This window comes from Rhipicephalus microplus, chromosome 9 (assembly GCF_043290135.1).
Source record: "Rhipicephalus microplus isolate Deutch F79 chromosome 9, USDA_Rmic, whole genome shotgun sequence".
NCBI classification, from domain to species: domain Eukaryota; kingdom Metazoa; phylum Arthropoda; class Arachnida; order Ixodida; family Ixodidae; genus Rhipicephalus; species Rhipicephalus microplus.
The window spans coordinates 83,445,613-83,504,085 of NC_134708.1; the positions used below are offsets into that span (position 1 = coordinate 83,445,613).

Genomic DNA, 58,473 nt, shown 5'->3' on the forward strand with positions numbered 1-58,473 from the left:
TTGTGCACTAATTATAAAGTCTCTTTCGCGCTTATTTTCACCATTAGGGTTCCTCCATATCCACTTATGGTTTCCTAGTTTTCGGTAGAAGGTATTCAAAGTCCGTAAATAATTGCGTTCTGTGAATTCTACTAGAAGCTCTCCTCTGGCATTTCTAGTACTGATGCCATAATCTCCCACTGCCTGGTCTCCAGCCTGCTTATTCCCCAGCTTCGCACTAAAGTCACCCATGAGTATAGTATACTGTGTTTTTACCTTACTCATTGCCGATTCCACGTATTCATAGAAGCTTTCAACTGAGGCGTCATCATGGCTGGATAGAGGCACGTAAGCCTGTACAACCTTCATCGTGTATCTCTTATTCAGTTTAATTACGATACCTACCACCCTTTCACTAATGCTATAGTATTCCTCTAAGGTGCCAGCTATGTTTCTGTGAATAAGGGACCCCACTCCTAGTCCTCTTCTGTCAGCCAAGCCCCAATAGTAAAGGACGTGCTCATTCCGTAGCACCGTACAGGCCTCATCTGTCCTCCAAACCTCACTGAGCCCTATTATATCCCATTTAACACCTTCTAGCTCCTCGAATACGCAGTCTCTGCTTACGCAGTCGCAAATGAAGAAACGAAGTGCTATCAGTTTATCACGCATGGTAGTCATGTGAGGCTGGGCATGCGACTGTGTGGCAAAGCAAGGTAGCGAACAACAGATATATCTCCTATAACGGCCAATTAGGTGCCGCTCATTTCATTTTGACGTCACGTAAACGAACGACTGGCGTAGTGCTGCAAAGACGAGAGACACCGGGGGCATAACGCGCTCATTATTTGTATTTTCAGACTGGCTTTAGAGGCCTTTCAGAGTTTCCACCATTAAAGAACCCCAGGTGGTCGAAATTTCCAGAGCCCTCCACTACGGCGTCTCTCATAATCATATGGTGGTTTTGGGACGTTAAACCCCACAAATCAGTCAATCAATCAGAGTTTCCACCACTTAGTACTGCCGAAACGGCGAGAGATGAATGCTGCTGGATTCGACTAACACTTACCGTGACATGGCATTACTTCGTTACACATGGCATGACTTGAGATCCCTTTGTATGGCCAAGACCAATTGGGAACCGATAATTGCAGGGCCTTGTGCCTTATGCCCCTATAGTGAATGTTACGCCCAGCTTTTTCTGTTCTTCAAGCGTTCATTTCGAAGGAGTCAACTAGAGAGAGAGGGGGGGGAGTACCGAAACTGGTTGGTGGTGGTGCGGTACAGTCGATGACTTTTCCACCACCTCCCACCGTGAGAACCCTGGCGTAGATGCACAGTGAACACGGACATTATGACATTTGTTTATAATGTGCATTGAGAATTCGTGAGGAACATAATACCCATAAAGAAAAGTAGGGTCCCTGACATGTTTCTTAGTAATAATAGTGGTCTTTATTTCGAAATAATTACGCAGCTTAGATGAAGCATTTTATACAGCGTAGTCAATACAGAAAAAAGCATTTTATGCAAGTTTTCTAATCTAAAACATCATTTTTTATTTCGAAAAATTAAAACAGTGTGCATTGATAATTGCTTCGTGCCCCCCAACGCAGCTCACATTGTTGTATCCAATATTTTCTTTTCATTATGTACAAGCACTGGGATCGCACTAAACATTGTGTCGAAGGAATCAAGAAAAAGGGACATTTTATTACTAAACTTAAGCACAAGAATGATGATGAGTTTCATATCGTGTGAAGTGGCACCAACGGACAAAAATAGTATATGTTGGAAATGCCTGTGAACTCGGTTATGCTAGGACATCTACTCTGAACCGCGTGGACACTCGAGACGGACTGATGTCATTTCCGAAGCTGAAAAAAAATTGCGTGCCTTTAACGCCATCACTAATGAAGCGTAACTTATGTGCTTTGACGAGCACAAGGTAGCCAGTTAATACGATACAACTTGTTATCAATAGTCCAGGTTGATTATAACCACATATATTAGTCGACCAACCAATGAAACGATCAATCAATCTATCAATATGCATACCTGAAATACACGAACCGTTGAGAGTTGGTGACTGTAAGCCGTACTCATGAGGCTAAAACGACTCCTTTAAGAAAAAAAAAGTATGCACGCATATCCAGGAAGTGAATGCCGATGATTGAGCAAAGCAGTGCTTATCAGATCTTAAATATTGGTCTTTAGTTTTGTTATGAATAACAGTCTTTTATTTTGTTCTTGGTAACCTTTTGTTCTGTCGTGTGGTTTGATTGATGGGTGCTTAAATATCAGTGTTTTTGCAGTACTGTGGCCTATTGACAACAGTTTTGTTGTTCACAGATGTTTCGGTTTCTATATATACATCTGCTGTAGACGCCGGGTGGTTCTTTGTGAACGGAGGGACATTGTGTGGTGTTAAGGTGCTCCACCCCTAAACAAATCCTCAATGAAAATGTTATAATACTGGTCGACTTGGGCGTATGTTGTAATAACGCTACTTGGACTCAGCTTGAAAAGGGGTGAATTTGGGCCTATCTGGTTATTTGACAACATTAATCGTAAATACCTCAGCAAGATGGGGGAACAGAAATGCCCAGTTCTATCTTTAGGGTAGAGTTTATATTTTCTATAGCTAAGCTCAGAGACAATGTGTCGTACCGGTTTCAAGTGAAATTTGAGGGAAAATTCTACTTTCTTTTGTGACGTTCACCCCTCGCAAACTCATTACGACGTGTGCGAGGTGTTACATGTACGGCAGCGTTTATTAAGCGGCTTCAAATTTTTTCTTTACTTCATGCGTCATAGTTAGGCATGCTGTGCTCCGTTGTACGATATAGCATTGTACCATTGTACTTTTTTCTATTCATCTCAAAATGTTGGTATGAAGTATAACATATATTTTTGCGTGCAAATGAGTTGCAAACAGGGACTTATTAAAGAAGCAGTTCACCACCACGCTAAAACTAGAGTAGTGGCACGTCTGCAAGTCGACCGGCCACACCCAGTCGTCTACCCTCTAAAACATAGCGCGTCCGTAAAGAAAGCTCAGAAATGTAAATATTGAAATTTTTTCATGCAAACTTAACATATAACTGCATATTTAGTTTAGTTCGTTTTATAGAAGGCACCGCAAGTCTCGATGAAAGTAAAGCTAAAACTTCATACTGTGAAAAGGCCGGTGTGCAAGCGTTCTTTCAAATTACATTGCTTAAACATTTGGGATCACCCTAGCCAACACCTGGCCATGCTTGCCAGCATTAGTTAGCACTCAGCCAACGCAAGGCACCTGAAATCGTATAGCCACGTGAAATTGTTTAATTAAACTCTCTATTTTGTCATTTTGTAATATAACTAAAACAGATGACTGATTTGTAGAAAAAAAAAGCTGTCCTCCAACATTTCTAGGATTCTGCAACCTTTATTGCGGTGTTCTAATTGGGAAGCGCATATATTTATTAACTTGCAATAGCTAGTTGATTCTAATTTGCATATACTCTACCACTTATGCTAGCGACATTTGTAATTATGATTTTTGATACCGTTTATATTTAATTATGTTTCTACTCCTGCTCGCGTCTGATTAGGACCTGCAAGATTTGTAACCATTATTTTTTTCTTTGCTCCGGCTGTTTGTTTCGTTGATAGCCTGCTATATCCGCATAGCCACACTATTTTCTTGATACCACGTGAAATGTGTAATGTGAACGTTTACATAAACGACCAAGAGAGTATGACAGCTACAAAACAATAATTATTCATTGTCAAGTTATCTCTATCTCAGAGCGAGAGAACGACTGTCTGACATATTCGGCAACATTTTTTCTGTTCTTTCTAATATTTTGTTCATGATGCGTATGAGGGGTGCTAAAACGGAAACCGAACTTTTACGGTAACATCATTATTGTCCCTTCAGGGAAGGCTCCAATGCGCCATTCCCGTCATTCCTACAGTTTTTGGAGCCTCCTGAAACGCACTCTCTGGGTTGGCATGAACGTCCCTTGTTGCATTTTCCTGAAAATCTTTTATGGTTTGGAAACGACTCCATTCGAGCGTCGCCTCGCGCCTAGGAAGCATAAAAATGCCTGCTGTGGCTAGGTGCTAATGTAGAATGCGGCGGATGGTTCGCCATGAGAGTGCAAAGAATCAAGTGACCTTACAACTCAAAAGATTCTGGAAGGCTTGACGCATGCTTCTGGGAAACTTATTTGTCGGTTGCCACTTTATGCCGTATCGAGAGCATTCATGGTCCAAACGCCATCCAAGCCATGCTATGTGTGTTGCTTATGCCGAGCAAAAAAGAGGGCGCGGTTTGTTTGCATAGTCATTCCGCAATCGTGGTACATGTGCTGTTTTCCGAAGGAATTTGCTCTACAAAACAGTTCGATTTTTGCAATCGACAAAGCTTCGCCCTCTTTGCTAAAACAAAACTAAAATTATTCATCTTTCAGATTTATTGATTTCTTGTCAATTTGGTGAGTGAGTGAGTGAGTGAGTTAACAAACGAACTTTGTTACAAGATCTGGCTGGTTTTGTGGTTCTGGCTCGACCACACATGTAGCGGCCAGGAAAACTTGCCAGCTACCTGGCCAGGGGGATAGATCCGTTTTGGTTTTCGACCTCCGCGGCACTACTTGCTACTTCTTCCGAAAGGTCTAGCGCCTGCTCCTGACGTTCACGTCATTATGGCAATTAGAGTTGGCTCCTATCTATACCTACCTTCTATCATAATCAATCTATAATCAGGTAATAGAGAAAGGCTCAGAATATAACCAACCACTAACGTAGCCTTCATATATTACGAGAAGGCGTTTGATTCAGTAGAAATATCAGCCGTCATGCAGACACTGCGGAATCAGGGCGTCGATGAAGTATATATAAACATTCTGGAAGAAATCTACAGGGGATCAACTGCTACCATAGTGCTTCATAAAGAAAGCAACAGAATACCAATCAAGAAGGGTGTAAGGCAGAGGGACACAATCTCCCCAATGCTATTTACCACGTGCTTACAGGAGGTTTTCAGAAGCCTAGAATGGGACCAGTTAGGGATAAGAGTTAATGAAGAGTACCTTAGTAACCTGCGCTTCGCCAATGACATTGCATTGCTGAGTAACTCGGGGGACGAATTGCAACTCATGATTACGGAGTTAGACAAGGAGAGCAGAAAGGTGGGTCTTAAAATTAATCAGCAGAAAACAAAAGTTATGTACAACAACCTCGGAAAAGAGCAGCGCTTCGAGATAGGTAATAGTGCACTTCATATGTAAAAGACTATGACTACTTAGGGCAGGTAATAACCGCGGAGTCAAACCATGAGATTGAAGTAACTAAAGGAATAAGAATGGGGTAGAGCACATTTGGCAAACACTTTGAAATTATGACAGGTATACTGCCACTATCCCTCAAGAGGAAGGTATATAACAGCTGTATCCTGCAAGTACTTAGCTACGGAGAAGAAACCTGGAGACTTACAAAGAGAGTTCAGCTTAAATCGAGGACGACGCAGCGAGCAATGGAAGGAAAAATGGTAGGTGTAACCTTAAGAGACAAGAAGAGAGCAGAGTGGATTAAGGAACAAACGAGGGTTAAGGATACCATAGTTAAAATAAAGAAGAGGAAATGGACATGGGCCGGGCATGTAGCGTGTAGACAGAATAACCGCTAGTCATTAAGGGTAACTAACTGGATTCCCAGAGAAGCCAAACGGGTTAGGGGGAGACAAGGTTAAGTGGGCAGATGAGATTAAGAAGTTCGCGGGTGTAAATTGGCAGCAGCAAGCACAGGATCGGGTTAACTAGTGGAACATGGGAGAGGCCTTTGTCCTGCAGTGGACGTAGTCCGGCTTATGATGATGATGATGATCATTCATATGTGGGTTTAACGTCCCAAGACTACCACATCATTATGAGATACACCGTAGTGGAGTGCTCCGGAAATTGTGGTGAAGGGTTGAAAGGAGCGTGCGAATAGGAGCAGTTGGTAGGCCCAACTCATAATGAACGTGTTTTAGAGATATATTACACGTACACAGCATAAAAACGCAGTTTTGGGATGCGAGTATAAAATCACGTGGCAATGGGAGCCTTGCACGCGTATTCCGTTTTGCACTAAAGGTAGGACGAAGTGGCGTTGAATTAAATGTTGCGACGGATATGGTGCGGTAATTTTTTATAATAGCGACAGCTATGTTGATTACGGAACGTCACAAGCTTGCCAGGTTGATTTCTATCCTTGGGTACAGCTTATCTCGGCAGTGGAGTGAAGATTACGGAGGTGGGCCTCCGGCCCAATCACGATACCTCGCTTGTAGGCCGGCCGCTTGCAGCTGATCGCAGTTCTAGTAGCGTTCCGGCCTGCTCACAGTGTTAACATGTTTAGAAAAACACATGAATGAAAAAAATTGTGAATTGAAGATGAGCATCTCGACAGCTCAACGAACAGTTCAGTGGCCCACCGTATCTTTTCCTTGGAGATTTAAACGGTGATCTGTATCTACTTAGCTGTCGCTTTATTGGGCCTCATTGCGTCTATGAAGAACCATATGATGCACTGGCAACACAAATGTGACATCACAAAGTGGACATCCCACCGTGTTAGTGCTCCAATTGGTTTTTTTAGTGACGTCAGTGTAGGCCATCTATAGTACAACTCACGCGACGTGTAGTCTAACTGCAATGCGTTGGAAGTACTCCTACATTGCTTGAGTGTTCTCGTCTGCGGAAAATTGTAGCGAAACTGAACATTTATTAGATGTCCTTACATTTTAGTCAAGCACTCACTAAGGCTGTTCGGTCACTGCTGCCCTGCTAAACTGTTCATCGGATGTCATCACTCGATGTCACATTCTGGTGATGCATGATAACAAAGGATTTCGCGGCTAGTTTTGATGCTGCCCCGCACGCAATTTCGCGTATCTCACATGGCCACCCTCACCTTGAGTTATTGAACGAAGTTACCCCGCCGCGGTGGTCTAGTGGCTAAGGTACTCGGCTGCTGACCCGCAGGTCGCGGGTTCGATTCCCGGCTGCGGCGGCTGCATTTCCGATGGAGGCGGAAATGTTGTAGGCCCGTGTACTCAGATTTGGGTGCACGTTAAAGAACCCCAGGTGGTCAAAATTTCCGGAGCCCTCCACTACGGCGTCTTTCATAATCAAATGGTGGTTTTGGGACGTTAAACCCCACAAATCAATCAATCAATCATTATTGAACGAAGTTCTCGTATTCGCTGTAATTCTCGACGTGAATTGATAAGGTCGTGGAACGTCGAACGCGGCAATGCAGCCGTTTTTGTGTGCACACTTCTATTGTACAGCGCGCTTCGTTTAGTTAAGGGGTCTCAAACTCACCTTTATATATTGATATAGGTCACTTTTGAAGGGAATTTGGCACCACGATACCAACTACATATCTCTACCGATCTCCAAAATGCCTCAAATCTGGACGCCGATTCTGAGTGTTGTTTCGCGGTTACGTGCCCACTTATGGTGATAGCGGGGAGAACAGAGGAGGGGGGCCTGTGTAGTGGACATGAGCATGCCTACTAAAGAACGAAAAAAAGAAAGCTATGGGACGAGGAGAATCGCGTGTGGGCCTCGGGCCTATATCGACAAGTCTGCGGGCCGCCCGTGGTCGGTGCATTTGAGACCCTTTGTTTAGCTGTTCAAGGCACAGAACGTGAAGGTTAACAGCCCAACAGCACCGAGACACATGTACCGTAGCATATTTGCGCACAAGCTCAGTAACGTGTCCTTGTCGGTCCATCAGGCCAGTCGCAGGTACGGCTTGTGCTCTTCTTCGTCGTGGTGCCCTCCTCCCTGCGCACAGTCGAGGTCCCACGTGTTCATGTGCTCGAGCGTCTTGTGCGTCTCGGAGCACACGAATCCCTTGACGAAGCGCCGGTAGTAGGGCTGCATGCGGAGCAGCCACTGCAGCGCGTCGCACGTGCAGTTCATCCGGTTACCTGCGAAGCACGCGTTAGGCACTGTAGGTAAAATACGCTAGGTGCAATACAAGCGACTTTCAGTGACATATTCAACAACAACGCAGTACCATGTGCAGAAAGCCTATAGTCGGATAGAACTTCAGAAGTCCGGAGAGGTCCCTCCCAGATGGTTGATTGCCTCCGCTACTAAAAAAGTAAGCTCGCTCCTACATTCGGCTTAGATGAGGCCACCGGCCATCCGGTTCATGACGTCAGGCCAGAATTCGTGCCCATTGGTGCATGATTGCGAGCACCCGTCCTTCAGGAGGAAATGCCGCTGACTTCGAAAGTCATCCAACTACAAATGCAAACCTACAGACAGCAGAAAACTTTGACGCATGCATGTGAACATTGCCGTCATGGTCCCAATATGTCAACTTGGCTAAAGTGAGGGGGTGGAGAGCTTGGTAGACAAACTAAACTCGCTTTAAGGAAGGCACTAAAGGGGGTGAAGAGTTTTGTAGGTGAACTAACGTCACTTTGAAAAAGGTACTGAAAATGGGTGTTTATTATTAAAGCGAAAACCTTAGGCACTTTATTCAAACGTAAAAAGTGGGCATCTTCAGCGTCGGCGCGAACATGAACTATCCGAATGGTCACGTGACACAGATTATAGAAATATGGCGTAACAAATCTGAAAAAATCACTTTCGTCTTGTGGATCCCTGAGTGGATTTATATACCAAACAATTTTAGGTGTAGGGAATCTATACTGTACACAGAGCAGAAAAATAACATGGCTTTCGTGTTCCAATCGTCTTAGACAAGTGAATAAGGCTGTGCGTGAATATTTTATCTGACGTCGATATGCGCTGCACAGTGTGTGTGTTTGTGTTAGTTTTGGCACGCGTTTAACTCAAACCACATCCATGTTGATCGACGAGTCCAAATGGTGGTGAGGCATCTAAGTAAACGCTCTACAGCATTAAAGAGACGCATGTTCGCTTATTCATGCATGCTTAATAAACGTTTACTGTTATTCGTCAGCCAACCGATGCATTCTTCGAAGAAGTCGCTTATTATCGAATCTCTGGCTCACGCTCGAACGTACTCAACCGGTACGCGCAACGATGCGCGCTCTGCAAGCAGCCAAAGAGAGCAGCTAATGAATCAACGCCGTGACCGGAATATGACGAGAAAAGAAAACAATCGCAAGTCATCCTTGCCACGGGGCCGTCTACGCTCTGTGGCGTGCGTGATTGAAAAAGAAAGCGGGGGATCGTACTCACAATAGTGTTAATCTGCTTGGCACCCTTGCTTAGATCACGACTGTGTAGCCTATACGGGCACGCTATGGCTACGTCACGGATATACACCGACTCGAGCAGCGACGTGCACACCACACAGGTGGCATTGAACCAAGGCCGTTGCGTATAGAAACGTGCGCGTGGTGAATGCATGTATCGGCCGGCCCGATCTCGTCATGCAACAGTGAACGCAAGAACCTCTCTTCCTCGTCGATCGTCCTCTTTTGTGTGCTCTCCCACGTTGCCTCTTTTTATATATATATATATAAGGTCGAAGCAATCGTTCAGACCAAGCACCTAGGGGAAAAACAAATATATTACTTTTTGCCTTATTAATAAATCACTCATCCATAACAACAGGAGAAAAACATGCAGTGGGGAAACGAAGAAATCTCCGATTGCCTAGTGGAAAACAGGTAGCGGGGTACCAAATTATCAGGTTAAGGGCTTTGTAAACTCGGGAAATCGCAATAGAAAGAGAGAGAGAGAGAGAGACACGGTGACCTGACGCTGTAGTTATACCCACTAGCTCGGCGTTACTCCTTTCATTTTGACGGCTCTTGTTCAGGCATATCACCAGCAGCAGCCCGACTACACCCCCTGCAGTACAGAGGAATCTCGAATGTTTAGACAATAAACCTGGCCCTGTGTTTGCTGTGGCCTTATCATCCCCGCAAACTTCGTTTGTTGGGATGACCTCTTTGCCATAGCCTGCAGGTTTCGCGCCTATTATGCAGACGCATAGTTAACCTGTTTTGTGACCAAAGGTGAGCTTCAGAATATCGCAGATCCATTCTGCGGAATCCCGCAAAGGGGGGGGGGGGGGGGGTGAGAGAGGAAAAATAGGCAACCACCAGTTTTGCTGCGCGTGCCATGAAGAAATCTGTAGGAATTTCTTACAGTGAAAAGCTTCGTAGTTGCCGCAAAATGGGTCCTGATTTGGGGTCGATACCAGCGGCAACGCCTTTCTGCGGTGGTCGCTCTACTACAATTTCGGCTAACCAAGAAGGGAGCGATTGGCAGTACGTTGGGCGAATTAATCGAACTCGAAGCTCACAGAACATCCATGTCAAGAAGTCCTCGCCATACGTGCGGACGCAAATATCGAAGGCCAGCAGATGATCACAGGAGATGTCAACCCTGAACGTGCCCCTGACTGAAACTTCTCTCGATTTCTTGGGCCGCTTTGCTGAACACTCATTGGAAATATTTTCATGAACTAGCACACTCACGTTCTCATAGCTTGAGCAGGACAGGCCGACTGGCAGCGTCGAACAGCGTTTTCGTAGCGAAGCGCATGCGCGAGGGGCGGCACCCGAGCTCCCGCGATGACGTCACGCATGGGTGGGTGCCACTCAGAGGTCTAGGGGCTGATTTGACTGCATAAACTTTTATTTGGTCCTCCGGAACACAGATCACTGTGTTGCGGGAAGCTCCCACGTGGGGACTGAGATGCCGAGCTCCTCAGCCGCCTCGCGGGCTTGGTGGACAGCCCAGAGCTGATCTGCCAAGGACGAGCTGTGAATTACCGCCTCCCGTCTGGCAGAGGTGATGTTCGATAAATGAGCGAATTTGGTACACTGCCGGAGCATATGTTCTAATGAAGCTATTTCCCCACACTTCGGGTAAAGATTACTTGGGTATAGGTCAGAGTACTCGATGTGCAACATTTTCAAAGTATACAGGTACAGCGGTGAGTCCAGTTACGGTGAACACGGGTGCGCGTGGCCGCGTAGCGCCAGTGTGCTGTTGCGGGCGTGCATTGAAGTGTAGCGACGCGTGCACACACGGACACACGGGAGCTGTTTTAAGTCGTCGGCTACATCATATAAGCGCGCCATTTCGTAGTAGCTAAGCGCCGGTCTCGCTTGTCTGTAGTACAGCAAGAGCGGCGGGCTCGTGTGCGCCTGCGCCACTAGGATTCGATGCGCGGCCGCGCCGGCTGCACTGGCGCTCTGCATAGCGCTGCCACGCGGAGTCGCGTTCGCCCTAACAGTGCTCACCGCTGTACATCCGCGTTTGCGAAAGCCTTAATGTAAGTGCTTGGGGCTGAGCTAGATTTTTGTGAGGTGGAGGGAAAATCCTTCTAGACAGGTAGAAGTGTTTAGTGAGCTCATTATATGGTCACGAGCACACAGGGACGCAGCCACAAAACAGGGCGTTTACTTTTGTAACCAATGGCCAAAAGCACGAACACCAGAGCAGGCACCCACAGAACTACTTCGTTATCCTCCTCAGAAGCTGGCCACTATAGTTGCCAGCCTACCTTGCATCAATTCCCCCTTTCAAGAACGACCGTCCAGGTCGATTGACTGAAATGCTAGAGATCGCCATGAAAAAAGATGGTAAGGTCAACCAAAAAAAAAGATAACCCTGCGCTGTTGTGGATAATAAGAAAAAGTTCGAAGTGTTCATGACTCGCGGACGTGGTACGTTTTTATTCGTACTATATGGACTATTTCTGGACGTGGACGTCTTCGGTTTAAAGTGGTATCGGAGCTTTTGGGAACTAACTCGTAATTCACGCCAATGAGGCAGCGCACAACTTCGTGAGGGCCAAAGTACAGTCGTAATAGCTTCTCTGAAAGCCCACGATGTCAAACTGGAGTTGACACCCATGGATAGTCACCTGGTTGATAGTGGACGTTCCTTCGGCCTTGGTTTTAATAGCGAGCATCGGTATCTCGCTGCGTGCGAATGCAGTTTCGTGCAAGCTGGCGGGCCTCATCGGCTTGCTCAGCGAAGTCGTCAACGCTTCCATTACCGCTGGTGTCCTGATCTACGGGGAGCATAGCGCCTAACAGTTTTGTGACGCGACGGTCATAAACAAGCTCGAATGGTGTTAGGTCTGTGGTCTCTTGCACAGCGGTATTATAAGCAAACGTGACGTATGGCAAAATTTTATTTCACGTTTTGTGCTCTACATCAACATACATAGATAGCATGTTGGCCAGTGTTATGTTTAACCGCTCCATCAAGCCGTTCGTTTGGGGATGATAAGCTGTTGTGTTCCGGTGGTCGGTATGCGTCAGCTTGGCGACTTGTTGCATTAACTCTGCCGTAAATGCTGTTCCGTGATCGGTTATGAGAACAGCAGGTGCAACCATGACGCAAAACAATGTCGTGGACGAAGAATGTGGCGACTTCAACTGCAGTTCCCTTAGGCACGGCTTTGGTTTCTGCATAGCGAGTCAGATAGTCAGTTGCGACGATTATCCACTTACTTTCTGAGAATGACGTAGGAAATGGACCAAGAAGATCCATTCCTACTTGCTGAAACAATGCTCGAGGTGGATCTAAAGGCTGGATGAAGTCGGCGGGCTTTGCGGGTGGAACTTTACGCCTATGACAGTCACGGCAGGTGCGGACATAGCGCTGAACGAACGAATACAGCAGTGGCCAGCAGTACTTTTGTCGGATGCGTGCTAATGTCCTAACAAAGCCAAAGAGACCTGCAGAAGAATCGTCGTAGCACGCCTGCAAAACTTTCTCACGCAGTGCTGTTGGAACGGCGAGGAAGAAAGTTTCCTGGCTGCTCTTAAGATTTCTCTTGTAGAGAACATTGTTCCGCAGGCAATACAATGTTAATCCACGTGAGAGCTGGCTTGGGACGATAACGTCTTCTCTTTTAAGATGCTGGATTACAGGAAGTAGCTCAGTGTCCTCACGTTGAAGCTCAGCCATCCGCACCACATCGACGATGCCAAGAAACGGTAAATCTTGTTCAGTGTAAGATGATGTCGGAGAAATAGGAGCACAAGACAGGCAGTCAGCATCTGTGTGCTTATGTCCTGATCGGTAGACCACCGTTATGTCGTACTATTGAAGGCGTAGGCTGAAGCGTTCCAGGCTGTCTGATGGATCCCGTAGATTGGCAAGCCAACAGAGCGAATGGTGGTCACTGACCGCTTGGAATGGCCGGCCTTATAGGTAGAATGCCTCCGATTCCTACGTTGCTGGCGTCCGTGTGAATCTCAGTGTCGGCAGTGTCATCAAAATGGGCCAGCTCTGGAGCTGTCTGCAGTCGATTGCGTAGCCCTACGAAGGCTTGTTGTTGTTCTTCCGTCCATACGAAGGGCACATCTGGCCGTGTCAGTCTTGTAAGAGGTTCTGCAATATCCGAAAGTCCTTCGACAAAACGGTGGTAGTAGGCAATTAGTCAGAGTAATCGCTGAACAGCCTTCTTGTCTCCAGGACGAGGGAAATCGGCAACGGCAGCAAACTTCTCCGAATCTGGTCGAACACCCCCCGGGCTCACCCCATAACCAAGAAACTTGAGTTCCTAATAGCCAAAAAATCACTTTTCGGGCTTGATAGTAAGGTTTGCTCTCCTTATTGCAGTGAGGACACTTTTTAGCCTTTAAAGATGTTCGTCAACGTGCTTAAAAGCACAACGACATCATCCAAGTATACAAGACACGTCTGCCACTTTAGTCCAGCAAGTACAGTGTCCATCATGCGTTGAAATGTGGCGGGAGCGGAACAGATATCGAAAGGCAGCACTTGAAATTCGTAGAGCCCGTCAGGAGTCACGAAAGCAGTTTTCTCACGGTCGCCCTCTACCCTGACTTGAGATCTAATGATGTAAAGAACTGGGCATGGCGTAGACGGTCTAAGGGGTCATCAATCCGTGGCAGGGGGTAAATGTCACGTTTTGTGACTTTGTTAAGCCGTCAGTAGCCGACGCAGAAGAGTAGTGTGTTGTCTTTTTTTCTTTATAAAGACAATAGGTGACACCCACGGACTTGTCGAGGGTTGAATGACGTCATCATTCAGAATTTCTTGAACGTGACGCTTAATCACCTCTCTTTCCTACGGGGACACACGGTATGGATGTTGGCGAAGAAGCCGCGCCGACTCCTCAGTAACAATGCAGCGTTTTGTAACAGTTGTGTGCTGAACTTTCGATGCTGTGGAGAAGCAGTCCGAGAATTCCGTCACAAGGTTTACCAGCCGCTCTTTTCGTATATCTGGCAAGTCTGGATTAACGTGAATGCGGCTGCCCTGGTCAGCACAAGCTTTGCATGCAGTGAAGTCGTATCCAATGTGCCGACATCAGAAAAGTCGGTGATTTCACTGAGGAAAGCGACAGTGATGCCTTTAGGGACTTGCTGAAACTCATTGCTGAAGTTGGTCAAAAGAACTTGAGAGCGTTTATTCCCTAACCAAACAAGGCATCGGGCTATGCAGATGTTTTGTTTGAGCAGCAGTGGGATATTTGCCCCTGCAATACCTTCATAGTCGTTGAATAAATTGAAAACGTCGCAGGTTACCAAGGTCAACACGCTACTCTTCGGCGGTTACGTAACGTCATCGTCAACAGTTCTCAAAGCGTTGACGTAACTGTCGTGAGGGTTGCGCGCTAAAGCGTGTGCCGTAGAAAACGTCCCGTGCGATTCTTGCAAGTCAATCACGGCTCCTTCATCATGCAGAAAGTCTATTCCGAGAATTAGGTCCCTCGAGCAACTCGACAGTATTACAAGATCTCCGAGATACGTAAATCCGTGAATACTGACTCGCGCTGTGCACCGTCCCGCCGGAGTGAGAATATGGCCTCCAGCCGTACGTATCTGCGACCCAGCCTACTCGGTAGAAACCTTATTCAGCCACCAGGCAAGACCCATGCTCATAACGGAAGTATATGCTTCAGTGTTTATTATCGCCATTACTTCTTCGTCGTCCACGGTTACCGCAACGTTTGATGTCAGCACTCTTCATACCACGTTTGACTGCGTCTGTGCATATTTTAAATGCGAAGCATTTTTAATGAACTTCGGTGACATTGAGCATATCTATCTATCTATCTATCTATCTATCTATCTATCTATCTATCTATCTATCTATCTATCTATCTATCTATCAGCCACCTACGACTTTTAGCTCTCCTGGCCGTTTCGATAATGCTATCGATGCCGAACATGGTATGGCATAACATGACCGTATGAAGAACATACTTGACTAGTCAAAACATACGAATCATAACATGCATGTCATGAATGTCATGAATTTAATGTTTTACATTTCATGGTCCTGCAGCTCTCGCGGTGGTTTCGTTCACATGATATGTTGCAAAACTGGTATGGTATGACATGATTGTATGGCGAACACAAACAACAGACCCTAACATGAAAATCATGACATGTGGGTCATGTAACAACATGACTACATACTGCGCTCATGATGCGCTTACGGCCGTTACGCTAGCGTCACATATACCAAATTTGTTATTACAGTACGTGTATGGATGACGAAGGTATGTAACTGGTGCAAACATAATTATGAGATGTGTGTCCTGTAACAACATGACTACATGCCACGCTCATGATGCGCTGGAGGCCGTTTCGCTAGCTTCACTTATACCAAATTTGGTATTACGGGACGTGAATGGATGACGAAGGTATGATACTGCTGCAACCATGATAAACATGAAATGCGTGTCATCTAATAACATGACTGCATGCTACGCTCATGATGCGCTCTCAGCCGTTTTGCTAGCTTCACATGTACCAAACTCAGTATTACGTGACGCGAACGGACGACATAGGTAAATGACACATCCAGACATAATAATCACGGCATACGTGTCATATAACAACATGGCTACATACCACACTCATGATGCGCTCGCGGCTATTTCGCTAGCTTCACATATGCCAAATTTGGTATTCCGTGACGCCAATGGATGACGAAGGTATGTGACTGGCGCAAACATAGTAATCATGGGATTCGTGTCCTGTGAAAACATGACTACATGGCACAGTGAAGGCGCCAATGCATTTCGACATGACGTGGTGCACGTGCTTGCCGGCGTTCGTTTCGTCGCGTCACGCCGGAGTTGCGACGCCAGACGCCGGTCCTGCCCTATACTCGCAGGCAGGCGCCGCGCTTCGTTGCTTTGACGCATGCGCGTTTCAGCGAGACCGGCGTCCCTTCGTCACGAGAGAGAGACGCAGTGTTGTGTGGGTAACGCATCGGCATAGAGTAATGTTACTCTATGGTATCGGCGTGAAATGCAGCATGTCGCATTTCACGCCGGTTGCCGTCAGGACGCGCTGACGGATGCTGGTCGCGCCTGGCGTCAGACTATCGAGTGCTCGCGTTTTGCTAACGCAGCGTCGCTGTGCCCAGCGTGCGCGCGCGTCAACGCTACATTGGAGAATATTGGGCCCTTCATGATGCGCTCGCGGCCGTTTTGCTCGCTCCACATATACATTGGTGTTACGTGACGTCAATGGATGACGAAATATATTACTGGTGCAAACATGATAATTCTGACACGCGTGTCATGTAAGAGCATGGCAACATACCACGCTCATAGCGTGCTCGCGGCCAGTTGCTAGCTCCGCATATACCGAATTTGGTATCACGTGACGTGAACAGATGACGAAGGTAAACGACACATCCAAACATAATAATCATGACTTTGAAGTCATGTACGGCATCATTTACCTTCACCTCGTAACGTTGTGCTGATATTGAAGTGACATATCAACATTTCTCATTCATACTTCGCATATCATCGATTCCCACTGTACGTGCGATCTGTCATTTTTGCTGCTGTCTCGTTGTCGTAGTGGAGGATCTTCCGTAGAGTCAGCGTCAGCGGCCTCACCTCCGGAGGTCACTGAACTCGGTTTTCCCGACTTGCACGACTGGGTGAACGGCATCTTAGAGCGCCGCGTAGATAGGCTAGGCTCGTTGACCTGTAGCGAGCTGGCGACGACGAGCGGGGCTCGTGCGACCAACGTTCAAAACTGCGACTATTCGAGGTGAAACTATTTCCAGTGGTCGCTCGCCAGGTCGTGGACGAGGGGCATAAGGCGAAAATCCACGGAGACCCACACGGCGGTATGGACATGCTCGGTAGACGTGTTCGGCTTCCCCGCAGTGGAAACAAAGGGGCCCGTGGTTGGGTGCACGCCAGACGTCACTCTTCCTCGGTCGTGCTTCGGCGATCAACGGCGGACTGCGAGGAAGGAAGCCTACCTTCATTCGCTGAGCGCGTCGCTCATGGGGGTAAAAGACGCTGGGTGAACTGCATGATGGAGGACGTCGCACTGCTTTCGCGTAACTCATTTCGACGCAGTGCCTCTGTTGGGGCGCCTCGGACTGTTGGGGAGCGTGAACGGCTTGCCGTAGCTCTGCTCGTACCATCTCCGCAACGGAGAGCTGCTCTATAGGTGAAGTAGACACCTGCATCTTTTGTAGTTCCTCCTTAATGAGAGCGAGCTCTCGCAACGCGCTGATGTCATTGCCGACAGTGACAGTAGTCACCTCGCTTGAATGTACACCACGAATATACTGCCTGGCGCGCTGTTGAAGGGTCCTTTCCATGGCAGTGGCTTCCTCATGGAACTCCGCAAGTGTCGCAGGCGGTTTTTCTTTAACACCATGCATTAAGTGGCAAACTTCCTTAGATTCGGTCATCGAAGGCTCCGCACGCCTGAAAAGCCGATCTATGTTCTCTAAAGTCGTCACCTTTTCGTTAGGGCCTTAAACCCTTGCCTCCATAGCACGCTCCGCTGTCTCTTTGCTGTCCCCTTGCGCAAAGACCTTGAGGAACTGCCGGCGAAACTCATCCCATGACGTAAGCGTTGCTTCATGGTTCTCAAACGATGTTTTCGCGGAGTCCTCGAGAAAGCAGTACACATAGCGTAGCTTAGGCTCGGAAGTCCAATCGTTGATTACGGATACCCGGTCGAAATAGTTGAGCCAGTCGTCAGCATATTCAAAAACAGCTCAATGAAGCCTTCGGCGTCTTCGGCTGATTGACAACCACGTGCGCTGGTGCTGGCGTGGTGACGTTGGGCGTAGTTTGGTTCATAGTCCTCTGACGTTCAGGCAACAAACCGTGCTGTGGCTCGAGTTCCTGGAAACGGCGCCGGAACGTACGTGCACAAGAGTAAGCTCGGCTGAGCTACTCGATGGGCTTGCGTCAGGGGTGCTCTCTGGGGACCGTATCATCTACCGTACCCCGAACTTTCACCAGAAAATGTCACAAAGTCACAGGGACGCGGGCAAAAAAACAGGGCGTTTACTTTCGTAACCAAAGGCCAAAAGCACGAAAATGAGAGCACGCGCCTACAAAACTACTTCGGTATCCTCCTCAGAGGCTGGCCACTATAGTTGCCAGCCTACCTTGCGTCAATATGTTGTAAGAATTTCCCGGTTATCCCCTTCACCAGTAGAATGCATGCCCGGGGAGGTGCGTTTGGAGAAGTCTCGCGCCGCCTCGTGTGCTGCTTCATTGAGATTTGGAGGGGAATTGTTGATTTGTCCAAGGTGAGCTGGGAACCAACTCAGAAGATGATGCGTTATATCCTTGCCATGCAGTATTCTCAGCGTTTGTTCTGAGACCGTCCCCTTTGCGTAGGCCCGTAGTGCTGCCATGGAATCACTGTAGACGACTTCAATGCTACCCATCTTGAGTGCTAAGGCGATAGCCACCTGTTCCGCAATGACTGGGTCTTTCGTCCTGACTGTCGATGAGTTGACGACATGGCTAGCCCCATCTACCATCACTGCCACAAAACGTTTCCCATTGGCGTAAAAAGCTTCGTCAAGAAATACGACCCCTCGTTCCTCGTTTGAGACTTGACCAAGTATAGCCCTGGCCCTCGCTACTCTTTTTCCGATGTTGTGTTCTGGATGCATGTTTCGTGGTATAGGAGATACCGTGACAGTTTCCCTGATGTTGTCAGAGATATCATTGTACTTGAGTATAAGCGTCATTGAGTGCTGGCCCAGCTCCTGCAAGATCGTTCTCCCCGACCTTGTTGTAGATAACCTTGCAAAATGTGCTCTCTCTTGGGCTTCTGCTATTTCTTCAAGCGTGTTGTGAATGCCAAGCTCAAGTATACGCTCGGTGCTGGTGTGTATGGGTGGGCCTAGGACCTTTTTGATAACTTTCCTGAGGAGCACCATCAGTTTCTCGGACTCTGCTCTAGATCAGTTGTGCATTTTAGTCTCGTACGTGAAGTGGCTTAGAGCAAACGCGTGCATTAACCGCATGAGGCTGTCTTCCTTGATCTCATTTCTTTTGTTGGCCACTCTGCGTATGAGGTGCACCACACTGTCTGTTTTCCAGGTTAACTTGGCTATTGATTTGCAGTTAGCGCCGGTAGACTCTATCAACATGCCCAGGACTTTGATGGAGTCGACCCTCTGGATGGCATCCCCTTGATTTGTACGGAAGTGGATGTCTACCTGGTTTAACTGCTTCCATCCCCTGGGCTTCGACCCCCGGCGTGTAGTCCGATACAGTAAAAGTTCTGACTTGTTCGAGGAGCATTTGAGCCCTGAAGGACGAAGGCATTCTTCTACGGTGTCAATCACCTCTTGCAGGGCGCTCTCAATGTGGCTCTCACTCCCCCCCTGTGCACCAGATGGTAATGTGGTCTGCGTAGATGCTGCGCTTCAATCCTCAAATGTTCGATAATTTCTTTGACCGTCCAATCATGGCAACGTTGAACAGCATTGGAGAAATCACTGCCCCTTGCGGCGTGCCCCTTGCTTCTAGTTCGATTGCTGTGGTCTCGATATCTGCAACCTTCATCACGGCTTTCCGATCTGTAAGAAAGGATCATACGTAGTCATAGAAGGCTTTGCCAGACCAAGCTTGGAAATTGCTTCGAGTATGAATGAGTGGTAGATGTTGCCAAACGCTTTTTATAGATCTAGGCACAGAATGACTCTCACATCTCTGGTTTCGTTGTCGGTGACCTGGTGTTTGATAAGCTTCATTGTGTCTTGTGTGGATAGTCCTGCCCTGAATCCAACCACATTGTGTCTACAGGTGTCATTATCTTCCAAGTACTTGCTTATCCTGTGCAGTGTGGCATGTTCTGCAACCTTGCCGATACATGATGTCAAGGATATTGGCCTCATGCTGTCCAAGTTAGGGAGCTTTCCTGACTCAGGAATGAGGGTCGTGTTGGCCAGATTCGACTGTTCTGGCACCCTGCCTACTCTCCATGCTTCATTAATCATATCCTTCAGGATCTCAATTGAATCGTCATCAAGGTTACGAAGGGCCTAGTTTATATACCGTCCGGGCCAGGGGCCGACTTTCCGTTGAGATCATGCAAGGCACTTTGGATCTCCTCGATGTTAAAGTGGCCTTCAAGACCTGTATTGGGCTTGCCCTGGTACTGTCTACGTGGTGGTGACAATCCTGTTTTGATTGGGAGGTACTTATGCACGAGCCACTGCACGACTTGCTGTTCTGTAGAGAGTGCTATCTCTTTATGGAAAATTCGAGCGATAACATGCTTTTGATTTGTTTTGGCGGTGTTTTCGTTGAAGAGATGTTTTAACATATTCCATGTCTTGCCATGGCACGTCTTACCATCGACGGAATTACAGATTTCGTCCTGTTGTTGCCTAGATAGTGCGCGACAATGTTCCTCGACTGATCTGTTTACCTCAGCTATCTTCATCCTTAGTCTTCGGTTCAGGCGCTGACGCTTCCAATGGTCCAGTAGTGCTTGCTTTACCTTAAAAAGATGAGCGAGCCAGCTATCCATTCTTTTAAACATAAAATCTGTGCCAATGGTTGAGGAGGCGGATTTGATGTCCTCTTTATTCTGTTTGACCCACTGCTCCAAGCCTGGTCTGTGGCCATCTTGTTCTATTTCCAACATTAACTTCCTGAACTTATCCCAGTCTGTGAAGTGGAATTCTCTCTGCTTCTTACGCTCCACGACAAGAATGCAGTGGTCACTCCCGAAGTCTGCAGCAAGGTTCATCCACTGGGCCTTCTTGATGTTCCTTACAGATGTAAGGTCTGCAGGGGAATCCCTGCAGCAGGATGTACCAAGCCTTGTTGGTACGCTGGGGTCCTTGAATAGGGTGAGATCAAGTTCAGTGGCACTTTGCCAAAGTCGATTTCCTTTTACGGTGTTGTACTTGTAGCCCCATGCATGATGAGGGGGGTTGATATCACCTGCTATGACGAGTGGACATTCCGCGGCGCTAGTAACAGCTTTCTTTAGAACCGTCTTGAACCCTTGCTTTTGTTCCTTTTGACTGCTGTATATGTTAAGAATAAAAATGCTCTGACGGTTGCTGGTACCCGGCATGATCTTCACCATGACGTGTTCCAACCGGCCTGCTTGTATTGTTAAGGTCGTGGGCTACGTGCGTTAGTTTGTTGCATACGAAGATGCAGACTCCCCTCCCTTCGGTATCCCCTATTACAGGCCGGAATCCAGATAGCGTTGCTTGCGGTGAAAGGGCTTCTTGCAATAATATAATATGAGGCTTTTCTTGGCTGCTCCTGATGTACTGCAGTAGGGTTGCCTTCTGTTTAAGGTAACCTCTACAGTTTCATTGCCAGATACAGAATGCATCACCTAGCGCTGCCGTCATGGTTATTACATGGGTCACCAGAGCCTGATGCAGCACCTGTAAACAGGTTTGGTATCACTAGTATTGGTGGCTGAAGAGGTCAGTTCTGTGAATGAGGAAGCAATGCTGTGTTGTGCAGATATGCTTCGACCTTTGTTATGCGCAAAGTCATATGCTCTTCCAGTGCCGCCACGCTTGATTGTAGCCTGCCCATCTGCTCGCTAAGATTGATTACTACCTTGCTGAGTGTGTCAAAGACCTCTTTCATATCTGACATGGTCGTTTGGTCGGCTTCCACGTGTTCTGTCATGACAGCCCCCTTTTTTGTGGTTCTCGACTCCCCTCACGTTTTCAGCCGCAGGGCCACCAACTGAAGAAGAATGGCGATTTAGGCTAGTTGGTTTGAATTCATGGTAATAAGGGCTGCAGCGCGAGCACGAAGGTGCTAGAAGAACCAGACGAAAGGCGAGGCACGGAAGGCAAAGAGGACAACACGAGCGCTGACTACCAACTGAATTTTATTATTTGCAGTACACATGATAATATATACAACAGGCAACCTTTTAACAGCAAACGTGAGCAACGTGACATATTCTGGGGAATGGTCTGATAAAAAGAAGGTACAATTATACAATGGCTAACCCTTATCTAAAAGCGCGAACTCTTTGTCATGCAAGGCCACCGAAGGTTGACTCACGCATCCGTCACTATGTTTTCTAATAAAATACGCTTCAGCTATTTCACGAGTTAACTTGTCCATGTGGCGTGCCAGCCCACTCCCGCCCGGAAATCGAGGCTGGCACCCGCAGCTTTTGCAGTGCAAAACAAGGTTTGAACTAATTCCTTTGCATATATCATTCATATGTTCTCCTAACCTTTTATTGATGCACCGCCCAGTTTGGCCTATATAACAACAACCGCACGTTAAAGGAAGCATGTAAACAACACCAACTGCGCAATCTACAAATTTATTTAGGTGTTTCACGGCGCATGTCCAACTTTTTTTGGTGATTCCACTAAGTCGCTCATCCGTCATTCTGCAAATCTGGCTTTTTTTGCACGGGGCTGAATCTGGCTTACTTTGCACGGGGCTTTGCACGGGGCTGTGTTATTCTACACAATGATGTCTTTTTGCAAAAAGCGTCACAGGCTGTTGTAAAACACTTTGTACAAGTTACAGCAAAAAGTTCCAATATCAAGAAAGATGCTATAGCTCGCCTCGAGGCTGTGAATTTGCTAGGTTTAGCCCGTAGCGTAAAGAAAGCTTCTTCCCAAGAATTGTCTATTTTTTTCACTATTAAGAGTCATAAGCCGGAACAACCTTTGCGTACAATTGTTTGTGAAAGAGGAACCTGGCAGAAGCTTTTGGGAGGGTATTTGCAGAAACATCTATCTAGTTTAGTTTTGAATGACTCCTACCGCATCCGTAATTCGCAAGAAGTTGTCAGATACCTCAAGGATCATAATCCCATTGGGTGCCCTGTTTTAAGTATCGATGTTGTAGATTTGTATTACTCCATTCCTCAGAGCACATTGTTAAATTATGTTAGAGATTGTATAACCAAGGACAATCATGAAGATTTGTTCATTAATGATAGTGGTATCAGTGTTAATTCTTTCATGAAACTTGTGCTTTTTTACTTGAACTCCACTTTTGTTTCGTGGGGAGGGTCTCTTTATAGACAACGTAAGGGAGTTTGCATTGGGTCAAGGGTCGCCCCGGTTCTGAGTAAAATTTCTCTTGCCAAGATTGACACCATCCTCAATGAAAAACTTGTGGATTTGGTGCAAACCGCCTTCAGATATGTGGACGACTATTTAATTTTTCTGCTGCCTTCCGTAACTAACAGGAAAAACCCGGCTGAACTTGTACTGCGTGCTTTTAAGACACATGGAGGTGGGCTAGACTTCACTTGCGAAGTTCCCCAACAGGGATCACTGAGGTACTTAGATATTAGTATTACATTGTTTCCGAATCACGTATGCTGGGAATACCAACCGCGAAGTGTTAGAGAGAGAGAGAGAGATAAAGATGCAAGGAAAGGCAGGGAGGTTAACCAGACGCACATCCGGTTTGCTACCCTTCACTGGGGAAGGGATAAAGGGGAGAAAAGAGGTTGCAGAGAGATGAGAAGGTACACACAATCACGAGCACACTCGGGGAGCACACACAGTCTACAGGCGGTCGCTCAGGTTTTAGGTAAATTAGCAGTGCTTTAGTTGCTTTCTGCGCAACTGAGGCAGATGCCCAAGGTCCTAGTATTTTCTGCACACAAAATGGTCCGGGGTCAAGTTGATTCAAAACCATCCGGAGCTGGCATCGCTGTGTGTCGTAGCAAGCACAGCTACACAGAACATGTTCGATGGTCTCTTCAGCTCCGCAGTAGTCGCATGTAGGAGTGTCTGCCATACCAATGCGAAAGGAGTACACCTTTGTAAATGCAACACCCAACCAAAGGCGGCATAACAGTGTCGCATCGGAGCGGGAAAGTTGTGACGGTAGCTTTAGCTTGAGCGAAGGATCCAGTTCATAAAATTGACACCTTTGGAAGCTGGTAGACGACCAGAACGTGTGTGTGAGATCTCGAGCCAGCAGGTAAAGTTGTCTTGCTGCATCATTCCTTGATAGAGGAATCGGGACTACACGGGTTCCTTCATGGGCTGAGCGGGCTGCATCATCGGCTAATTGATTTCCGGTAATACCGATATGTCCAGGCAGCCATTGATATATAATATCATGCCCTCGTGCTAGAGCTTTATGATGGCAATGTCTTATTTCTTGTACCAATTGGTCATGACTCCTCCTACGCATGGCAGAGTGCAAACTCTGAAGCGCTGCCTTCGAATCACAGAATATGACCCATTTTCCTGGACTTTCTTGAACGCGAAGTGTTAAACCCTTGTTAAACTATGCCTCCTGCCACACAAAACTGGTCAAGAGAGCTATTGCTTCGTCGGCTGTTAGTGCTGACTTATCTAAGTCATGCCTACACAAGATGACTGATAGTGTAACAATGCAAATTAACAGACTTGTGTCAGCGGGATTTTCGAAATATGTAATTTCTTCAGTGTGCGAAGCTTTGTTGCAAAAAATCAAACAGAAACAAGAAAAGGCAGGAGGAAATAAAGAGCGAAAAAGAGTTGCAGTCATCCCATACTTCCACAATATATCTCATGGTTTGAAGAAGGTAGGCTCGAGATGTGGTGTGGATGTAGTTTTATCAGCCCCGTGCAAAGTAAGCCAGATTTGCAGAATGACGGATGAGCGACTTAGTGGAATCACCAAAAAATGTTGGACATGCGCCGTGAAACACATAAATAAATTTGTAGATTGCGCAGTTGGTGTTGTTTACATGCTTCCTTTAACGTGCGGTCGTTGTTATATAGGCCAAACTGGGCGGTGCATCAATAAAAGGTTAGGAGAACATATGAATGATATATGCAAAGGAATTAGTTCAAACCTTGTTTTACACTGCAAAAGCTGCGGGTGCCAGCCTCGATTTCCGGGCGTGAGTGTGCTGGCACGCCACATGGACAAGTTAACTCGTGAAATAGCTGAAGCGTATTTTATTAGAAAACATGGTGACGGATGCGTGAGTCAACCTTCGGTGGCCTTGCATGACAAAGAGTTCGCGCTTTTAGATAAGGGTTAGCCATTGTATAATTGTACCTTCTTTTTATCAGACCATTCCCCAGAATATGTCACGTTGCTCACATTTGCTGTTAAAAGGTTGCCTGTTGTATATATTATCATGTGTGCTGCAAATAATAAAATTCAGTTGGCAGTCAGCGCTCGTGTTGTCCTCTTTGCCTTCCTTGCCTCGCCTTTTGTCTGTTTCTTCTAGCACCTTCGTGCTCGCGCTGCAGCCCTTATTGCCATCAACTGCCTGAGGCGTTCGCTGTGAAGACTGCACGCTGTTTAGCTTAGTGAGGAAATGTTTGATTTCCTTTACCTCGGCTGATAGCCTCTCATTCGATTTTGTAAGCCTCACGTTTTCTTGCTCTAGCTGTGAAATTCTATAATGATCTGGCAACTTACCTACCATCACCTGTGCCACGCCGTTGCACACTCGCTCAGCCCAGCTGCCTTTCGGTGCAACTGCAGGCGTCCTCCCCGGGTTGGAAGCCATGATTGCGAACTGGACGCCAGGCAGTTGGCCATTCGGGTGCCATCCAGGCTGCTCCTGACTCAGATAGTGACCTAGAGAACTCGAGCGCCCCCGTGATTGGGAGTGGGCCTTTGGTTTAGAACCTCTTCTGTAACGCGACTTCCCCCTGAAGTGGGGCCGCCTTTCCCGTTCTTGTGTGGTCTGGATGCTTTGGGTCCCAATGGCTGGAATTAGCTGCTCGTCGTTGATGTCTGGACTCAATGTCATTGATGCGTCACGAGCCTCTGCGGCTGTTCGCGATCCTTCTCAACGTCTGCTTCTGATGACGTATGGCACTAAGAACCTGTTCTTGCACTCTTTGTCTGCCGTGGGATGGTGACCGTCACACAGCCTGCATCTTGGATTGCACTGGTGCAGATTATCTGGGTTCTTGATCTCGCAGCCTTTGCAGATGGTTTCAGCTGGGTTCGGACAGGCGTCAGACCAATGTCCCAGCTTTCCACAGACGTAACAAATGTCTATGTTTTTGCGGTAAAGGGAGCACTGCAAAAGTGAAGAACCATATCTCACTAATCTCGGCACTTTGTGTCCTTCGAATACTATAATGATTGTCCCAGTGTCCTTGATTTTTTTGGCCTGCAGCGTGAGCTGGTTGTTAGCGTCCACATTCTTTCGAGTCACTATGTCCTAAGTATCGCTTACGGAGATCCCGTGAATCGCTCCTTTACAAGTATCGTGGGTTGCCGTAGCGTACGCGCTAACCTCGAAAACTAACCGCGAAAACTAACCATTAGAGGTTAGCGCGTACGCGCTAACCTCTAATGTAAGTTTTCTTGACCTTGAAGTATCTTGAAGCTTTGTCCTGGTCCGGAGTGCTGGCCACCATAATGTTCTGCTGCAAGTTGGAACAGATCATGTCCTGCATGGCCTCCTCCTCTTTGACGCCGGCCGCCAGTACTATCGCATCTGCCGCGGCTCCAGCGCCAATTCTCGAGATATCTAATCCTCCACGTGGTCGTAGCACAATTTTGCTAAAGTCCTTGGGTAGTGGCGGCATGCCTCCAGCTCGCACGATTGTGTGCTTGGTGTCATGTCTACTACGATTGGCTCGAGCGTTTCCCTTAATGCCAGCCTTGGTTGAGACTTTGGCAGCGGGAACGCTAACCGCGGCTACCTTATTTCTTGAGCGTCTCACTTCGGGTTTCTTTCCAATCCATGTTTTCTGTGCAATCCTCTGGAGAGATGTCCTCTCCATCTACTTGGTATTCCATTCTCAGTTCCAGCTCCTGGAATGCGCAGAGCGTTGAGTCACGTTGGCGCCGGGCCGGCGCATTGGTGGCAATCACCTCCTTGGTTAGGCTTGAATCCTCCGGTGGCTTTTCCGTGTAAAAATGTCCCAAAATAGTTTAAAAGTCCCCGCACCGGCGAAAAGGTGGTATCTACTGATTTCTTGAGAAGTTAGGCACATGATGTGACGGAAAGCTCGGCGACAAATTTGTGAATTACACAGGAAAGCATTCTTGAAAGCAGGAGCTGGTCTTGGCGCGTCCGCACTGGTCGGCACCCTGAGACTCTCCCATCTAAGGGCTGACAGTGCTGTGTAATGGTGACGACATCAGGATGGCTTTAAGCTGTGTTTAGGTGTAGTCGACGTTTCAGACAAGCCCGTGCAACGCACCCTACTCTTCCCTTTCACCGGGGTTTGATCGTCGCTGGAATGGCGTGCGTATATACTGAGCTTGTGAGAGAGCGACGATTGAGGAGAGATAGAGCGAAAGTATGAAAGAAAGGCAGGGAAGTTAGCCTTAGCTGAGCCCGGTAGGCTACCTTGCACTGGGGAAGGGGGCAAATGAAATAAAAGTTCGACACAGGTTAAAATAGAAATGTCACTGCTGGCGTCGACGTAACGACAGTTCTGTGCTTGTAATATCACAGACGGCCAGTCACACTGGAACAAATTAGTGCACCACGAGGCCAACAGAATCGACGTCCCGGAATTCTAAAGCGCAAAGCGGCAAACAGGAGTCCGAACGTCACATTCTGCCACTCACCTTTTGCCAAGGTCACCGTTTGCAATTGCTCCCTCTAGTGCAACGACGACGCATTACGCAAGGCTTCTTTATCAACTTTGACATACCGACCTCTCGGTTATACAGCCAAACTCCATGATTCTTCACTTCGCTAGATGGCCGCATTTTCCCGCAATAGGGCGCAGTTTTCTTTTTTGTAAGCGACCTTGTTGGATAATTAGAGTAATATAATGACTACCTTTTATTAACACTGGCTGTGCAACAAAAACTCAGCCTCGTATGAATTTGCCTATGCGAACTCTCCATAGTGAAATCAGTCTTCTTTTTTTTTTTGCTTCTACGTATAGATTTATTGATCCTCCCGCGCCCACCCTCCGAAAACCTTCTGTGCTTAACGGGGTTTTGTACTGCTTCCAGGATCGGTGACAGTGCAACCCTTTTGCGCCTCACTTGTTCCGTGACCGGCTAATCTTTCACCAAACGTGACGTCATGTGATGACATCACGTTGTGGCATCATGATGACGCCCTGAGTTTTGGCTTCGTTACGTCCCAATGACGTCATAAGGTGACGTTATCAAGTGATTAGTTTTGCATCACTCGTGTTGACGCCGCGGGACGCCGGTGGTCAATTTTCATGTTTGACATAACATCTATTTCTTTCGCATAAATAATGGCAGTGTTGACACATGTCCAGAGCCAGGAAAAGAACGCCATAACAAAAACATCGGCCAGGCTGCAACCGTGGATAAGGAGAAAACGAGCCGTTGGATTTGCTTTTCTCACTAGTAGGCAAGGCACCAACACTAAATAAATAAATAAAAAAGGAGGAAGCGTGCCGTTTATTTGCTCTTTCCGCGGCTACTTCCTCGTACACTTCGTCACCTTCTGGATATAGTGCACGCGTACTGAAACGAACAGCCATTCGGACAAGTGGTTGTCGAATGGAGACAAAAGGACGAGGAAATTGAGACGTGAAACTAAACGCAGAGTTCTTTCCAATCAGGCAAACAAGTAAATACCTTATACACGCTTCGCTGGCTTTCGACAGCCGGTCCCTCAAACAGCGGAAAGCCTCGCGGAAGCATCGCGATATTAACGCCTCGCTGAACACGAGAACACACGGGGATAAACGACGTCAGACAACTTGCGAAGCCTCGTGGCTACATCATTGCTTGGTAAATTCATTCATTCATTCATTCATTCCTTCATTCATTCGTTCGTTCGTTCGTTTGTTCATTCGTTCGTTCATTCGTTTCTTCCTTCTTCATTTATATACTGGCATGCAGCATCACAAACAATATTTGTATGTGAGAAATGCAGGCAGCTAAGCCAGAATTCAAAATTGTATAAAGGAAAAGGGATGATAAAGAAAGAAAATGGAAGTACATGCAGGCTGCAAAAAAAGAGCTGATGAAGAACGTGAGTACTATGACATCTTAGATGGTCTAACGTCAAAAAAATATTCTAAAGCAACAACATAAGCTAATATATTGAGAACTAACATACAATGATGCCAAGGAATGTACCTTAATAAAGTAAAGATTTGGGGAAGTTGGTCTTGCATTATGAAGTAAAACCAACACGATGTTTTACGCTGAGACACACCATCATCAGCTGACATCAGGACCAGCGCACTCCAGAAATCACTGAAGCCACCCGTATTGCGCGAGAATGTTTATTATGCATTAGTATAGCATGTCTGTTTGCTGACGAAACACTATCTTTTTTTTTTTGGAAGAACACGTGTGATCCTCTCTTAAAAATCTTGTAGTGCGTTTATGTGTAAATTTTCCGTGTATATTTTCCTTTAATGTTTAATGAAAGTTCAGGTCAGGACAGTGCTTGTCTGTGTCATTTCTTTTGTGCGTCCCCGTGTAAAATGTCGTACTGTTCTTGCTTCATAATGCCAAGAAAACTATAGGGGATGTTATTAGAAGTGATTGTAATGTAAATGTGAAGTAATAACAGTTGACGAAAAGACAGCTTACCACTGAAGATGACCGAACCTACGACCTTCGGTTTTTGCCAGATGCAAGTCATCTTTTCGTCCATTTTTCTTTCTTTACATTTCCAATAACACTCCTTCTAATACCATCCCCTATAATTTCCATAGCATAACTGTATGTTTGTTCTCATTATGCCTAACACACGCACGCACGCACGCACGCACACACACACGCACGCACGCACACACACACACACACACACACACACACACACACACACACACACACACACACACAAACGAGCCGTCATGCGTACACTTCTTTCCTTCAACATAGGCTGTGAGAGAGACATGCATTAGCGGACGGCTCTGAATTAATTTCGAACCCCTTCGGCACTTTGACGCACACCTGAATCGGAAGGCACGGCGAATGTTTCTTGCAGTTGTTCACGTCTATATGCAGACTCCATGGCCGCGAATATAAACTGAGTGCCAGCTTAATATGCTGTTATTTCGCTGGTCTTTATATGTAGCGTTCTCGTTAGTATATCGATGGCCTTGTGAAAGAATTTCATGTCGTCTTTAGTGTCGCCATATGAAACGACTTCGTTCTTACGTGGACTCCACTGAAAAGCTCTCCTTGGGTGCGATTTTGTGTGGTTATTTCACTTCGTGGCTGTTATTCTGACTAATGCTACTGTCACAAAAAGGAGCAGCCGGCGCAATACGAAATCATAAACGTGTACCAAACAACATATTATGACAACAGTGTCATTACTCTTATCTTACCACCTCCATAAGTGTGCCCAGGGTACCCCTTCAGGGTGTAAGGGACAGGTAAGACGACGTTTGTTGCATTGTCTTCTTTCCCTATTAAATAAAAGTATGGGGCACACTTTGTGCCCCACACATTTTAGTTGATTTGAGGGGGCGCCCTCCCTCCCCTCGCGTGGGTGCTCCTAGACCAAGTGACATTCGTGTTCTCAGCTACAAGCCCGCGCTTCAGGAGGCTATTGTGAGGTGGGCTGAGAGATGAGGCCTATTATGAGTGGGCACACTCGCCTTCTCACAGCCCCTTTCCTTAAAAATAGGATGTCTTTTTCTCTCGCTCTATCTCTTCCTTCATCTACGTTGTGTCACGCTGTACCAATTCCAGCTCAAAAAAATTACAAAATAGCCCCAAGACTATTAAGAGTGTGTCCTGTTAACTACAACATAGAAAACGCATATGTCATTATTTTTGGGTAATGCCCTGTTATTAAATGCGAAGCATTTCTTAGCACACTTCGGCGACATTGAGCGTATCTATCTATCTATCTATCTATCTATCTATCTATCTATCTATCTATCTATCTATCTATCTATCTATCTATCTATCTATCTATCTATCTAGCCGCCTACGGCTTTTAGCTCTCCTGTCCGTTTCTATTACGGTATGGATACCAAACTTGGTATGGCATAACATGACTCTATGAAGAACATATTTGACTATTCATAACATGAAAATCATGACACGTATGTTATGAGTGTCAAGATTTAGATTTAATGGTCCTGCAGCTCTTGCGGTGGTTTCGTTCACATGACATGTTGCAAAACTGGTATAATATGGCATGATTGCATGGCGAACTCAAGTGACAGACCCTAACATGAAAATCATGACATGCGTGTCGTGTAACAACATGACTACATGCCACGCTCATGATGCACTGGCGGTCGTTTCGCTAGCTTTACATATGCTAAATTTTGTATTACGTGGCGCCAATGGATGACAAAGGTATGCGACTGGTGCAAACATGATGATTACGAGATGTGTGTCATGCGAGAACATGACTACATACCACAGTAAAGGCGCCAATACATTTCGACGTGACGCGGTGCGCGTGCTCACCGGCGTTCATTTCATCGCGTCACGCCGCCGTTGCATTTCGTCGCGTCAAAACAGGCACCGGTCGCGCCATATACTCGCAGGCGCGCCGTGCTGCGTTGCTTTGACGCATGCGCGTTTGAGTGCGTTCGGCGTCCCTCCGTCACGAAAAAAAAGGCGACACAGTGTTGTCTGGGTGACGCATCGGCGTGAAATGCAGCATGTCGCATTTCGCGTCGGTTGCCGTCAGGCCGCGCCGACGGACGCTGGTTGCGCCGGTCGCGCCTGGCGTTAGACTATAGAGTGCTCGAGTTTTGCTAACGTAGCGTCGCTGTGCCCAGCGTGTGCGCGCGTCAACGCTACATTGGAGTATATTGGGCCCTTCGTGCGCTCGTGGCCGTTTTGCTAGCTCCACATATACGAAATTTGGTGTTACGTGACGTCAATGGATGACGAAATATATGACTGGTGCAAACATGATAACCCTGACACGCATGTCATGTAAGAACATCATGACAACACCACGCTCATAGCGTGCTCGCGGCCGTTTCGCTAGCTGCACATATACTAAATTTGATATCACGTGACGTGAACAGATGACACAGGTAATCGACACATCCAAACATGATAACCATGACATGGAGGTAATGTACGGCATCATTTGCCTCCCCCCGCAACGTTGTGCTGATTTTAAAGTGACATATCAACATTTCTCATTCGTGCTTCGCATATCATCGAATCCCACTGTACGTGGAATCAGCCAATTTTTTGTGTTCTTCATACCTTCATGTCACACCATACTATTATAGGTGTACATTTAGATAACAAAACGCCCACGAAAACGCCCACGAAAGGTAGGTAGGTAGGTAGGTAGGTAGGTAGGTAGGTAGGTAGGTAGGTAGGTAGGTAGGTAGGTAGGTAGGTAGGTAGGTAGGTAGGTAGGTAGTAGGTAGGTATGTAGGTAGGTAGGTAGGTAGGTAGGTAGGTAGGTAGGTAGGTAGGTAGGTATGTAGGTAGGTAGGTAGGTAGGTAGGTAGGTAGGTAGGTAGGTAGGTAGATAGATAGATAGATAGATAGATAGATAGATAGATAGATAGATAGATAGATAGATAGATAGATAGATAGATAGATAGATAGATAGATAGATAGATAGATAGATAGATAGATAGATAGATAGATAGATACTTCTATGCATCATCTGAACGCTAAACAACAGGGTCAGTCCCTCACGAGGTATCTTGCTTGCACTTTACCTTCAACGTCAATGGTGCCTTCCAGCTGAACAGCCATACGGACTAGGAGAGGCCGGAAATGCTTCTCGGGAAACGAACGTATCCGGTTGTGTGACATGTTGAGCAGGCGGAAGTTCTCGTTGTGGAACGCGTTGTCGGCGATGAGCACGATCTGGTTGTGCGACAGGTCGAGCACCATGTCGTTGTTGGGCTTGACGTGCACCGCGAACGCGTTGTTGTTCAGCACCTTCAGCTTGTTGTTGCGCAGGTTGAGCTCCTCCAGGAAAGGCACGTAGTAGAAGGCGTAGTTGCCCACGTACGCGATCTTGTTGAACGACAGGTTCACCTTCTTCAGGCCGGGATTGTACCTGCAAGCGCCGCGAACAGGCATCACTTACGTACGTACGTCCGCACATATGTATGTATGTATGTATGTATGTATGTATGTATGTATGTATGTATGTATGTATGTATGTATGTATGTATGTATGTATGTATGTATGTATGTATGTATGTATGTATGTATGCATGTATGTATGTATGTATGTATGTATGTATGTATGTATGTATGTATGTATGTATGTATGTATGTATGTATGTATGTATGTATGTATGGATTGTAATCCTAGTTTGCCCGCAGGCGTTACGCCAGAACGGTCTAATGAAACAGAGGTCGATGCTGCTGTATTGCTAGAGTTGCTTTTCACTTCTAATAAAGCGACTTCTTTTGTGCGTGTGTGGTGTGTGTGTGTGTGTGTGTGTGTGTGTGTGTGTGTGTGTGTGTGTGTGTGTGTGTGTGTGTGTGTGTGTGCGCGCTAGGAGGAGCTAATCTCAGTGAGTTGTTCGAAACTGCCAATGAAGCGACGCCTTCTATCATCACTTCCGGGCGCTCAACAAGAACATCAGCCAGAACTGCACTGTGAATGGTCTGGCCTTTTTGCTTTCCTGGCCTATGCTTAGCCGAACAATTATCTTCATCTCGTCTATTATTAATATTCTCGTGCCAGGACATAGACGGGATTTTGTGTTGCGGGTGAGGGGAGGCCTGTGTAAGTGGGTAAGGGTGCGAGAAAGGTTACACCAGGGTTTGATACACGATTTTCTAGGGAAGAGAGGAGGCAAAAGGCCGGTGTAAGGGAGGGCCTGATAGGTCCTCTTCTTGGGGTAAAGGAAGGAGGGAGAGCCAGGGCATCTGGACCCTACCTCCATGTGAATATGACCTTGGGTTCAACTTTTCTATATGTGCGTATGTGTGCTTATACGTCCACCTGTTTATATACATATATCTACAAAATGTTTTCTGAGAGAGGGGTGTTTCAGCCGCAACCAGTTATGCATTTGTGTGTTCGCCATAGGTCGGCAATGATCCCGAGCTCACTCAGACTCACTCAACATATACACTCTGCTCTAACTGCTGTCTCGGACTAGGACAGGAATTTTTTTTTCAACCGGACTCTCTGAAATGCTACAGCATATTACTTGGCCGGATTCAATCAGACTCAAACTCATGGTATCAACTGAGAGTGAGTGAGCCCGAGGGAGTTGACGCATGAATTCGTAGGCTCAAAGCTTGCTTTTTCGGTCACATGGTCAGTCTTCTTTAAAGACAATATCTCACATAGTCGGTGCCCTTCGATATGCCTTGTCGCCATGTAACTGCAAATATGTAGTACTTGAGGCTTCAGTCTAATAAAGACATTTTTATGAAATAAGTGACTCATACGAGATATTTTAATAAAGAAGTTCCCTTGAAATATTTGCGGAGGGCGTTAAATGCACCCCTTTCCGTAACTCCGGCCTCTGATAAATGAATACCGAGGTAGCAAATGAATGCTTGTGTGCTGAGACAGGTGTGACTAGACGTCAGTATAAACATAGGCTGATTTAAAGATGATCGTAATGCTAAATATGGCGTAGGTCAGCAACCATTCCCGCAAGAAATATGTTTAGTGTTTAGGGCTCACCCGTGCTCTCACTCACAAATATTTTTATTAGCTGAAATCACTCGGACTTAGATTCACTAATATTTTCTTCAATTAGACTCACTCGGACACAAATCTGACTCACCTTAACTCACTCGGACTCGGAATAATGGCTCAAGCTGAGTCTGAGCGAGTCTGAATGAGTCAACTCATGAGTGAGTTTGCCGACCTATGCATCCGCATACCTACAATTCAGTAAAAGTTGGCAATTAATATTATTTAAGAATTTTCAGTACTGACCAAATCTGTACCCATGCATAGTATTATCTGTATATCTCAAATCAGCGTAACATAAGGCTTCTGGTCACACATAGTACGTTAAATAAGAGAATGCTGTCGTCACTTAACGCCTGAAAACACCGTAGTGCTCAACTCTTGCATGTATTGGTAGAGCATAATTTTCAGGACAGTGCTAGCCATGTTGAGTCCGAGTGTTTTCGCAATTCTTGAGAACTCAGCAGCTTGAGGGCAAGTTTCATAAGTTCACTCGGCATATTGCACCTGAGAGGGCTGGCTCGTTTAGGACATACACAGCCAAGAGAAGACGCACCTGAAGGCGTAGTCCGGTACCGCCTTGAGATTGTTGTACTGGAGCGAGAGGCTCTCCAGCTTTGGGAAGGCGGACACGTTCTGGAATGGGAACGACTTGAGTTCGCAGTGGACCACCTCCAGGCGGCGCAGTGTGTTGCGCGACGGCTCCAGGGCACCGTCCTCGACCTCGACTACGGTGGACTTTTTCACCTGGATGTACTCGAAACGCAGGTCACCGAACATGCTTTTCTCCAGCTTCATCACCTTGGCGTTGGACATGCTGAACTTGCCGTAGTCCAGTGAGTGACTCACTAGTCGAGATGCCACCTGGTGACGTCACACGAGACCGGGAGACAGTGAATGACAGTATGGTAGACTGACTTATACTTTGGTGCGATTGACTAGCTGATGTTTACAACACATTGACTAGTGGTACTGCGACAGACACTAGTTGGATAACCATAACTACTAGACACACTGCTACGGGTGTAAAAAAAGGACTGGTTAAAATTATGTGATGCCTTATGTACTTTTATTTCTGTAAACTTGTACGCTATTGCACGATGTTCATCTCGTCTAGCAGAGGAACGAGCTACGAATCGGACACGAAACAGCAGAGCGACTGGACAGGCCAGTTCCCGCGCATTGACTCGGTCAATTCTTCTTCGTTTAGTACAACTACTGCCAATATACTATTCTGAACCCGAGCCATATTCCCTGCTTATACGTCTTATCCTGCACCCTACATCCATCGAGGATGTCTTCCAAATCTATTCAATACCATAGTTCGAAGTTACTATTCCCGTTTCCTTTACTTTCTTCGTTTATTTATTTTTTTGGTAAGCTGTGAATACATATGACGTAGAAGCTCTGTCCATAAATGTTTACATAAGCATGTGCGATACGGCATTAACTTCCTTGCAGATGTTTGCATCAGCTTTAAAATGCAGCTTCGCATATTGCTTGCGAGGCCTAGGTGTGAGATAAATAAGAACCGTTAAGTGTATGTATCGCTTCTCGTCTCAGATAGATAGATAGATAGATAGATAGATAGATAGATAGATAGATAGATAGATAGATAGATAGATAGATAGATAGATAGATAGATAGATAGATAGATAGATAGATAGATAGATAGATAGATAGATAGATAGATAGATAGATAGATAGATAGATAGATAGATAGATAGACAGACAGACAGACAGACAGACAGACAGACAGACAGACAGACAGACAGACAGACAGACAGATAGATAGATAGATAGATAGATAGATAGATAGATAGATAGATAGATAGATAGATAGATAGATAGATAGATAGATAGATAGATAGATAGATAGATAGATAGATAGATAGATAGATAGATAGATAGATAGATAGATAGATAGATAGATAGATAGATAGATAGATAGATAGATAGATAGATAGATAGATAGATAGATAGACAGACAGATAGATAGATAGATAGATAGATAGATAGATAGATAGATAGATAGATAGATAGATAGATAGATAGATAGATAGATAGATAGATAGATAGATAGATAGATAGATAGATAGATAGATAGATAGATAGATAGATAGATAGATAGATAGATAGATAGATAGATAGATAGATAGATAGATAGGTAGATAGATAGATAGATAGATAGCGCGCACACACCCTTTCCACCTGCCTCGTGGAGATTAGTCCGTCACACGTGAGCACAGTGAATGTGTTTGGCCCCGAACACCGACAGGGCATGGTCACGCTGTCCGGGGGGCAGCAGCGAGAGAATGCGTTGCACATGGCGTAGAACATGGCTGCATGGAGCATGGGCGCCATCACCTGCGTAAATAGTTACGTGTACTCTCAGAATATACGATCCGTCTGCCTTCGACAAACAAGAATACCAGGGCTGCTGTCATATAGAGTGCTCCGTTTTGTGCGTGCACATGCTTGTGTGGGGTGTTCTACATTGAAACAGCGTAGCTATAGACAAAATCATGACATGCCACGCCGCGAAAAACGAGGACACGGAAAGAAACGAACAGGACCGAGCGCTCACTACCAACAACGAGTTCATTTGAGCGAACACAAATGAAGGAGTTCTGTGCAGAATATAGTAGCTTCCACTCCCCCTCCCCGCCGTCTACTGAGCTGCAGAAGCGTGCAAACACCATGAAACCACCAGGATTATGCTTAGCCACTCTGATTAGCCATGGACGTTCAAATACACATGTATCTAGTGGTGAACTTCTATGCCATGGAACATATCAAATGGCGGCCATAAGAGAACCTGGTAAACAGGCTAATACTATAACGGGAATTTTACTCGCCAAACAGGGTAGCCAGCCGGTCTGAGAACTGGCTAACCTCCCTGTCCTTCCTCATTTATTCCTCCTCCTCCTCCTTACTCGCCAAATGTTGACCACGCAGATGACCCAGTCCTGAAACAGCCGGGGAGTAGGTGAATGTAAAGTTTATTCGATGAAGTGCTGTTCCAAAGTCGGAGTACTCTCCCAAGAGCTACGCGGGTATAAGCACCATTACCAGAGTAAGACGTTGCAGTCTTACTACAGAGCGCTGGTAGTCACTAACTTTCGGTCCTCTCTGTTGGCTTTTGCACTGCAGCAGTATTTTCTCCCTTGATGGGTTTCGATTTGACGATGAATTCGCCGGCATTTCTCAAGCTTGCCGCAAACGGTGACGCCGAGTTGATTCCGGGCCCGAGCACAGACCTCAGATTACAAACTCTAGCGAATTTTGCATACATTGAAGAACAAGTCAGAGACGCTAGATGACATTAGGCGCAATCACCGGGCAGTCCAAAAGGAAGTAAAAGAAAATGGCACAGAAACAAAAAGTATTGAAGACCGCCGAGCTAAACTTTAGTCATCTTTTTCTAAACTGGTTGACGCATACCAAACCGCAACTATACTAAACGAAGTTGCCGGAGCGCTAACTAGAAAGCTTGACGATATTGAAAATCGCCAGCGCCGCAATAATCTTGTTATTTTCGGCCTGCATGAGCAAAATAGGGAAACACAGAAAGACCTGACGAAAGTAGTACAATAGACCTTTTTTTTTTGTAATCGGTTTATTGCCTGAAAGCGTGTAGCGTATGCACCGCATTCGGAAAAAAAAAAACAAAGGTACTACCAGTTATTCTTCGATTATATGACTTCAAGAAAAAGTACGAAATGGTGCGTAGCTGTTACAAGTTGATAGGTATGCACGTTTCAATGAATGATGATTTTTTCAGAAGGCGTGCTACGCAGCAGCAAGTGTTTTTGGAAAAGCGCTAAAAACGAACAGTTGAGGGGAAAGCCGGTGCGCTTAAATTAACTTTCTACGTAGACAGTAAGGCGCATTACTGGGACTATTCCAGTGATATATAGGTGTAAAGAGTGTCGAAACGCTCGCCATTAGGAGAAGGACACCAGCTTAGCCAGAAACGGAATTTTTAAAGACAATAGTCTTTCTTGGAGACCTTCGAAGGAAAACTTCTGGTCTGTCTGTCTGTCTGTCTGTCTGTCTGTCTGTCTGTCTGTCTGTCTGTCTGTCTGTCTGTCTGTCTGTCTGTTTGTCCGCCCTAACGATTTCTCAAACGACATCAAACGGCCTACCGCATCCGCAGTGCCCACCAATATTGCTCAAGGTTTAGCGTTCATAGTTGTGCGATTGTCAATTAAAAAGCAGTTATTGCGCATATCTGAGGCGCCACCGCAACGCTTCGATGTTTTGTATGTCTGCCTTTATACTAGACGAGGCACACACAAGTAACTCTCTAAGGACTGTAGCGTTTAACACGCTGCGCTGACAGTGCAACGCGATGCTCAAGAAGGTGTTTCCAACGCTTTGCTACGACGGCACGATGGTGGCACTTGCCCGTCGCTTTCCTTTCTACACCTTATCACCTCCGTGACTGGCACGCATCTTTCTCTGCGGTCGCGCACGCCTTCGTTTTCGAAGATAACTGCCAGATGGCGCTCGTGTAACGTGCCTAGATGCGCTTGTTCGCCTCCGTTACACGCTCGAGGCACTGTAACGCAGCGCCTTCAGAATACCATTCACCGATTTTCTTGCGCAGAACATCAAATAAACGTTTTGTTCACTCTCTCCAGATGCAAGACTATCGTCTTTCGGCGAGATTTACAGTGTAACATGTAGATTCGGGCCAATTTTTTCCTTAGAAGTTTACAGTTACGAATGTTAATGCACGCAGCATCCGAAAGAAGTCATCACTCCTTGTGGCTGTGCTCTCTGTACACGAGCCGGATGTTGTAATCATGACAGAAAACTGGTTAAGCGAAGCAGTTGAGAATGCCGAATTCCTGCCTCCCAGCTATACTGGATGTCGCAAGGACCGAGGATCCAGGGTAGGAAGTGCTGTCATTGTTTATAAAACTTCAATTTATTGTAGTGAAATTTCCACCTAACCGGAATTTGAATGCGTTGCGTGCACTATAGAGATAAATGAAAAGTCTTTTGTAGTTATCGTAGTATATCACCCCAATGATACCCTTGAAAAATATATGGTATTGCGTAACAATTTCGTAATTGATATGTTTAACCACCTCAATTGCCCCGCCGTGGTGGTCTAGTGACTAGGCTACTAGGCTGCGTGGGATTGAATACCGGCTGTGGCGGCTGCACTTTCGGTGGAGGCGAAAATGCTGTAGGCCCGTGTGCTCAGATTTGGGTGCACATTAAAGAACCCCCCCCAGGTGGTCGAAATTTCCGGAGCCCTCCACTACAGCGTCTCTCGTAATCATATGGTGGTTTTGGGACGTTAAAGCCCACATATCAATTACCCATTCTAATTATATTATTATCTTGGGCGGAGACTTTAGCGCATATCGATTGGTTGAATTATCAGGAAGGTCAAAATTAACAATACGTGTCACGAGTTCTTTAGGATCTAAATTTTTCTCTTGGTCCAACACAAATTGTCACTACACCTGCGCAAATCTACGAATTGAAAGAGTCATTGCTCGACTTGGTCGTCCTAACTAGGTCTTTCGCGCAATCCAAATATTGGTGTGAAGTATTAGAAGTAATATCTGATCACAAAATGGTGATGCCGCATATAGCTAGCACACGTGCTTGGGGAAAAAAGAACGGAACTACGACGGTTCTCTACTTTTCTCAAGCAGATGATATATACTGCGTTAATAGATAATTTAGAAAATATGTCTCTCTGAATACTACATTAGTAAACGATGCATGGAATATGTTTGAAAGCGTTGTTTCCAAATGAATAGAACTATTTGTTCCTAAGCACACGAAGAAGTTTAACAGACAAAATTGATTGATTGGTATGTGGGGTTTAACGTCCCAAAACCACTATATGATTATGAGAGACGCCGTAGTGGAGGGCTCCGGAAATTTAGACCACCTGGGGTTCTTTAACGTGCACCCAAATCTGAGCACACGGGCCTACAACATTTCCGCCTCCATCGGAAATGCAGCCGCCGCAGCCGGGATTCGAACCCGCCCCCTGCGGGTCAGCAGCCGAGTACCTTAGCCACTAGACCACCGCGGCGGGGCTAACAGACAAAATCCACAGAATACGCAAAAAATAATTCCAAAAAAATGACGTTTTGAAAATAATGAGAGCTAAAAAACCATTGTCTGCAAATACACATCATAACGTCAATTCCGTTTCTCAAGAACTCGAAATGAAAATTATTCAAACCAAACACAGGTACATGAATGAAACACTCACCAATTTAATTAAACATCACCAGGATATTTTTGGAGGTACTTTTCCGGACCAAAGTCTGGCACCCAATTTTTGAAGAACGATGATGTAACTATCACGAATAATTATAGAATGACTTGCCATTTTAATGAATATTTAAAATTGATTTTCGTTAGAGATGATGGCTTAACCTCCCCCCCCCCTTCCCCCTGGTGCAAATTAATAGTACCAATGTCTGGCTGAGCTAAACACAGCACATTATGAACACCACTCGAATAGTCGAATATTGTAACATACAAAGTTTTGAAAAGGCTTTGTCCGAATACTTTTTACCAAACTGCACTGCTTTTGCGCATCTTTCTCATTCAGTTGTCATCGGTAGGCTGCTTGTTGGTTTAATCTGTTTAGTGTACTACTTTAAATATGTTTTTCAGTCTTTCTCTCTGGTGACGTGTACTCCGGATTGTATTCGAACATGTTATCTTTTCTTTTTATATACAGGTGACGTGTGCGGGATGTATTATATGCTTCTCTAAGTTTTCTTTTGTTATTTTGATACCTTGTGCCTTTTCTGAGCTTACCGTGCGAATGTCGTTTTACCACATCTACTACGTTTATGCATAACAGCTATGTAACCCCAACTCCTGTCTTGGCTCATCTGCTGACAGTTTGAATAAAGTTAAAGAATAGTCTCTTGCTGCAATGAAAATGCTAGAGTCATGAAAACTATGATGCTAAATTTACCTGCCACATTATTATTTACGCACTAATGAAAAACACGTTCACAAAGTTCGTTTTTAGATCGCGTAATTGTCCCGAAGTTCGTTTCAGCGAGGTCAGAGGCTAACTTCAGTTTATCTGGATATGAAAAATTGACTAGTTCTTAAATTTTCAGATTAGCTTTGTTCGACAGTGAATTCATGCAGACTTACGGAAATAAGGGTTTACAAAATAACCGGAAAATTCAATTAAAAATAAACAAATAGGAAATTAATTCTGTCATACTGAATCACAGAATTCTTCTGCAGTTAGAAAATATTGAAGAATTATGAAAGTCAACTATGACATTCCCGAAAGCAAGGGTCGCAGGTTCTTATGGGTTCACTATGTGAAAATAATTACTATTGGGTTGTTTCTGAAGCTAGGTGTACCAGTCAACCTTTTACATGCACGAGACCTCACAGAGATATTTTTCCTTTGATATATATAAATACCGTGAAAAGAAATAAATCCTAAGCAGTAATACAAAATAAAATCGCCGTCTGCAGTACCAAACCGGCCGCACAATGTTTATTCTGAAAACATACCGAAAAATTCATGAAGTGTTGTTTTGAGGATGAGCTGAGGGTGTTATGAGTACGGACAAGAGGACTAAATTAGTGTCATTTTAGTGCCATAAGAGGGCGTTCTGGGGGTGTCATAATGTCATCAAGGAATGTCATCAAGGAGGCATACTGAGGGCGTTCTAAGGTTAGCGCCATTGTATTTGTGTTGTCTGCTGGGTAGAATCATAGATGATGTAATTACACTAAACGTAAATAAACCTTACTACTAATAACTTTTCTCATTTGTAGGGAAACGTTATCGAATTATTCACGTCATTCCAGTGTCACATCCATGAAGAGCACCCTAAACTTGCCTGATCTTTCATTGCGCCGCACATTGTCTCGCCTTAACCTTTTTCACAAAATCTATCATTATAACAGCCATTTGAAGGACGCCCTGTTTCATCCACCTCGCTTCATATCACCAAGGATGGATCATCGCTTTAAGGTGGGCCTACCATCCTGTCGCACCAGACTATATAATGATTCATTCGTGCCAAGGACAAGCGCCGCCTGGAACCACCTTCCCGCCTCCATCGCCTGTATAACGGACCAAAAAGACTTCAAGCTCGCCATACATGATGCCCTGTAGAATTTTTCTTTTTTTTCCTGTTTTCTGTTTTTTTTTTTTTTTTTTTTTTTTTTAACTTTTTAACTGCACTTACGATTGTTCAAACCACTCCTTTCTGTAGTGCCTTCGGGCCTTGAAAGTACCTTTAATAAATAAATAAATAAATAAATTAAGTTACAATACAAATCACAGCAGGCCGAAGCTAACGTTATTACATAACTATTACTTTTCAAAAGTAGGGAAATTACCTTGAGAAAAGTTACATGAAAACCGGCGGATAATGAAGCCAAGGAGCAAGGGCGGTGCCAGGGGTGGGCACGGGGAGGGGGCTGGAGTCCTAGAAAACTTTCGCCTGCCCCCCTCCCTTCCGTTGCCCCCCCCCCCCCCCGAACGGGACATAGTCATAACACATTGCCCATGTTTCCCACCTCCCGGCCCCTCCCCCATCCCACTTGAGGAAACTAACTTTTCATGGGTGCCTCGCACCCCCTTGTAAAATAATCCCGGTGCCACATCTGCCAAGTAGCGTATATGCAACGTTAATTGTACTATTTTAGGTTTGTTCTAGTAATTGTGATGTAGATGTGATAAAAGCAAGGTGGGCAAAAAGACACGTTCCCACTCGCAGAGACCGAACCTGTAACATTAGGAAAACTTTATCATTCATGCCCTGACTCATACAACTTTATAGCACATATACATTGAATCTCGGCGATCTTTGATCAGCCTCCAATGCTTGGATTCAGCACTCACATTCATTTGAATTTCCTATATTTGTTTTATTTCTTTGTCGATTTTTTATGTCACAAGGGAAGCGGACGAGCTATACATTAGCATAAAGTAAGCTGGAAAATAATGAGTACTTTGTTGCCATGACTCGCTTGAAGAAATCAATTACGTTGCTAGATTACCAGCCCACTTCCTACAGCAAAAAGTAATTCAACTACTATAATTTCATTAATTAGATTTGGTTAACACCACGTTGAAATGTATTGTCGAATGAAAGGCTTCGTGAATTCTGCCGCGTCTTCTTGGGCAACCATTAATTGTCCTTCCTCCCGCCTCGTCATCATCTTGAGCCCGTTTTAGTGTACTGCGGGACGAACGCCCCTTGCGATGATGTTCAATTTATCCTATCTTCTTCAAGCTGATTCAATTTCATTTTCTTCAAAATTCTTAATTTTTTCACTCCTCCAAACCCTCTGATTCATCTACGGCGTTCCCCATTCCTTCTAAACCATTACGATTAATCTCACAGTTCACCGGTTCTCTGTTCAGCGCATTACGAGGCCAGCCTAGGTCTATTTCGTTTTCTTGATGGCCACCAGGATATCTACCACCCCTGTTTGTTCGGTGACCCATTGTACCGTTTTCCAATATTTTGTTGTCACTTTTATAGTTTTTCGACTTCACAACTAGGGGGAAAAGAACGTTCTTTTTTTTCTCACACTCAACACCAAGAAGAAAAAAAAGACGAAAAAATACAGACCATGACTTGTAACCAACGTAGCTGATGAGAATCCATGTCTGCGACTGTCGCGCGAGGACACGTCGCGGTATACCTCCTGCACCGGGCGAGGCCACGACACCAAAAATGGACACGTCTTAAGGCACGCCGCAGATGTAACCCGATGAGCCGATCGAGCGTGTATGTGTTGGTTCGGAGGCGTCATACGCGAACACCTTTCCGTCGATCGAAATCAAACAAACATCCACACCCACTCTCCTCCCGATCGACAAGTAATCCCCCGCTAATTCGGAGGAGGCGTCGAGGGGGATCTCGAGAGGCGTCGCGACGGTCGCAGGAGCCAAGGTTACAGTGGCGGTGGCGAACGGAGCCCGCCTGCAGCTTCCTCGTCGATTCAGCCGGGCACTGTGCAAAGCCAACGCACACACGTCCTCGTCGACCGCTACGACGCTGAACAAACACAGCGACCCCCGCGGGAATCCCAGCCACCGCCACAATGCGTGGACCAGCTGGTAAAGGCAGACCCGACACTTGCGGGCGTGCAATCAACACATTCCGACTGAACCCTTACCGGAATGTTCGCACCGTGTCGAGCGATACTGTCGTTGTTTGCAATGTAACAGTGAAAGTCTGTAAAAGGGGGTATCTTTCTGGACTCCTATATATGATAACGTCGTTGCGTCTGCCTCAACCTTTCGAGGTGTCTGTAAACCCTTCAAACTGACACATCATTCCATGCTTTACCAAAATACTATGATAATACGTTACTTTACGTATCCTACAGTTATTATTCCGAGTTAAATCGTGATCACTCATTTATCCCAAAGCTATTGATGCGCTATTTTGGCACAAGTAGTATCAAAGCTCGAGCTGTAAATGCAGTGCAAACAATGTTTTCGCTTACGCTCGCTTTCAGCGAAGAAAAATGTATTTTTGTCGTTGCTCACGCGAAGCGGCAGCAGAACTATTAGTCGAACATGGTATACAGTGCCTTTAACAAGGCGACCACACTCAACAGTACACTGCAAAATGAAGCTAAATGAAGGCACGTTGATTACGCGGGAACTACAATTCACAAAAAATGTTCATTTATCTTACGCTTTATGATAATGCTGCAAAACTGAACCAGAGGTGGAAATTTCCGAAGCCCTGCACGTCTTTTCTGAAGCCCTGCATAACCACATCGTGGTTTCGCGACGTTGAACATAAACAATTATTGCTATTAAGTTGCAAGCTGAGGCTTTGTCAACTAAATGACATAACCCGGTCTGACTCAGTAACGTGCAGGCATACCCGCCACGGTGGTCACGTGGTTACGTTGCGACTGCTGGCCCGAAGGTCACGGGATCGAATGCCGTTGCGGTGGCCGCATTTTTTTATATAGACGAGAACGCTTAAGGCGCCTGTGCTTAGATTTAGGTGCACTCTAAAGAATTCAGAATGGTGGGAATTTCCGGGGCCCTTCACCACAGCGTCCCTCATAATCATATCATAGTTTGGGACGTAAAGCTTTGACAATTTTCATTCATAAATGCAGGCATACGTACCCTAAGGCAGGCCCTCGACGCAACGTCAAGTTTCTTCTTCCAGATGGCGAGCTGAACTCTAACGAAATGCGAGGACGCCGGGAAAGGACTGTCACCTGCACGTGTTACCGTTGCACGCGTCCCAATCGAGTACGCGATAAACTCGGTCAATGGAGCGCTACTGGACTGCAGACATCCTCTCCAACTCGAGCGAGCACGTCAACTACGTCCGCGCGCGACTGTTTAGCCGTGAATAGTGCAAAAAGAGAGAGGGGCGATGATCACGTTTGTCGCGTCCGCAACCCATTGCAAGGTTGTACGAACTCAACAGTGGTTCTTTTGTGTGTATGCTCTTTTTTTTTACTTCTATGATGTGGAAAAGGGAGGGGGGGTCTTTTTTGTCGTGTTCACGCTTTTGTACGACTCGACACGGTACGTTGCTATTTCCAGGTGTGGGCAAGTAGACCTGCGATTTAAATTTCTTTTTCTATATTTTTTGTTTGCTCCCATAGAGCCATTTTCGGTGTTCCCACGTGATCCAATCGCATTATCGAATTTCGGAAGTGAGAATATCGCGTGCGCCAGACGGCGTTAGAGACAATCTACTTCAAAAAAAAAAAAACATTCCCAACACCACCAACAGCGACAAAAGGCCACTGTTGCCCAGCATCCACGAATTTCTGAACCGATCGGTCATTTGGAAGCTCAGCAGTATGTCCTGGATCAAACGTAAAGCGTGCCTCTCCGCGGGCCTTCCGCAAATAGCTCGCCGTTGAAGCGGACAACAATTGAGCCTTTCTATAGAAGTCTTCCTATAAGCGGCCTTTTATCCGGAAGTATTGTGTGGCGTTGAACAACGAAAAAAAAGCAAAGGCAATAATGCTGTGTGTGTGTGTGTTGTCTATGTCGTGCAGCGTTCGTTTCGACTATGTAATGCGACGTATCATTGTGACCGTCCTAAATGTGGGGCGTTCCGAACGTGCTTTCATTGTGTGCGGGGAAAGCTGGCGAACTATCACTGCGCATAATTTTGAGAATAATTGATCAAGGTCGATGAACTCTTCGAGCATGGACTGTTCCGGTGATCCCGAATGTCGATGAACATTCCGCCTGCCCGTGATGCTCGGCTTGCAGGAACGCGCACAGGTTTCGTTCTTAGGATGTCTTATTTATTGCGGTGGTAATGCCTTTATCAACATAGGGTATATTGATAATTGACCACGTTGCATTCCACGAAATTAAAACAGCTTAGACATCTGCCCAAGCTTGGCTTGCACGCTTTCTTAGAGGTGCATTATCATCACCATCATCATTGTCAGACTGAATGCGCCCACTGCAAGTCAAAGGCTTCTGCCATGCTCAGCCAATCAACCTGGACCTGTGTTTGCTGCTGCAATGTTTTAATCCCATCTACCCGCCTAACTGTCTATCTTCCCCTCAGGCATATGCCTTCTCTCGGAATCCAGTTAGTTTTTTTAATGACCAAAGGCTGTTACCTTGCCTATAGGCGTTACGTACCCTGCCCGTGTCCATTTTCTTGCGATAACAATTATATGGACACGATCAACTCATTTTTTTTACCGTTGCCGTCATATCCCCGATATATATATATATATATATATATATATATATATATAATAAGGAATCTGGCTTCGGATGCCGTAGAATTGAGGGAATTGAGGGAATTGAGGGCCTCTAAAAAACTGTTCATTGGTGACGTTTCGATCGGAGACCGATCTTCATCAGAAATAAGTCGGGACGCGCGAGTTATCACCACAATCTGATAAATCTTCTTCGCCGCGCCATCTGAAGTTATGAGTGCGCATGCGCGTCCCTTCATTTTCATATCCGTATCTTTTTGCTCGTTAGAAGTGGTTACGTCTGATGAAGATCGGTCTCCGATCTAAACGTCACCAATAAACAGTTTTTTTAGAGGCGTATACTACAGTTGCCTGCTCACGGCTGGTTATTTTTTTCATCCACTTTTCTTTCTTCTTATTTACATTCCATTGGTTCTAATAACTTCCCCTGTGCATTCCTTGGCATTGCTGTCTGTTGGATCTCATTGGTATTGTGTTAAAACACGGAAAAACGAGCCCTTAGGTATACACTTCTTTCCCTTATTATATATATATATATATATATATATATATATATATATATATATATATATATATATATATATATATATATATATATATATATATATAATACCCACCTATAGGTCCTTGGGGTAAACCAAAATGACTATGGGAGGATAAGATGGTTTGACGAATATGACTCGCTGGTCACGACATGAATAATGTCACCATCTCGCTGCGTACGTCGTCAAACACTTTCCGCCAAACAGCGGCACATATACCCGAGGGCGGGTAGATGACACTGGTATGCGGGTCTGTGCCGCAGTCGTGATTGTCACTTCATATCTACCCAGGAATGGCGAGAACGCACAAGGGTAATTTTAACATGTGAGTGTTAAGAAAACGCTGACATCGGCAGCATTGGCCCCATGAATTCAAAGAATGAAAGTCAGGGTCCCAAGAGAAATCAAACCCGAGCATCCTGCGTGGCAATCAAGAAATCTACCACAGAACCACTCCAGGTCTCGGAACTGCTTTTCAAATAGACCCTAATGTTCTTGAAACGTCGATTGTAGCTGCAATGCTGGCTACCCAATTTTATAAACACTACATATGCACTCCTACAACACAGTCACGTCGGATTAAAGTCGATGGTAGTTAGGCGCCATCCGCTGAAGTTGATTTATGTAGCAGTATCCAGGGCCACCATCCTCGTGAGCACCAGCGCTTCATATCTGCTTACCACTTCCGGTTTTGCTAATATCTATGTTGCTGTTGGTATCGTTGCGCAGCTGTAAACAACTGGTTACATGCTGTAGGCCCGCGTGCTCAGATTTGGGTGCAGATTAAAGAAACCCAGGTGGTAGAATTTCCGGAGCCCTCCACTATGGCGCCACTCATAATCATATGGTGGTTTTGGGACGTTAAACACCACGTATCAATCAAACAACCAGTTACATAAATTACATGCGGCTATCTGTACGGGCAATTGCACACCCGTATGCAAAATGAGACGGGACGCTCCAGTTATGACCACAATCTGATAAATCTACATCGCCCCACCATCTGACGCTATGAGTGCGCATGCGCGTCACTTCATTATCATATCCGCATCTTTTCGTTTGCTTGAAGTGGACCAAATGATTATGTGTAGCGTTTCACTCTGGACGTTGCTTTCATTCTTCAATAAGTGACGCACTCAATTCGACGGGTTGACGGTTGCGGTGAAATGTACGTGGCTCCCTTCATAGACAACGCCGAGCAGCGTATAAGGCACTAGTGTTGAAAGCACCTTTCGAAGAAATTCCGGTGTCAGTGTCTTACGCAAGCGTCGCTGGTATACAGAGCCCAAAAAAATTAACCTTGTCCGCGAGCGAGAGCACAGGAACATTATCGTCATCGTCATCATCATCATCATCACCATCATTATCATCAGCCTGACTACGTCCACTGCAGGACAAAGGCCTCTCCCATGATCCACTAGTCAAGTCGGTCCTGTGCTTGCTGCTGCTCCTTTATACCCGCAAACTTCCTAATCTCATCTGTCCACCTAACCTTCTGTCGCGCCCTACTCCGCTTGCCTTCTCTGGGAATCCAGTTAGTTACCCTTAAATACCAGCGGTTAATAAATAAGTAATTAATAAGGAATATCGGTCCTCGTGGGGATCAAACGAACGCCCTCTGCGTGGCAAGAAGGTGTTTGACGTTACGCCCACAAGCGTTCTTTTCCTAACGGCACGTGCAAAGAAGAGAAGCAATGATGTGTGGTGGCACCGGTTCGCCACTGAGACAAAAGATGACATCTATTATTCGGGGCGTAGCGACCCTCATGCACTTCACCGCCACCGTGCCCCGTCAAATTTAGCGCGTCACGGATGAAAGAAAGAAAGCGACACCTAGCGCAAAACGCTACGTGTAATCACTCGGTCAACTGGAAACGAGTGAAAAGATATTTAGACGTGAAAATTAAAGGACGTGCATGCCCACTCACCACGTCAGATGGCACGGCGATGCAGTTTTTATCAGATTGCTCGCACGTCCCGACTTACTTTGCATACCGGCACCGACACGGGGTCCCGCGCAATGGGTTGGGAGTTCTGGCAGAGCCCGTCTGTCCTCTGTTTATGAACCGGTGGGCGGCCAGCCAGCGCCGGGAATCGAACTCGGTACCTCCCCGTAACTGAAGCGGACGTGTACGTGCGATGCCAAAGCTGAGGTTACTTCGAATGTGGGTGTACATATCTTTAGCACCACTTCGTAACGTTTGTCAATAAAAAAAAATTACAACAGAGTCACCTTTTATTCGCATGCTTCGCATAACATCGATTCCCAAGGCACCTGGAATCTGCCAATTTTTTTTCCTTATGGACATATACGCGCACACATACAAAAACGCACAGGAACATACATAAATTAATGTTGCCCCCCCCCCCACCTCCCCAAATTTTTTTGTTTTAATTTAGCCCACGAGCATTCGTGAAGTCCCATTTCAAGCAATTGCATTGTTCTATTCAGTATTTCAACCAGTCCAGTGGATTTTGCGATCATTATTTTCTGACACAGAAGCGGGGAATTAACAACAGGTACACGTTAACAAATATTCAGCCTTCAAAAATATTGAATGAGCTATAGTTAACTCTCACGTAAATCAAATATATAACATTCTAAAGCTAAATTCCCGAGGAGGAACACGTTCAAGAGGTGCCGCTGAACACAAAAGAGGGCCAGGTACCATGCCCCCCCCCCTCCCCCACTTCTCTTATTCACGCTAATGTCCGAGATTACTCTGTTGTTATCAAGCGTACGACGCGAATAGTCAAGTTTATTCGAGAACGTTGGCGAGCACCAGTGTTATAGTGCTTTAGAACCTTCGATGCCGCATGTATACAGATGCCGACGCGCTTTACCACGGATAAGATTAACCCACGGCCGACGCCTTGTTCGCCGCTATCAGCGCGCAACACAGAGGCTGGCGCTTTCGTACGTGAAGCCTCTTTTTGGGAAACGATGTTATAGCACTTATTTTTAAGTTCTTTCTACTTTTTTGACGAGTACTGTAGGTGGCAATTAATGAAGAGAAAGATAGGTTGAGTTGTTAGGATTGGCTGTGTTTTCAAGCTCCCAACATACGTAATGGAGATATTTGCGGAAAAGACGTATCCATCACGTCCACAACCGACTTTCCGGCCCCCACAATACTCTTCAATTACACCTCTACAATCCTGCCCCAATGGAAATTATAGCGTGCCCGCAACCTACACAAACGCAACGCAGCATGCCTTTCTGTGTACAGTTTTACACGCGCCTTGTGGGGGTATAGCATTGAACATACACAGTTTTTTTGTCCACTAATACAAGTCTTAAAATAGGAATATATAAACTATTTAGTAATGCTTTTGTTTTTCAAATATGTACAACGCTAACTTGATTAAACGTAGATGGCAATTTCCACAAGCGGCCTATATTATTCTCACATTCGTGAATAAAGGTCTTAGTGCATTGCGAAAATGTGTCTCCTTTCAATATATATGAACGGGGATCATGTGTTACTATGAGTGTTATTTGTGTTTTTCATTGAGCGCGCCTCTTTCAGCAAGCAACCATCCGCCCACTTCTCGCGCTTTTTCGGTCACGCACGCTGCTGCAGAGAGAGAGAGAGAGAGAGAATGAATATGAGAAAGGTCGGGAGCAGTGTTGCGGAATGGGCACCTTTATTCCGTTCCAATTTCATTCCGGGGGATATCAACTTGCCGTAATTCCATTGTTTTCAAGTCCTCGGAGTGGAAAAAAACTTAGCCCATTCCCACTCCGGGAATGGCTAGTCAGGTCGATTCCATTCCTACAACTCCTCAACGTAGGATAGGCACATCTTGATAGCTTTATTGAGCTAAGAATGATGGTAACAACGTAGAGCTGATGTCATCAGATGCATAAGAACTGCAAAACTACGCTAAACACGTTACCATGGTCGAGGGACAGTAGCTTGGTGACTTGTCTCGTGCACTACAACCACACTATTAGTTCTCATAGGGCCAGTTACCCCGCTATACCTATGGTATTAGTATAATCAGCACAATATTAAAAAAGTTAGTAAACAGTTGGAAACCCGTACATTTACTTGTTTCGAGCCTATTTCACTACCTTCGCGGCATTTTTTTACTATAGCTTGTAGCTATAGTAAAGCTTAAAACCTTTCCCACCTAACAAGAAATACTTTCTTGGTCTTTTTAACTACTAATCCACATACGTTGCCATATTTCCAGTTAACATTACTGTATATCTTGCAGTAACCGTGACACTTTTATAAAAAATTTAGACCAATCTTAATTTTGTCGATTACTTTGGAATGAAAATTCCGTGCTATAAGAGATGACACAGATGTACAGAAGGGCAGATGATAATGTGTATAAAACTTCCATTATCTTTCTAAATTCTGTGGCTGCTAACCAGTACTCAGTGTGCTATTACAAACTAGGCACATAAAGCTTTCAAACAACTGCTACAGTATACAATACCGGCTTAGTCTTGATATTCTGTGTGCGCGTTTGCGTGTATGTCCTTGTCTGTGATTCGTTCACGCCTCTATGTATATATATGCTCCTGTGATGCGCACTTGCCATAGTAAGTACATGAAGTAATTAGTGACCACTAAATATATTTGCGTGGACAATCGCACTTTGTTTATTATCCTATTTATACTTCCGTTTTTTAATTATTTTGATATGGCAATGTACATGCGCATATAAACGCCCTTTAACTGAAAATTTAGTAATGTATTAACTATTCGAGCCAGCACTATTCACCAACCTTTGCAAACAAGTTTGACTAATGAGCATTTTACTACATTCATTTACTAGGAGGTTAGTACTTTTTGTGACAAGTAAATGGTTAGTATATTATTTAGGGAATAAGCAGGCTTTTTTATATTAGTGCATGTTTAAAAACGAATGGTGTTTAAATATTGTTTAGCCTTAAGCAAATTAGTGCTAAAATTGTGATACAGCGAATAGTTTCATAGGAATACAGGGAGGCGCTGATTTGGTACGTGGGATCGCCTGCTTTGGCCGAACCAATGCTTTCAAACGTCTATTCTATCTCTATGTACGTGTCATCTTGTAGAAGAGTTCTTCGTACACAAAGTTCACACAGCACACAGTTCACTGCGTACGGATGTGGGCTGCGCTGACCTGCAGGCCTTGGCGATAGAGTTTCAGGCAAAGGCAACCATGGTTGTAGGCAGGGGGGGGGACAATATTGCAGAGAAAAAAAAAAGGGGAGGAGTTAATATGAGCCGAAACTGTGCGCAAACTGGTATCCAAACCTTGCATTATATAAACGCAAGCATGCAACTGGCGTCAATGCGCTTCACAACTTAGAGAAGCACTTTTTCGAATATGCGTCCGAGTCACCGACGGCGGCAGAAGCAAGAACAGCCCTCCACTATATATACGGCGTCTCTCATAATCATATGGTGGTTTTGCGACGTTAAACCCCACATATCAATTACCAGAAGTAAAAACGAAGTTAAGGATGAGGAGACAGCAAGGCGCTGAGTCGCCCCCGAGGGGGGAAAATGAGAAGGTGTAAGGTGGGTATGCCGCCACCTTATAGTTCCGCAAGACGGATACCATATTGCATAGAGCCTTGGTTACGCGAATGGAGAAAAACTTCAGAGAAACATGGTTTATATCAGGACATAATTATAGTAGGTGCGTTGCTTATAAATGTATCATGCTTGTAATCAGCCAAGCCTTTTTAAACTACTTCTGTATTAATAAATTCGAGCGTCTGACTACTAATGCCTGAAGTTTGAAAAGCAGCACGTCGACGAAAAATGTGCTTAATTTTCGGTAGAAGACGTAATTCCGTACCCATTCCATACCGTAAAAAAATGTGCTTAATTCCATTCCCATTCTATTCCTGCGATCTTTGTCGCCGTTCCGTTCCCATTCCGTTCCGGGGTCAGAAAAATGTGGAATGATTTCGTATTCAATCCGATTCCGGGGTGACAACTCCGCAACACTGGTCGGGAGGGTTACTATAGACTACTGCTGCGATGTGCAAAGGAGGCAGTGTGGTGGACGCATCTGGCTACGTTCATCGAGTGGTCTACGCGTAAACCTGCTCTACGTTCTAATTTTATACCCTCGTGTGGCCAAGAGTTGCCGTTGTGCCCGCGCGGCGGGCCATCCATTATGAGGCGGAAGCGTCGTTAATAAAGTCATCGTGCCTCCCATAACCACGGCGAATGCTGTATGCTGACACGCGCTAGTGGTTTTACATAGTTACGTGGTGATAATGATTTTCGGCAGTTTCACTTTGGGATGCTCGAAAAGGCTAGTGAAATTCGCGGGGAATGGGGGTGATTTTCCTTGGCTACACCCCTGCTGTCTGAAGCCTATAGTCCTGAAAGAATATTCTGGCTTAGGATTTGAAACAGTGCACCGATTTTCTGATGGTTCACACAGCACGCACTATACGAATACCACTCTCTTGCTACCTCGTCGAAATTTCACACATGGATAACGACGATGCGGGTGGTGTGCTCCCAGCTTCCTTTGAATGTTCCTCCTTATGGAGCCTTATTTTAGACTGCACGGTAGTCCTGTAGTGGCAGAGGGCTTTGTAACAATAAGCATATTTGTGTACTTGTGCAGAAGGGTTTCTCCATGTCTCGAATACTGATTCGCCAGAGTCTGTCTTCCTCACCTGAATACGATCTCACCTCAATTCGCTCACGAAATCCTCATCCACGCCGTAGGCAAAGTGACGCTTGGCGACTTTCTTGAAGCCTGCGGACTTCGGGGAGTCGTATATCCCAATGTTCCAGGTTACTTGTCACCAATAGTATTCGTTATTCCCGCTCGACAGAAACTGCAAACTGCTGCACACAACCTGACGCGGCTGCCGGCTGCAACATCGGCAACGAACGAACAGGCCGAGCACTTGCTTCTTTGTCTCTTTGCGTCTCGTTAGTCGTTTAATGTCGTCCGTTCATTGGACCTGCACGAGTTGCATTCATGTGAGACTGAATGGAGATCCGCGCATACGATTAGCGAACGCTAAACGCGTGTAGCTTGCCTAGGCGCAGCGGCAACCTTGAAAGGGTGCACCGGGAAAGTGATGACAAAAAGAACGCCCCCTTATTCAACGGCGGAGCTACGTCGTCATTTAGACATGTCAGGAAGAGTCCGACCTTGTGTTGCGCGAATCCCTCCCCGGTCTGGGAAAAAGGCGAGGTCGGAAGGGGCGGTGAAATGGATAGCGTGTATATTACTACCGCGCTGCTGGTTTCGTTTGTATGTTTACGGGTCAGGGCAAACTTAGCCTCTAAAGCACCCCCCCCCCCATGAGTCATCTTTTCCAGAAATAGCGTGACCCGTTGCCCCGTCAATTGATATGAAATCAAACGCTTCCTTGGCAGAAGCGGGGTGAAACAACACCACGTAGAACTAGGCTGAGGGTATCCACCCTGCTGCAGTGACCAAAATAAAATGGTTTCAAGGTGTGGTTTGAACATCAGAAAGAGAGATTATAAAGCGCTTATCAGTGAGTGAGTGAGTCAGTGAGTGAGCGAATGAGTCAGTCAGTCAGTCAGTCATTGTATGCATGCATACGTATGTATGTATTTCATCGTCTACAAAAAATAAAGCTACTAGGCCAAGTCCTTCTCTCCTAAACTGCGCATTCATGCAGTATGAGTTGATTTATATGTGTATTCCTATTACTATGGATCCCGGTAAGAGCGCGAGAAAAAATATTAGCTGCAGGAATCCGTCAACCCAGATTTCCACAATGGTATTAGGCGACTCTCAAGTCAAATAACTATTCTGCCATCTCGACTCTAACCACACCGCTACTCCACCTTTCGTGCGGCAGTCTGGAGCCCGCATAAATGACACGCGTGTGCTCTTGAACTTCGTGCCATCTTCAACTACAACTTTCCTCCTCAATGCAGGCGCCATTGACTTGACCCCTTCTACCTTATGCATTACCTTCGAAGAGTACGCGTATTGTTTCCCCACGCGCTCCTAACAATCGCTTGTCAGCCAATAGCAGTGCTATGATACGTCATTGGTTGTATTATATAACGCTATTGTCACATGTTTGCATTACTACGACGAAGGCCAGTCCCGCGGCCGAAACACCAGTCTTTTCCGGAACGATTTTTTTTTTATGTGCTTGATGTATTCTTTTGAACTTTAACGTACGGGTCCTGTGTTATTTCTTCATTCTTTCTGTATATATATATATATATATATATATATATATATATATATATATATATATATATATATATATATATATATATATATATATATATATATATATATATATATATATATGAAATAGATGATCAGAGTTTCTGCAAGTAAACGGAACTGCCATGGGAACCAAAATGGCCCCAAATTACGCAAATATTTTCATGGGCTCTTTGGAGATTCCTTTCCTCGAAAATTCTCCATTCCAACCTATATTTTACCGACGCTTCCTCGATGATATATTCTTCGTGTGGGCCGATAGTGAACATAATCTTTCCAAATTAATTTCCGGTTTCAACTCCCTGCATCCTTCGATAACATTCAAACACACGTATTCGCAGAAGAGTGTTCACTTTCTGGATGTCACTGTATCACTCAGTGGCACCACCGTATCTACTTCCCTGTATAAAAAACCAACTGACCGCCAACAGTATCTGCATTTCCATAGCAGTCACCCCCATCACTGCAAAACAGGTGTTCCTTACTCTCAAGCCCACAGATACAGAAGAATTTGCTCTGAAATCACGCAATTTGACACCCACGCACAGGAATTGAGAGCAGCCTTCTTGCGTCAAAAGTACCCCGAAAAAATTATTGATAATGCAATTGAGCGCGCTTGCTCTTTAGACCGAGAATGAACAATGGGAGAAAAAGGCGGGAATAAAGATGATATAACTTCAGGGGCAAATTTAATCCTCACATACTGCGCCGCCGCCCCTCGGGTGAATTCTATACTAACCCGCCACTTCCACATACTTAAACAGAGTAGTCGCCTCTCTGCCGTTTTTCAGACTCCGCCCAAGGTGGTTTACCGAAGAAATAAAAACCTGAGAGACTTACTGGTCAGGGCGAAAACACACAAATCCGACCACCATCAGGGCTGTAGACCGTGCGGGAAACCTCGCTGCAGGGTGTGCACACACATGGTGACCACAGATACGGCCGAAGCCTCCTGTTCAGACTATGTGTACAAAATTAAAGACGACCTTAACTGTTACTCAGCCAATGTGGTATACAAAATTCGCTGTGAGGTGTGCAAACAGGAATATATTGGACACACGGAAACCGTGTTCCGTTTGCGTTTCAACAACCACAGGGCACACGTAAAGGGCCTCCCCAATTTGCCGTTCTCCAAACATATCAATCTTCCTGGTCACTCTTTCGAACGCGTAAGCGTCATACTCCTACAATCTGGCTTCCAGAACACACGGGAGCGCGAACAGCGGGAGTCATACTTCATAAAGAAATTCAGATCACTTACCCGCGGAATCAACGAAAGCCCTGGGCGACTGGCGTGCCTCCGCGACGTTTCGTGAAACACAGAAATTGAATTACTCAACTAATTTATTTATACATACGTGAAGTCGCACACGCAAGTTGGTCAATATAGCGCGTGAAACTAAACGAATTCGATGCTACGTGAACCAAACGGCGTGTGTTAGTATTATTAGACTTTATTTTCATTTCTGAGTACTTTTTTAGTATTATTTATTTTTATATATTTTTTGTTTACGTTTTTGTTTGTTCATCCTTTACAAGAATACCCATTCATTTATTTTCAGTATGACTGGTTGTACATTTTTCTGCAAGAGAGGGCAGGTGGAGGGAGGGGGAGAGGGCACATTAGCTTTCCAACGTGGCCATTATATTCCGAAAGCTGGAGCGGGTCGTATGCTTCTGTGTGTGTGTGTGTGTGTGTGTGTGTGTGTGTGTGTGTGTGTGTGTGTGTGTGTGTGTGTGTGTGTGTGTGTGTGTGTGTGTGTGTGTGTGTGTGTGTGTGTGTGTGTGTGTGTGTGTGTGTGTGTGTGTGTGTGTGTGTGTGTGTGTGTGTGTGCGTGTGTGTGGGGGGGGGGGAGGGGGGGGTTGATGCCACGGGCCAGCCGCCGAACCACGTGAACTTAAACTCGATCCATGTGTGGGATGCGAGTAAGCGGCAACATGTTCCACATTTTTCCGTTTTTCTTGGTCGCCTCCGCTGGCGGCGCGTCTTACCTATACGCAGTAACAATGCCAGAATTACCCGCTCGTTTCCGGCGGCTCTCCGTCGCTCCTTTCTAGTTCCTCTCTTTCTTCTGCTTCTTGTCTGTTGCTACCTCGTTCGCCCGTTTGTCTCGTTTTTTTTTTATTGTTTTGGAGGGTCTTCAAACTGTGAGGGTGACCCTCTGCTACGGGAACTTGTACCATTTCACTTACATCCTCCGAAGAAGGCTGGTCCACCAGCCGAAACTGTTAGGATTAAATAAATATTTTATTGTTTTGTTTCCTATACTACAGTATTTTCGAAGTTTATAA

General features: G+C 45.6%; 1 protein-coding gene across 4 annotated transcripts; it reads right to left on the bottom strand.

The window, feature by feature from the left end:
• Positions 1–1,411: 1,411 nt before the first annotated feature.
• Positions 1,412–54,838, bottom strand: LOC119163166 (uncharacterized). Of its 4 annotated transcripts, none has more exons than XM_075874000.1 (5): positions 54,645–54,838; positions 36,926–37,090; positions 35,280–35,587; positions 32,769–33,115; positions 1,412–7,951 (listed from the first exon to the last, which is right to left on the bottom strand). In XM_075874000.1, the coding sequence occupies exons 2-5, from the start codon at positions 37,085–37,087 to the stop codon at positions 7,752–7,754; spliced, it is 1,017 nt and encodes a 338-aa protein (XP_075730115.1). In that variant the 5' UTR covers positions 37,088–37,090; positions 54,645–54,838; the 3' UTR covers positions 1,412–7,751. The 4 variants fall into 4 exon arrangements, with proteins under 4 accessions (XP_075730115.1, XP_075730116.1, XP_075730117.1 ...); XM_075874001.1 differs by having other exon boundaries at positions 54,629–54,838; XM_075874002.1 differs by lacking the exon at positions 54,645–54,838 and adding an exon at positions 45,861–46,028.
• Positions 54,839–58,473: the final 3,635 nt, after the last annotated feature.

Bases quoted from the DNA above. Each gene is read 5' to 3' on its own strand.
- LOC119163166 (XM_037415112.2), bottom strand. From the start codon at position 44,370: ATGGATTCTCATCAGCTACGTTGGTTACAAGTCATG. The intron at 35,588-36,925 runs GTGTGTGCGCGC...TGACGTCACCAG, and splicing joins CCACGAGGCAGGTGGAAAGG to GTGGCATCTCGACTAGTGAG. The intron at 33,116-35,279 runs GTGCGTCTTCTC...CGGCGCTTGCAG, and splicing joins GTACCGGACTACGCCTTCAG to GTACAATCCCGGCCTGAAGA.